Here is a 72,089-nt window from a genome sequence, read left to right as displayed (position 1 = left end):
TTGCCGTTTGTAAATGTTTGTTAAGAAGTTGGTACAGATCGCCATTATTATGTATGAAGTACTAATCGTCAGTGAGAGTATTTGAATATGATTTTACCTTAATTGTAAATTTTTGACATTTTACATGGAGTTTTTATATGGAAATATACCCAAGTAATACGTGTAGCACTTAACATTTTGTCTACCCCTCCCAACCAACGTGTTTTACAGCAGACACGCTGACCACCGAGTTAGAGAGGCTACGAACATTAATAACCAGACTGCATTTAAATTGTAAGAGTAGAAGGATATGGAAAGGAGGGAGTAGTTGTAAAGAGGTTGAGACAGGATTGTTATGAACATGTACACTGAAAAAGTGATGAAGGAAACGGGATAAATTTGGGAAGGGAATTAAAGCTGAGTGATGGATAATTTATCTTAATATTTTGGTGGTGCGTTACCTGATCCATTAAATTTCGGTGGCCAGCAGCAGAAAATTCTTTTTTTTGCCTTCCGGCAGTCTTCCTAGAGGTCTGACATACCGAAGCTGCAGCATTCGTATCCGTTATTTTATACACTAGACCCGCGTCACTGCCCTTGCAGCCACGCAATACAGAAGGGTCTGAGGTACTGTTCGGTGGCAGAGAGTTCTATATGATTTGTGTGGTGTCGTCCGAAGAGCGGGTCTCCAAAACTAGGTTAGCACCTTGCAACGAAGCCACGGAAGAGTACAGTCACTGCATGCCGCACAGACGAATGAGAGACACCGGCTTAGCCACGTCTCCTAGAGCTTTGCTACACCATCGCAATCGACAGTCTACTGACCGCTGAGCAGAGTAACGCTTGCCTCTGTTCGCAGTCAACGATCATGTCAACAGCACCGTCTTAAAGAGGCTTAAACACCTTAGGCAGAACTTAATGTGAACAATGATTTCGTTATTCAAGTGAAGAGTCTTGTAAATTTGTCTGTGTCAATTGATACTTTAATATACAGAGACAGTTGTAAATACTCAGAACATTCCTGTGGAAATGGATTGTACGAAGCTAAGTAAATCTTCATATTTATATTGTAATAAAATAAACTAATATTGTATATGTTTTAATTCCACTCAATCTCCTCCTGGAGCAAACCAAATAACCCACTGTTGTGCCGGCGAGTGTATTTTCGTATGGCACAACCTACATCTGTGGTTAGACGGGCGATGCACGCAGGGATATCGCTGGAGTTACACTGAAGCAAAGTCTTTGGGAGTGTCAACGAAAGCGCCGGATTCCACACTTTTTTTTCTCACTGAAACAGCTATTACTATTAGTTAAATCCTCTCCTAAGCGGCTTTCCACCGCTTCTTTCATCACTGAGTCCCAGAATGATGGGTCGACATACAGTGATCAGTCTTGATGCAGTAGTGGAAAGGCATCTGGACCAGATGAGATACCTGTAAGATTCTACAGGGATTATGCAAAAGAACTTGTTCTCATCTAACAACAGTATGTCGTAGTTCGCTGGATCAATGGCGTGCACCTAACAACTGAAAAAAAAACCGCGGATAATTCCCGTTTTCAAGATGAATTGTATGACTGTCGCACATACACTCCTGGAAATGGAAAAAAGAACACATTGACACCGGTGTGTCAGACCCACCATACTTGCTCCGGACACTGCGAGGGGGCTGTACAAGCAATGATCACACGCACGGCACAGCGGACACACCAGGAACCGCGGTGTTGGCCGTCGAATGGCGCTAGCTGCGCAGCATTTGTGCACCGCCGCCGTCAGTGTCAGCCAGTTTGCCGTGGCATACGGAGCTCCATCGCAGTCTTTAACACTGGTAGCATGCCGCGACAGCGTGGACGTGAACCGTATGTGCAGTTGACGGACTTTGAGCGAGGGCGTATAGTGGGCATGCGGGAGGCCGGGTGGACGTACCGCCGAATTGCTCAACACGTGGGGCGTGAGGTCTCCACAGTACATCGATGTTGTCGCCAGTGGTCGGCGGAAGGTGCACGTGCCCGTCGACCTGGGACCGGACCGCAGCGACGCACGGAGGCACGCCAAGACCGTAGGATCCTACGCAGTGCCGTAGGGGACCGCACCGCCACTTCCCAGCAAATTAGGGACACTGTTGCTCCTGGGGTATCGGCGAGGACCATTCGCAACCGTCTCCATGAAGCTGGGCTACGGTCCCGCACACCGTTAGGCCGTCTTCCGCTCACGCCCCAACATCGTGCACGCCCCAACATCGCCTCCAGTGGTGTCGCGACAGGCGTGAATGGAGGGACGAATGGAGACGTGTCGTCTTCAGCGATGAGAGTCGCTTCTGCCTTGATGCCAATAATGGTCGTATGCGTGTTTAGCGCCGTGCAGGTGAGCGCCACAATCAGGACTGCATACGACCGAGGCACACAGGGCCAACACCCGGCATCATGGTGTGGGGAGCGATCTCCTACACTGGCCGTACACCACTGGTGATCGTCGAGGGGACACTGAATAGTGCACGGTACATCCAAACCGTCATCGAACCCATCGTTCTACCATTCCTAGACCGGCAAGGGAACTTGCTGTTCCAACAGGACAATGCACGTCCGCATGTATCCCGTGCCACCCAACGTGCTCTAGAAGGTGTAAGTCAACTACCCTGGCCAGCAAGATCTCCGGATCTGTCCCCCATTGAGCATGTTTGGGACTGGATGAAGCGTCGTCTCACGCGGTCTGCACGTCCAGCACGAACGCTGGTCCAACTGAGGCGCCAGGTGGAAATGGCATGGCAAGTCGTTCCACAGGACTACATCCAGCATCTCTACGATCGTCTCCATGGGAGAATAGCAGCCTGCATTGCTGCGAAAGGTGGATATACACTGTACTAGTGCCGACATTGTGCATGCTCTGTTGCCTGTGTCTATGTGCCTGTGGTTCTGTCAGTGTGATCATGTGATGTATCTGACCCCAGGAATGTGTCAATAAAGTTTCCCCTTCCTGGGACAATGAATTCACGGTGTTCTTATTTCAATTTCCAGGAGTGTAGTTATAGCCCTATATCGTTGACTTCAATCTGTTGGAGAATTATGGAACATGTTTTATGCTAACATATTATGTCGTTTTTGATGATCGGCAGTCTCCTCTATAAAAAAAACTGTATGCATTCCGCAAACAGAGACCTTGTGATACTCAGCTCGCTCTGTTCCTTCACTAGATTCACAGCGCTATGGACAACGGCGCTCAGGTTGGTGCCTTGTTCATTGACTCCAAGACGGCATTTGACAACTTTGCACATTGCCGCTTAGTGAAAAAAAATGCGAGGTTACTCACTATCAGACCAGGTTTGCGACTGAATTCAAGACTACTTTGCAGATAGAACTCAACATGTCGCTATTAAGAGAACAAAATTGACAGACGTAAAGATGGTTTCGGGGGTACCTCAGGGAAATGTGATAGGGCCGTTACTGTTTACAATGTCTACATTATTTAGTGGATGGCGTGAGCAGCACCATTAGGCTGTTTTCAGATGATGCGGTAGTCTGTAAGAAGATAGAAACGTCAAAAGACAGTGGCAAACTGCAAGGAGGCCTGCAAAGGACCGATGAATGGTGCAAACTTTGGCAGTTGACGCTGAACATAAATAAATGTAAAATACCGTGCATATACAGGAAAATAAATCTTCTACTGCACAACCACAAATTATTGAACACAGTAACTACCGTAAAATACGTAGGAGCAAGCATCTGGGTCGACCTTAAGTGAAATGACCATATAAAACAAACAGTAGGAAAAGCAGGTGCGAACCTTGGGTTCATAGACAGGCTGTTGAGGAAATGTAGTTCGTCCACGAAATAATTGGGTTATAAAACACTTGTTCGACTGATTCGTGAGTATTCTTCATCGTCCTGGGGCCCTTACCAAGTTCTACACTTACATCTACATCAGTACACTGCAGTTCACAACTTAATTCTAGGCAGACGGCTCGCAGAACCATTTTCGTATTTCTTCGACCATTCTGCTCTCGAATAGCTTGCGGGAAAAACGAACAGCTAAATCTTTCTGTGAGAGCTCTGATTTCCCTAATTTTTTACGATGATCAGTCCGTCTATGTAGATGGGAAACAATAAAATAATTTCACATGTGGAGGATAGTCGGCAATGGAAATTTTACGAAAACATCTCGCCACAATGATAAATGCCTATGTTTAAATGACTATCTCACTCGCCAGCGTATCAATTCCGTGATACACACTCCTGTGATTCGATATACACTGAAGCGCCAAAGAAACTGGTATAGACATGCATATTCAAATATAGAGATATGTAAACAAGCAGACTACGGCGCTGCGGTTGTCAACGCCTATATAAGACAACAAGTGTCTGGCGCAGTTGTTAGATTGTTTACTGCTGCTACAATGGCAGGTTATCAAGATTTAAGTGAGTTTGAACATGTTGCTATACTCGACACACGAGAAATGGGGCACAGCATCTCTGAGGTAGCGATGAAGTGGGGATTTTCCCGTACGATCATTTCACGAGTGTACCGTGAATATCAGGAATCCGACATCACTACGGTGGGAAAAAAATCCTGCAAATACGGGACCAATGACAACTGAAGAGAATCGTTCAAGTTGAAGACGCACAACTCTTCCTCAAATTGCTGCAGATTTCAGTGCTGAGCCATCAACAAGTGTCAGCGTGCGAACCATTCAACGAAACATCATCGATACAGGCTTTTGAACCCGAAGTCCCATTCGTGTACCCTTGTTAACTGCACGACACAAAGCTTTATGCCTCGCCTGGGCCCGTCAACACTGTTGATGACTGGAAACATGTCGCATGGTTGGACGACTCTCGTTTCAAATTGTATCTAGTGGACGGATGTATAGGGGTATGGAGACAACCTCATGAATCTATAGACCCTGCATGTCAGCAGGGGACTGTTCAAGCTGGTGGAGGCTCTGTACAGGTGTGGGGAGTGTGCAGTTGGAGTGACATGAGACACTTGATACGTCTAGATACGACTCTGACAGGTGACACGCACGTAAGCATGCACCTGCATCCACTCGTGTCCATTGTGGATTCCAATAGACTTTAGCAATTCCAGCAGGACAATGCGACACTCCACACATCCAGAATTGCTACAGAGTGGCTCCAGGAGCACTCTTCTGAGTTTAAACAGTTCCGCTGGCCTCCAAACTCCCCAGACATGAACATTGTTGATCATGTCTGCGATCCCTTGCAAAGTGCTGTTCAGAAGAGATCTCCAATCCCTCGTACTCTTGCCGATTTATGGACAGTTCCGCAGGATTCATGGCGCCAATTCCCTCCAACACTACTTCAGACATTAGTCGAGTACGTGCCACGTCGTCCTGCGGCACTTCCGCATGCTCGCGGGAACCCTAAAGGATATTAGGAAGGTTACTAGTTTCTCTGGCTCTTCAGTGTAACACAGAAACGAGCTGTCTTTCTTTGAAATGCCTTAATGTCCTCCATCAATCCGAGTTGAAGGGGATCCCGTAGTGCGCAGAAATACTGTAGGAGAGAACGGACAAACGTAGCGTAGGTAGCCAATGGATGAATAGAAGAGACAGTCCGGATCCGACGAAGAGCGGCACGTTTGGTCACGGGATCGTTTAATCGACGCGAGAGAGTTACGCAGATGCTCAACAAACTCAAGTGGCAAACGTTACGAGAGAGGCGTTGTGCATCACAGAGAGGGTTACAGTCGAAATTATGAGAGAGTTTGTTACGGAAGCAGTTGGGTAACACATTAGTTACTCTCACAAACGTCTCGCGAAATGACCACAATGAGAAAATTTAAGAAATTAGAGCTAATACAGAGGTTAATCAACAATCATTCCTCCCACGCACCATAAACGAATGAAACAGGAAAGGGGGATGATCAGTTAGTGGTACCTGAAGTATCTTCCACCGGAACTAGATGTAGATATTGATGTACAAGGTTGTTATCATTAAACTTTCGGTACCTGAACCACTGTGGACAGCATACTATTAGCGTATGGTTATGCAACAGTGTACTGCAGGATTTGCGTTGTTAGTGGTGTTTGTGCCATGACTTGCCCATAGTCGCTGGTATTGACACAGCGACATAGGAGGGACTCAGATCCCAGGGACCAAGGACATGCGGCGTGAATGCCACACGTTGGTGTGATCTGCTTCACCAACATGTGATCCCGCTCCACGGGACAGAGGTGCTTTGGATTCAACTGTTTTGATGCACTCTGGAGCTTCACCTCACATCGCTCGTGAGATCACTGTGTTGATTCGTAACACGCTTGGAGAAAACCGAATCGTTGGTCGGTCGTTCCAAACCCACGTGGCCACCAAGATCACCAGATGTGGATTCGTATAATTTCTGGCTGTAGGGTTACCTGAACGACGGGGGTTATCAGTCGGAGACTAACGCGCGTTCGAGGTTGAAGACGAGCATAACGAGGAAGGAAGCCAACTTCGCATCTGAGATATTTCGGGCAGCAGTAGTGCAGTCTCTTATGCAGTTCCAGGCTGTCGTGGATGCAAATGGTCGTCGCTTTGAGCAACGTTTGTAACCTGCAACGTAAAGCTGGTACGCAATTAACAAATTTCATCCTTTCATGTGGTTCATTCGTTATTTCTCCTCTTCATATACTTCCAAATGTTTTCACAAAGCTTCATTATACTACGACCACTCGTTTTTCAAGGGTGCCCTCTCACATAGCGAAAGTTTAGTTATAACCACCTTATAGATGTAGTGCTCCGTCAAAGTCCCTTTATTGGGCTACAAGAGTCGGGAGTACCTTCCGTGTTTCGAACGTCTTTCGTGGAGTGATACCGACGTCTCTTCAATGGATGAAAGCAGCAGTGGATATTTGCTTGGAAAACGATTTAGTTAACAGAGATAGAGGTTTCAGCCTGATGAAAGCATGGAATCCAGCGTTTTCTTTGATCAGCTCTCGAAGACGTCACTTCCGTGCAGTAATTATTGATGAATCGGTATCCCGATATGGATCGATCGTCTAACCATATATGCAGTTCATATAAAGCTATTTACCAAATGGTTCAAATGGCTCTGAGTACTATGGGACTTAACATCTGAGGTGATCAGTCCCCTAGAACTTAGAACTACTTAAGCCTAACTAACATAAGGACATCACACACATCGATTCCCGAGGCAGGATTCGAACCTGCGACCGTAGCAGTCGCGCGGTTCCAGACCCAAGCGCCTAGAACCGCTCGTCCACACTGGCCGGCCAGCTATTTACCGTCGAACAATACATACCGGTGTCCAAAATCAAAGCAACAAATGGAAATTTTGCAAGGTTGCTTTTATTTTGCCACAAAACAGTATAAACAGGTGACAGTAGAGTGGAAACAGGGCAAAGAACTCACAACGTAAACAACTGCAATATGTGATTCTTGAGTTTCTCCCGGCGTATTTGATAGTCAAAATATCCACGGGTGTGCTGCCGGTCTACAGTGTCCAACGGGCACAATATTTCGGCGATCTGATGATGGCGACATGTATGATCGCCGAAATATTGTGCCCGTTGGACACTGTAGACCGGCAGCACACCCGTGGATATTTTGACGAACTGCAATATGGTATAACGGTAGACAAAAAACGTTCTTCGTTTTTTCCAAGTTAAAGAATTTGCACACACATTCCGACAACTGGTTAATGTCCTCAGTACGGGATGCGGCCCGTCATCAGTCTCATGTTGAAGCAGTAAGGCCCGTTCTTTCTGCAGAGCTGCTTGCAGTCTTGACGAGTTGTTGGTGGATGCTGACGTGATGCAAGCCATCTCCCTAGGTCATCCAAGACGTGCTTTAAGGATTCAAGTCGGGAGAACGAGGAGGCCAAGCCAAGCGTGCAATATATTACGTTTCTAAGAAAACATGAACCATCCGTGCTCTATGTCGAGCACCTGGAAACAACCGCAGATGAGGTCCCAAAATCTCGTAAGGATACTTGACAGCAGTTAAACCTTGCCGATTCTCCCGTACAGTTTCATGAATGGGGGTTCGTGTGGTAAACATAATCCCTGTCCACACGATTAGGGATCCTTCTCGATATGGGTCTCTTTCCACAATGTTTGGACCCCGAAATCGTGTTCCACGTGCCCTCTAGATGCGAATCCCTCTAGAATCACTCTCCAGACTAAATCGGAATTCATCTGTGAAAAGAACGTTGATCTACTGTTCGATCGTCCGGGTCGCATGTTGACGATTTCACTCTACACGATCCCTAATGTGAAGACACGTCAGAGACAGACATACAGCAGCTGTCCGACAATAAAGGCCACTCTGACGAAGCCTTCCGCACACCGTTTGCTCTAATACAACACGTCCAATGCATGCATCGAGCTACAAGCCAGTTGCCATGCAGTACTAAAGCGGTACTGTCGTGCCCTTACAGCCGCATGACGGCCCTTTCTTCTGAAGTTACACGTGGTCGGCCCTGCCCTAGTCTTCGGTGTATAGTTTCTGTCTCTATATAAACTGTCGCCACATCCGAGAAACAATAGAACGCTTCACACTAAACCATCGGGCCATATCGGTTTGCGACTATCCTGTTTCCGTTCTTCCTACGGCCCTCCACAGCAGAAAGTCTGCTGGTCATCTTCTCTGAGCCATACTGCACCTCTGTGACCACAGTGATTGTGGATGTGGGACTACCCGCCAAACACTACCTCGTTTCATAGGTGCCCTGACGTCATCGTTGGCTTCGTTGTCCGTTGACCGGAATGCCATCTTCCGTGCAGAACGAGATCGTACGGACATCTGGTTGACAGTTTGTAAGATTACATCATGAATTAGACACAGGACGGGGAAATGACGGTTTGTTGCTTTAATTTTGGACACCAGTGTATCTGGAGTTTGCGTATTCTCTGACCGCAAGCTCGGTTCTAGTGTTCAATATAACTGCTGCAACTTCAGTCCCTGAGCTGCCTCGGAATATGGCCAGAGGGTGTACGGCCGAAGTATCAGTTCAAGGAACGGCGTTTCTGTGGATGCACGCCAGTGATTTAGTGGATTGTTATAGACAGTGTTTTGAAACAAGTTTATAAGACGAATATCAACATAATTAAAATAAGGGTAATGCATTGTATTCGAATTAAATGCCTTGACGCTGAGGGAATTAGATTAGAAAATGAGAAATTAAATGCAGTTCATGATTTTCGCTGTCAGAGAAGAGAAACAACTGATGATTACCGAAGTAGAGAGTATAAAATACAAATTTTCAATAGTAAGAACAACTTTTACGAAGAACAGAAATTTGCCATCATATACCAAGTTAGTGTAAGGAGTATAAAGTCTTACCTGAATTTTTTTTGTGGATTGCACGGAAGTAAAACGTGGGCAATAACAAGTACAAATGAGAGGAAAATAAAATCTTTTGAAATGTGGTGCTACAGATAATGCTTGAGGTAGATGGGTAGCCTGAGTAACCAACGAAGAGGCACTGCATTGAGTTGGGGGGAAAACGAGCTTCATGACACAACTCGATTAAAATTAGCTGATACAACACATCATGGGGCATCAAGGAATAGTTAATTTGGCGATTACGGGTCTATTTGGGGGCTGGGGAAGGGGGGGGGCGGAGAAGGGATAGCAGGGTAGTTAAGAACTGTAGAGGTATACCAAGACTTGAGTACACTATGCAGATTCTGACGGATATAGAGTGCAGTGGCTATGCAGCGATAGAGACTTTGTACAACATACCCTAGGGTGGACAGCTGCAACAGACCAGTCTTCGGACTTGCGGTCGCAACAAGAGCACTCATACTCAAACAGATCACACACTTATTGGGAGTTTCTGATCGAGACCGATGAAAAAATGGATTTCTTACATAATTTGCTTCGCTGAAGTGTATATATTATGCCTGCAAATGGGCTTTTTGATTGTGAAAGTACACTCCTGGAAATTGAAATAAGAACACCGTGAATTCATTGTCCCAGGAAGGGGAAACTTTATTGACACATTCCTGGGGTCAGATACATCACATGATCACACTGACAGAACCACAGGCACATAGACACAGGCAACAGAGCATGCACAATGTCGGCACTAGTACAGTGTATATCCACCTTTCGCAGCAATGCAGGCTGCTATTCTCCCATGGAGACGATCGTAGAGATGCTGGATGTAGTCCTGTGGAACGACTTGCCATGCCATTTCCACCTGGCGCCTCAGTTGGACCAGCGTTCGTGCTGGACGTGCAGACCGCGTGAGACGACGCTTCATCCAGTCCCAAACATGCTCAATGGGGGACAGATCCGGAGATCTTGCTGGCCAGGGTAATTGACTAACACCTTCTAGAGCACGTTGGGTGGCACGGGATACATGCGGACGTGCATTGTCCTGTTGGAACAGCAAGTTCCCTTGCCGGTCTAGGAATGGTAGAACGATGGGTTCGATGACGGTTTGGATGTACCGTGCACTATTCAGTGTCCCCTCGACGATCACCAGTGGTGTACGGCCAGTGTAGGAGATCGCTCCCCACACCATGATGCCGGGTGTTGGCCCTGTGTGCCTCGGTCGTATGCAGTCCTGATTGTGGCGCTCACCTGCACGGCGCCAAACACGCATACGACCATCATTGGCACCAAGGCAGAAGCGACTCTCATTGCTGAAGACGACACGTCTCCATTCGTCCCTCCATTCACGCCTGTCGCGACACCACTGGAGGCGGGCTGCACGATGTTGGGGCGTGAGCGGAAGACGGCCTAACGGTGTGCGGGACCGTAGCCCAGCTTCATGGAGACGGTTGCGAATGGTCCTCGCCGATACCCCAGGAGCAACAGTGTCCCTAATTTGCTGGGAAGTGGCGGTGCGGTCCCCTACGGCACTGCGTAGGATTCTACGGTCTTGGCGTCCATCCGTGCGTCGCTGCGGTCCGGTCCCAGGTCGACGGGCACGTGCACCTTCCGCCGACCACTGGCGACAACATCGATGTACTGTGGAGACCTCACGCCCCACGTGTTGAGCAATTCGGCGGTACGTCCACCCGGCCTCCCGCATGCCCACTATACGCCCTCGCTCAAAGTCCGTCAACTGCACATACGGTTCACGTCCACGCTGTCGCGGCATGCTACCAGTGTTAAAGACTGCGATGGAGCTCCGTATGCCACGGCAAACTGGCTGACACTGACGGCGGCGGTGCACAAATGCTGCGCAGCTAGCGCCATTCGACGGCCAACACCGCGGTTCCTGGTGTGTCCGCTGTGCCGTGCGTGTAATCATTGCTTGTACAGCCCCCTCGCAGTGTCCGGAGCAAGTATGGTGGGTCTGACACACCGGTGTCAATGTGTTCTTTTTTCCATTTCCAGGAGTGTAGTTTAGAAGTTACAGCGAATGGTACGGAACCGTGCGTTGACTGAAATGTAGGCAGCTGTAGGCACTCGATGATTCAAGGAAAGATTTGACTAGTATACGAATTTCTGTCCATTGAGAATTTGCTTAAAAAAATGTAGCGCTGCCAGTACTCAAAATGACAACGAGAGCTTCAACGCGTGTATCTGGAAATGGTAGCGAAACCTCTTCATTGTGGGGTAAAAACTGTAGAAATAGCAGCATATATAGCTCCAGGTATATTCAGTGAAGGTTATTCTTCTGCTCTGAAGACTATGAACGTGTTAGGAGTCGCCACAGGGACGAAGAGCAAAAGCTTCTCGGAGTTATCTGACCTTAAACGTGTGGCTGACGCGGAGCAAGGAATTTCTCAGTTTGTTAAAAGTGCCAGGATTGAAAAAATACAGCACAAAATTCAGAACCAGAGCATGTTTGACGAAGAGAAAGGACGCCTCTATATGACCCTCGGATCGCACATTAATCATAAATTTTGAAACAATATTTTTTTAACTCCAAACTCGAAACGCTTTTTCCTCGAAACATTTTTCAGAGGGCGAAGCACTCTAGAGCCTCGACGGATTAACTGATTCATTTAATTTTTTAATGAAAGATAATTAAATTTAGGGGGCCTTACCGAGAGCTTTTTGTATTCGAATTTTTAATATTTTTTAAACATTTGTCAAGGAATTGACATGTTTTTCATACAGCTGCCATTTATTTCTAGGCATTTTTCAAACCCCAATCGCCATACCTCTCAAAACTATTCAAATTTAAGAATTTTCTATTTTTATAGGTTTCAGAAACTGCCATGAGTCTGTGCAAGGCTCAGCGCCAACGAGGACGTGCCGTGGGGCGCATACTTTGACAAGGCCTATAGCCTTCATTTTTAATTCGTTGTGGGATGAAATAATTTTTTCATATAAGAATGTATGTATAATAAAGTGGTAAACCTCGAATTAAATAAAACAATCCTTACATGAACAAAATTCTAAACGTCACCCACTTTTCGTGCCTGTCGATCAGAACCTACCCTTTGCTGTTTTTCTTACTAATTTCTTTTCGGATCCGCAGATGATGGTCATGTGTCTCTTAAGAACGCCCATTTATTTGTTTGTGTCTTGAGAATGGAAACAAGAGTAGCGTTTCCCTGGAGGCTCGCGCGAAGCAGACTAAACACCACAGTCAGACTCGTCAGTGGTCTGTAATATTGCACGCGTATTCTTCCCAGCAGTATTTCCCTCCCTATCGCGCAGTCTAACACTCCCCACTTAAAGCTGTACAAGCGGCAAATAAGAAACATAAAATACGGAGCGACTACGTCCTTAGAATAATTGTAAATTGTAATAACAACTCCATGACGACGGCAAGAATTTCTCATTACGTGTTTATACACAGAGAGAAAAGAATGTTCTTTCAATCAAGATAGGGCCAATAATAATCCTCAGTTGTGTAACCAATAAACTAAGAGTTAGAAGTGAACAGTTGTTACACAAGATAGCCGAAGCATTTCACGGATGTAGAGACTGCCACGACAAACAGCGGTGCAGTTATTAAATACTAACATAGAAATGAGAAACAAGTTTTGCAGCACAGTAACGTATGGAAATAAAATACAAATTTTGGAGGTAAAGAGGAAACTGGATGCTATCGGAATGCTTTGCTACACAGATACGATAAGAAGTAAGAGGACAAGTGAGATACGAATGTAAGAGGCCTTGGAAATAAATGGGGGAAGAGGGAGGTCTACGGCAAACATCCACGATAACACAAAACAAGTTTGAGCGACATGTGCAACGCTAGCAGGAATAGTTGTGACGTCGCGTGGGCTTTGGAGCGCTTTTTTGTGGTTGCCTCTGTTTCCGCTTAAACGAGAACACTAGAAGACACTGACCACCGTCTGTGTGGTCTTGTGACAGGTGGTAAGCAATGAAGGTATCGGCATTAGATAGTACTAGCAGAACTGAGACGACCATTGTCTCTGAAGAAACAGTACGAGTAAGATACGCTTAATGTCTTCTACTGACACGGCCGGCAGCCGTGAGGGAGGGACGGTGAGGCGAAACACGCACTGTATCGTTATAAGAGATACAGAGGCGAGCGACTGTTCAAATGGTTCAAGTGGCTCTGAGCACTATGGGACTTAACATCTGAGGTCATCAGTCCCCTAGAACTTAGAACTACTTAAACCTAACTAACCTAAGGACATCACACAAATCCATGCCCGAGGCAGGATTCGAACCTGCGACGCAGCGGTCGCGCGGTGCCAGACTGAAGCGCCTAGAACCGCTCGGCGCGGACGGCGCGAGCGACTTCGCAGGGGTTTACTCCAGCACACTATCACCAGCGTCACATCATCAAAATGCACCTATGCATAACAGACAAAGGAGCGAAATTTTAAAAAAAAAGTTCAAATGTGTGTGTATTCCTAAGAGACCAAACTACTGAGCTCATCGGTCCCTAGACTTACACAATACTTAAACTAATTTACGCTAATAACAACACACACACACCCATGCCCGAGGGAGGATTCGAATCTCCGGCGGGAGGGGCCCGAAATTAAAAATTAAAATAGCTTTTCCAAGCTTAGTCATTGTATGCTTAAGAATATTAATGTTAACGTTATAAAGCTCAGAATGATCAGATGAATATGCTATGGAAAATATACGATTTTAAGAAAAAATCCTACCCCCATGAACCATGGACCTTGCCGTTGGTGGGGAGGCTTGCGTGCCTCAGCGATACACATGGCCGTACCGTAGGTGCAACCACAACGGAGGGGTATCTGTTGAGAGACCAGACAAACGTGTGGTTCCTGAAGAGGGGCAGCAGCCTTTTCAGTAGTTGCAGGGGCAACAGTCTGGATGATTGACTGATCTGGGCCGGCCGGTGTGGCCGTGCGGTTCTAAGCGCTTCAGTCTGGAACCGCGTGACCGCTACGGTCGCGGGTTCGAATCCTGCTTCGGGCATGGATGTGTGTGATGTCCTTAGGTTAGTTAGGTTTAAGTAGTTCTAAGTTCTAGGGGACTGATGACCACAGATGTTAAGTCCCATAGTGCTCAGAGCCATTTGAACCATTTGACTGATCTGGCCTTGCAACACTAACCAAAACGGCCTTGCTGTGCTGGTACTGCGAACGGCTGAAAGCAAGGGGAAACTACAGCCGTAATTTTTCCCGAGGGCATGCAGCTTTACTGTATGGTTAAATGATGATGGCGTCCTCTTGGGTAAAATATTCCGGAGGTAAAATAGTCCCCCATTCGGATCTCCGGGCGGGGACTACTCAAGAGGACGTCGTTATCAGGAGAAATAAAACTGGTGTTCTGCGGATCGGAGTGTGGAATGTCAGATCCCTTAATCGAGAAGGTAGATTAGAAAATTTAAAAAGGGAAATGGATAGGTTAAAGTTAGATATAGTGGGAATTAGTGAAGTTCGGTGGCAGGAGGAACAAGACTTTTGGTCAGGTGAATACAGGGTTATAAATACAAAATCAAATAGGGTTAATGCAGGAGTAGGTTTAATAATGAATAAAAAAAATAGGAGTGCGGGTAAGCTACTACAAACAGCATAGTGAACGCATTATTGTGGCCAAGATAGGCAAGAAGCCCATGCCTACTACAGTAGTACAAGTTTATATGCCAACTAGCTCTGCAGATGATTAAGAAATTGATGAAATGTATGATGAGATAAAAGAAATTATTCAGGTAGTGAAGAGAGACGAAAATTTAATAGTCATGGGTGACTGGAATTCGAGAGTAGGAAAAGGGAGAGAAGGAAACATAGTGGGAAAATATGGATTGGGGGAGAGAATTGGAAGACGAAGCCGTCTGGTAGAATTTTGCACAGAGCATAACTTAATCATAGCTAACACTTGGTTCAAGAATCATAAAAGAAGGTTGTATACATGGAAGAATCCTGGAGATACTAGAAGGTATCAGGTCATATAATGGTAAGACAGAGATTTAGAACCAGGTTTTAAATTGTAAGACATTTCCGGGGCAGATGTGGACTCTGACCACAATTTATTGGTTATGAACTGTAGATTAAAACTGAAGAAACTGCAAAAAGGTGGGAATTTAAGGAGATGGGACCTGGATAAACTGAAAGAACCAGAGGTTGTAGAGAGTTTGAGGGAGAGCATAAGGGAACAATTGACAGGAATGGGGGAAAGAAATACAGTAGAAGAAGAATGGGTAGCTCTGAGGGATGAAGTAGTGAAGGCAGCAGAGGATCAAGTAGGTAAAAAGACGAGGGCTAGTAGAAATCCTTGGGAAACAGAAGAAATTTTTAATTGATGAAAGGGGAAAATATAAAAACGCAGTAAATGAAGCAGGCAAAAAGGAATACAAAGGTCTCAAAAATGGGATCGACAGGAAGTGCAAAATGACTAAGCAGAGATGGCTAGAGGACAAATGTAAGGATGTAGAGGCTTATCTCACTAGGGGTAAGATAGATACTGTCTACAGCAAAATTAGAGAGACCTTTGGAGAAAAGAGAGCCACTTGCATGAATATCAAGAGCTCAGATAGAAACCCAGTTCTAAGCAAAGAAGGGAAAGCAGAAAGGTGGAAGGAGTATATAGAGGGTTTATACAAGGGCGATGTACTTGAGGACAATATTATGGAAATGGAAGAGGATGTAGATGAAGATGAAATGGGAGATATGATAATGCGTGAAGAGTTTGACAGAGCACTGAAAGACCTGAGTCGAAACAAGGCCCCGGGAGTAGAAAACATTCCATTGGAACTACTGACGGCCTTGGGAGAGCCAGTCCTGACAAAACTCTACCATCTGGTGAGCAAAATGTATGAGACGGGCGAAATACCCTTAGACTTCAAGAAGAATATAATTCCAATCCCAAAGAAAGCAAGTGTTGACAGACGTGAAAGTTACCGAACAATCAGTTTAATAAGTCACAGCTGCAAAATACTAACGCGAAGTCTTTACAGACGAATGGAAAAACTGGTAGAAGCGGACCTCGGCGAAGATCAGTTTGGATTCCGCGGAAATGTTGGAACACGTGAGGCAATACTGACCCTACGACTTATCTTAGAAAATAGATTAAGGAAAGGCAAACGTACGTTTCTAGCGTTTGTAGACTTAGAGAAAGCTTTTGACAATGTTGACTGGAATACTCTCTTTCAAATTCTGAAGGTGGCAGTGGTAAAATACAGGGAGCGAAAGGCTATTTACAATTTGTACAGAAACCAGATGGCAGTTATAAGAGTCGAGGGGCATGAAAGGGAGGCAGTGGATGGGAAGGGAGCGAGACAGGGTTGTAGCCTCTCCCCGATGTTATTCAATCTGTATATTGAGCAAGCAGTAAAGGAAACAAAAGAAAAATTCGGAGTAGGTATTGAAGTCCATGGAGAAGAAATAAAAACTATGAGTTTCGGCGATGACATTTAATTCTGTCAGAGACAGCAAAGGACTTGCATGAACAGTTGAGCGGAATGGACAGTGTCTTGAAAGGAGGATATAAGATGAACATCAACAAAAGCAAAACGAGGATAATGGAATGTAGTCGAATTAAGACGGGGGATGCTGAGGGAATTATTATGGAAATGAGACACTTAAAGTAGTAAAGGAGTTTTGCTATTTGGGGAGCAAAATAACTAATGATGGTCGAAGTAGAGAGGATATAAAATGTAGACTGGCAATGGCAAGGAAAGCGTTTCTGAAGAAGAGAAATTTGTTAACATCGAGTGTAGGGTTAAGTGTCGTTTCTGAAAGTATTTGAATGGAGTGTAGCCATGTGTGGAAGTGAAACATGGACGATAAATAGTGTAGACAAGAAGAGAATAGAAGCTTTCGAAATGTGGTGCTACAGAAGAATGCTGAAGATAAGGTGGGTAGATCACGTAACTAATGAGGAGGTATTGAATATAATTGGGGAGAAGAGTAGTTTGTGGCACAACTTGACAAGAAGAAGGAACCGGTTGGTAGGACATGTTCTGAGGCATCAAGGGATCACAAATTTAGCATTGGAGGGCAGCATGGAGGGTAAAATCCGTAGAGGGAGACCAAGAGATAAATACACGAAGCAGATTCAGAAGGATGTAGGTTGCAGTAAGTACTGGGGGATGAAGAAGCTTGCACATAATGGAGTAGCATGGAGAGCTGCATCAAACCAGTGTCAGGACTGAAGACAACAACAACAAAAAATAAATAATAAGTGGCGCTAAATAACAAAGCTAGAAAACTAAAAGTTGGTCAGAATATGGTAATGTACGTCACAATTGAAAGTTACAGGCGTCAACTTTGGTCAAAATCCTTTCTACGAGAAATTGAAGGCGCCAAATATTATACTCAGAATGATGAAAATCCGTATGTAGCCTCATTTTCATATAAAGACATGAACTATGTGACACTAGTAAGTTACCTGTATTAATTTTCAAGCTCTTTAGTAGAAACTAAATTTGGAACGAAAACGTCCTCATTCATGATAGATTAAGTATCATATATTCATAATAGAAAGTTCTATTTAAAGTACTAGATTACAGTCATGTAATAATACAGCTGTACCAAGTTTCAAGACGGTACTGCGAATTACTACAATTACAAGGAATCCTAAATAGGCAGTTCAGTGGTAATGTTCTACTGTCGGTTCCGTTTAACTGCAGTCGAGCTAAAACGTATCAGTAACTAAAGGAAACTTTATCTATATTTATACAAAAATGAAGAAGATTGTAAACTGTAAAGCGGAAGGGATATTAATACGTGTCCGAGAAAGGGGCCATTTGGGTATGCTCTTTGTGCCCAGGGCGTTGACAGCAAGGGTTCCATATGGCGGTGCGCTGCACCTATATGTACGAGTAAATACGGCCAGAGAGGCAGTGAAAATACACTTCCTACGGAGATATCAATCTGTTTGCGTCAGTCAAACGCCTGCGTCGTAAGGCCTCGGGTGACGTCAGAGATGGGCGTACTTGACTTTGTTTTCCGTAAAAGTGGGAAAGACGGTACACCGTCATGGATCGCTGAGATTTCATGGAAGTTACTGTTTGTCCGCCGCCACCCGATGTTGACAAAACTGTGTGGCAAGTGGAGAGATTATTTTCACTTTTAAGGCGAGCAACTAACTTTTTGTAATAGAAGTCAGGGCGATAGACCATTTTACTTGGAACTTCCTGTAGTGGCGGCTTCTGAACTGTTAATAGTGCTGTTTCGACGGGGATGCTACTATTATTATTTTTATTGTTAGGGATATTATTATATTTTGTGCGTGTGGACTTTTAAACAATATAACAATCAGTTACAAATTAAAGCTTTTATTCCTAGTCATAGTTCCTGATCCCACCGAGTAAATAGCAAGTAATACGTAACATTTTCTTTTAGAGAGCACAAAGAGTAATATGGACTTTCACACTGCAAATTATGATGAGTATGTTCCCATCGCTTTCTGGCTGACCGCACTAATAGTTTTCAGGCTCTGGTAAACAGAGAAGGTAGATGTAAACCGCGCACAGACAGTTTAAGTGTCATGTAACAGAGCACCGACAATTTTGATTATTTACCTCGCTCCCCATAACGTCGTACACAAGTAGCAGAAGGCAAGAGTCCAATGTCGAATTACAGATGAAGTGTGTTATATGCACCAAATAGTTACAGTCGACGTAGTTACTATTAAATAGTAAGTGGTAGGGTTCGTGCACTTAACTTAGAATCCACTTAGCAACTAATAAATACATGAAACCCTCCGTTGCCAAATTTACCTTTATTGTAATTTTAATTAACGTGGAAGCCATAAAAACAGTTAACACGGAGGCAAAATGTACGCACCTAAAAGCTACTTAAAAAAGGAATAAAATCACTTAAATTTGTTTCCACAAGAGGAGAATACAACGTCTCAATTCGGACCTCGCTAACACTTATATTTTACTGACATTAAATATAACAAGATAAATAATCATACATGTGACGAGAACAAATGAATAACACTATCAATCTTTACAGATGATAATACGACTATATTCACGAAGGTTCGCACCCAGGCAAGAGAGATACTTCAACATATAAGGTGATTACAGTAAGCCCTAATTCCACTCGACAAACGTAGTAACTATATAAGCGAGACAAATGGACTGAAGGAATATAGCCGGATGTACCGTAGTAAAAAGGGCCACTATCAACCCCGTCGGGACGCTATCCCCGTGAACATGTCAGTTTCAGCTACCTGCAACACACACAGAGTCATTTATAGCTTTTTTTAAAACAATTAACATGAAAAGGCACAACGCGTAACACACTAACAAAATATAAACGACTATTTCACAGAACTAGCTCCTCTTTAGACATAACAAACAGCAGAATATTAATAATACCTAAAATACTTCTAACCTATAACAAACTAAGGTACCACGTAATAGAATATCGTCTTGAGCTCATAGAAGACTCAGTTTGACTTGCCTGTTTATAGGTCTTACACCTCAACAGTGTCAGCTTCAGCAAACCCGCTAATACAAAACTCGAAATATGACAGGAATAATGATTGAAGCCACTGACAATACTAGGCTGCCACATAGAGGAGACAATATTAATTTACAGCGGCACACAACCGACCTTACATCTCCAATTTAGTATAATCAGAATAAACAATTTGTGTATAATAATTACTTACAGTACCATGACAACCTCTGAATAACACTTATTACCCAAGGTAGGTGCTGGTATCGAAAGCCACCTTTAGTAATACAGAGAGTGAGTGTATTCACTTATTGGAAGGGTTTCAACTTTACATCCCTTTCCACATACCTCTCTGTTTACACAATTCTATAACTTCTGCAACTAAAGAAGGGCATATAAATGCACATATAACTGACACAGATTTCAGCAGAATAAAACAGTATCGCAAATGGCTTCATTTGCTTTACACGTGAGATGTCTTCCCCATCCAGTAATTCCGAAATATATTCAACAACGCGTGAGAGGAAGACGTCGCCGTGGTTATCAGCTGTTTACTTCACATAATTTCCTGCACAGCCACAAGGCAGACGAAGCGTTTTCACATGCAACAGCGACAGCGGCGAGCACCACACATTTCCTCCGTCACGCCATAGACACATCTCAATTTCAATGGCCAGTAACAAGAACCTATACAAGCCCTCGCAGCAGAGAAGTTCCAAAACAAAACGGTGCACCAACGCGATACCAAACCCGAGGTCCCATCAAGTTACTGCCGGGATCTCTCGCTGACCCTGCCCATAGCGTACAGGTATCGTACCACAGGCGTTAACAAGCCACCTCCGACCCTGCGAATATCCACTCCGCTGTCTCTTTTCTCTCTCCGTTAACCACCCGACCACCGGCCTCAATCGTGGAAAGCAAAGATTGTGACCCTATAATCGATGGCAGCGATGCCATTCTAAGTGCTAGAACACTGGCACCAGCCGCGCCACGGCTCAGTAAGTAGTACTGAAACGGCAAGAAAGAGCACATAGAAGAATGGTAGCAAAGTTTAAACAAATTCGACAGAAATATCTTCGGATATTTCTGTCAATCAGAATCCCTAACAGTCACATCATTAATGCTCTAAGCAATTGTCAAAAGAAAATTTCTAGTTTGAAAGTAGACGTATGGATATGAGGGACATGAGCTAACAAAGTATGTGTATGACAGTGAAAGTCTTACATTGAGGCGTTGGGCCGGGTTGTTTGGAGGAAACAGACCAAACAGCGAGGTCATCCGTCTCATCGGATTGGGGAAGGACGGGCAAGGAAATCGGCCGCGCCCTTTCAAAGGAACCATCCCGGCATTTGCCTGGAGCGATTTAGGGAAATCGCGGAAAACTTAAATCAGGATGACCGGACGCGGGATTGAACCGTCGTGCTTCCGAATGCGAGTCCACTGTGCTAACCGCTACGCCACCTCGCTCGGTTACAATGAGGCTTTGGTGACACACATTTTTACAGTCTCCGCGTTAAACTAGGTGATTCATATTTTGCTAATTTTCCCAACTGTAGTGTGTGAAACATCTGAAATTCACGTTATGATTGACACAAACTTTGTAATTTCACTGCAGTTCCTTGAGAACATGACTGGACCCGTTTCAGATTTAATACACATCTTTCTATCTTCTTCTGTCTATCTTCATCAATCATCATCATCAATCATTTATCAATGTATGTATAAACTGAAGTCTCCTTGCAGCGATACTGATCCGGTTTTCGTAGTCTCTTCCTTAGCGCACCCTCGATCACGTTGAAGCTGCAAGTCTAAATGAGTGTGGGATGGTGTTTGCTCAAAAATGTTCACGACACCACCATTTAGATTGCATTAATACAAACATTTATTCTTCACAAAATTTGATTATTAGTAACAGTATCCAATTTGTCAACTACGAAAATATAATAGCGCACTGGACCTGATTAGCACCTACTGTACCTGAAAGTCACAGTCTAATGGCGAAGATAATTATGTCTTTCAATGTGGCACAAAACGAAGTCCACAGTTCGCAATCAATACTGTCTTGCGAAAGCTTACAAAAGAAGAATACGATTCTGTAATTCAGTTAACCCAGTCCATAATGAGTATCACCATGTCCAAACGTCACTCGTTTCGATGACAATAACTTTCTACACCACTTGTTGATCAAAGCACAGTTTAGTTGAAACGTTCCTTAATCTGAGGTAGTGCAATCACTCGTAAAGCTTTAAACATTAATAATAATGAGTTTCATCGTTGTCGGTGTGCGTATTCTCGCATACAGAACGTGCGTGGCTGTGGCGTGAGCGAACACCGAGAGTGCAACCGACATTATATGACCAATACATTTTGCCCCTCTCTTTGGTATTCCTGTGACAATGTTTCACAAGGTCGATACCTCGTAAAGAGCAACAGATCGAACACAGCATCAGCGGTCTTGTGATTTATGTATATTAACATGTAATTTGAACGTGTTATGTAAACTGATGTTATTATTTTGAGCTGTAATATTATTCGCACGGTACCTGTGAGTATTGTCTAAGTAATTCTGGAAGCTTAGGCCCAGTAGAAAAAATTGTCTCTGTAAAAGTTTTGACGATCGAAAAGGAGACGATAGATGAGCAGTTGTTCAAGGAGGGTTGTGGGATGTCTAAGACGGGAAGTCGGGAGTATGCAGCAATTTTCGGAAAAGTTCTTTGGATTGTGAAAAGAAGAGTTGTTTCAATAGTGTGGAAATAAGGAACGGTTTGGACATTTTTATTTTACAGTGATTTACACTGAGCAGCCAACCAAGATAAATTCTTGTGACATATAAGCTGGAATAAAGACTGTGCTCTTTGATTTGATTTGATTTTACCAGGCAAGCAAACACAACATTGGTCAAGCCCGCTACTGCCCGCACCGAAACAGAGTTTATTGTTCGGTATCATTCCCTGTGTTTCTAGTAAAGCCAACCAATGCCCCTGAACAGTGCAAGAAGATCCTTTACCTGTGCTTTGGTAGACACAGTTTCTTCAGGTCTGGCTGATCCAAATATTCTGTGTCTTTTAATCTCCAATGCCTCGCATTCGAATATCAAATGTGATGCGGTTTCCTCGCCCACACCACGCATCCTATATTTGGGGTCTTCTTCTGTTATCCCCATTGTATGTAGGTGTTTTTTTGAAATTCCCATGGTCTGCCAATAGTCCTACCATGAGTTTCATTCCTCTCCTGTTCAAGCCCAGGATTGAGAGACTTCTCTTAGAATATGGCTTCGGCATCAATACCTTGCCAGGTTTTTGGTTTTTGACCTTAGCCCAATATTCTACATGTTGTTTCCTTGTCCAATCTCGTAGTTTTATTTTGATCATCGCCTTGGTGATTGTTAGGACAGGTTCTCGCTCAATAAATGGTGTTATCGCTGCCATACTGGCCAACCTATCGGCTTGCTCATTACCACTAATCCCTGAGTGACCAGGGACCCACAATAGGTTTATCCTATTGCTTTTCCCTAGCTCCACAAGGACTTTGTGGTATTCTGCCACGATCTTTGATCTTGTTGCAGAAGCTGCCAGTGCTTTCAGGGCTGCTTGGCTGTCTGAATAAATTAAAATGCTACAACCTACGTAGCAACTCCGCAAATTCTCCTCCATTCACACCCTGACAACAGGATGTAAGACAGGGATGTAATCTTCACCCCTACTGTACAGTCTGTACATCGAAGAAGCAATGATGGAAAGAAAAGAAAGGTTCAGGAGTGGAATTAAAATTCAAGGTGAAAGGATATCAGTGATACGGTTCGCTGATGACATTGCTATTCTAAGTCAAAGTGAAGAAGACTTACAGATCTGCTGAATGGAATGGACAGTCTAATAAGTACAGAACATGGATTGACAGTAAATCAAAGAAAGACGAAAGAAATGAGAAGTAGTAGAAATGAGAACAGCGAGAAACTTAACACCAAGATTGATGGTAACGAAGTAAATGAAATTAAGGAATTCTGCTGTATAGGCAGCAAAGACATTCGTGGCCAAGAGAAGTCTTCTAATATCAAACACAGGCCTTTATTTCAGGAAAAAATTTTCGGAGGAGGTACGTTTGGAGCACTGCATTGTATGGTACTGAAACATGGACTGTGGAAAAACCGGAACAAAAGAGAATCGAAGCATTTGAGATGTGATGCTACAGACGAATGTTGAAAATTAGGTGGACTGATAAGGTAAGAAATGAGGAGGTTCTATATGGAATCGGAGAGGAAAGGAATATGTGGAAAATACTGACAAGGAGGAGGGACAGGATTGTAGGACATCAGTTAAAACATCAGGGAATGACTTCCATGGGACTAGAGGGAGCTGTAGAGGGCAAAAACTGTAGAGGAATACAGATATTGGAATACTTCCAGCAAATAATTGAGGACGTAAGTTGCAGGTGCTTCTCTGAGATGAAGAGGTTGGCACAAGAGAGGAATTCATGGCAGGCTGCATCAAACCAGTCAGAAGACTGATGACCCAAAAAAAGTGTGTGTGTGTGTATGTGTGTGTGTGTGTGTGTGTGTGTGTGTATGTGTGTGTGTGTGTGTGTGTGTGTGTATGTGTGTGTGTGTGTGTGTGTGCATATCTATATACTGATCAGCCAGAACATTATGACCACCTACGTAATAGCCTGTTGGCACAGAAAACAGCGGCGAAGCGTCGTGGCATCCAAGTAATGACACCTTGATAGGTCACTGGAGGGAGTCAGCACCACATCCGCACATACAAGTCACCTAATTACCGTGAATTCCGCGAAGGGGAGCATTGATCTCCGACGTCACGTTCAGTCACATCCCAGGTGTGTTCGGCTGGGTTCAGAACTGGCGAATTGGGGCGCAAGCATATCAATTGGAACCCACCTCTGTGTCCATCGAACTACTCCATCACACTCCCGGCCTTGTAACATGACGTATTATCTTGCTGAAAAATGCCACTACTGTTGGGAAACATGATCCTCATGAAGAGGTATAGATGGTCTGCAACCAGTGTTCGATACTCTTGGCAGTCATGATACCTCGCACGGGCTATGCTGGACCCGTAGGTGCTCATGTGAATGTTCTCCAGACGATAATGGAGCTCCGTCAGCTTGTCTATGTCCAGTCATAAGGTGTCAAGGAGCTTTTCGTCTGGAAGGCGACGATTCGCGCCCTCTCATTGGCATGATGAAGAAGGTATCAGGATTCGGAGGCCCAGCGTTAGCAGTGTTTGGCGCACTGGGTGTTCAGACACTCTTGTACTTTGTCCAGCACTAAAGTCTGATGTTATTTCCGTTACAGTTCTCGAGCTGTCCTGTTTTACCCGTCTGCGCAGACTACAACATCCGACATCTATAATGAGGGGTGGGTGCCCAACACCACGACATTTGGACGTGGTTTCGGCTTGGTTTCGCCACCTGTTGAAGACACTCACCATAGCACTCCTCAAACCCCCGACAAGTCGTGCAGTTTCCGAAATGCTCGTGCCAAACCTCTGGGCCAATACAACCTGCCTCGGTGAAACTCAAATAGATCACGCTCCTTCCCTATCCTGCAAACCGGACAGTAGACACTGATATTGAATCCATTGTGCGTGTGTCTGACTAGCAGCCTAGCCAGGTGCCGCTGCTATCACCTGGACGGGTTTATATCGATAGCAGGTCGGTGGTCATAATGTTCTGGCTGATCAGTGTACGTAAAAGGAAACTATTGTTAGCTAAAGTCTCGAAAAGTTCTTTATCGATTGACTTCAGTGCTATGCTAAGAAACGTCCAGATGGACAAAGGCTGTAAATTTTTTTAAAAATATACATGGTCTGTGAATATACACTGGCGAACAAAATCGCAACACCAAAAGATAACTAAATAGAGTAATGAAATTTCGGGAATACATTTGTCTAAGTGACATATTTAAATAATAAAAATTGCAGTACCCGTGTGGAGTTTGCTGGTCTACCATCGGGCGCCTCCCCAGGTGGCGGATAGGGGAATACTCACTAGATATGGTGGGTACCGGGGAAATAAAATACCCGGGGTGGACCAAAACTAGCAACTGCTGCCTTATAGTATGATATTGGCTTATCAAAGGCTAAAGGAAGAAAACCTTGAGTAAAAATTACCTGGTCCTCCGGGTTGGGGGTTGTGCAGTGGGCCAGCTCCTCACTCACATAAAAACATAAAAATGCTAAAAAACCTAATAATATGCCTCGGAAAAATTGGAACTTTGGACGGCGAACTGGCAATGGGAAACGGAAAATTATGTTTGGATGCTGGAATGTGCAAGGTATTTCCACTAAAATAAATTTACTCCCTGCAGAACTTGACATGTTCAACATCGATATTGTCGTACTCTCTGAAACAAAGAAGAAAGACCAAGGAGAAGAAGAACTGGATAATTATATACATATCTGGAGTGGGGTATCAAAAGCAGTAAGAGCCAAAGCAGGAGTCTCCATTATGATAAAGAAATCATGGAAAGAAAGAATCACAAATTGGACATTCATCAATCAACGTATTATAACTGTTGAAATGACATTATTTGCTAGGGAAGTTGTGATTATTGGCGTATATGCACCCACGAACGACACAAAAGATAAGGAGAAAGATATATTTTGGGACACCCTCAGGGAGACTATTGAAAAAATCCCAAGAAGAAAGGAACTGATTATCATGGGAGATCTGAATGGAAGGGTAGGAATTAGAGAATCTTGTACAATAGTAGGAAAACACGGGGAGGACGAATATAATGACAATGGGGAACGATTGATTGCAATTTGTGAACAATTTGATCTAAAAATTACCAACACATTTTTCAAACATAAGGACATTCATAAATATACTTGGCAACAGAGCACCGAAGAACTTCGTTCTATAATATATTATATTATCATTAGGCAAACAAGTAGTTTCAAAGCAGTAGATGTCAGATCTTATAGAGGAGCCCAGTGTGGATCAGACCACTATCTAGTTAAAATGAAGTCTTTCTGGCCATGGAAGAATGCACGGAGTGATACAAGTAACATAAATAAAACGAACCAGACTGAGAAAGATGTACATTTACCTTTTAATATTGACAGCCTACAAGACGAAAGTATCAGAACACTCTTTGCGGCCAGGATGGAAAGGAAACTGGTTGAATCATTTGAAGGAAGTACAGAGGAAATATATGACTATATAAAAGCTAATGTGAAAATCATAGCAACAGAGGTGTTGCGTAAAAAAGATAGCAACCACAACCGTGCAGGAGAGTGGTGGTCAGAGGAACTAGAGGTCCTTGTTAGAGAAAAACGAAATGCGTTCCTTCAGTGGTTGTATGATAAATCAGAAGAAACAAGGTCAATATACAAGGAAAAGAAGAATGAAGTGATGAAAAAAATAAGGATGGCAAAAAATGAAGCATGGGAAAGAACATGTGCCAAGGTGAATAGCAAATTAGGATTTGGGAGAGCAAATGAAGCTTGGTCAGTATTGAAAGGGCTTCGACAGGATACAAAAAGCAAAACTAATCTCCAACTGATAACATAAAAGGAATGGGAAGAGTATTTCCAAAAATTAATAAATGAGGACAGAGAAGAATATCTAGAAGAAGGAACAGGGGAAGATAAAGGACATGAAGATGATGAGTTCCAGATTTAAAAAATGAAGTACTTCAGGCGTTGAGAACAGGAAAGAATGGTAAATCACCGGGACCAGGCAATATCAATCTGGAGTGTCTGAAATATGGTGGTGACAAAATTGTGAAACTGATAACACAGCTCTTCAACAAAATGATACATGGAGATTCAATACCCAATGAGATGAAGCTATGTTACATTAATACAATATTTAAGAAAGGGGATCGCAAAATTTGTTCAAACTGTCGAGGAATTTCTGTTACAAACACATTAATGAGAATTTTTGCGAAAGTAATTCAAAACAAACTGGAAAAAAATTTTAGAACCCAAGAAGAACAATGTGGATTCACGGCTGGGAGATCATGTGTAGACCATATTTTCACATTACGACAGATTTTGGAAAAACATAGGGAAAAATCAAAAAATTTAGGATTAATTTTCGTAGATCTAGAAAAAGCGTATGATACTGTTCCAAGAAAATTACTTTGGAGAGCACTACATATGGCAAACATAAACCCTTCCTTGATTAAAATAATACAACAGATGTATAAAGATAACATTTGCCAAGTGAAAGTTGGTAATAAACTTTCACAGAAATTTAGAACAAGCAAAGGCCTTTTACAGGGCTGTCCCATGTCACCATCATTATTTAAAATCTATATAGATATTAGCCTTAGAACATGGTCTCGTAAATGTAATAGTATGGGATTAGAAATAAGAGATGGAGTTTACCTACATCATTTATTATTTGCTGATGATCAAGTAGTCGTAGCACAAAATGGGGAGGATGCTAATCAACTAGCAGTAGCATACAAAACTTGGGGTTTGAAGATTAATTACCAAAAAACAGAATACTTGACTAATGATTTAGATGAGCTATACATTGAAGGAAAGAAAATCAAAAAGATAAACACTTTCTGTTATTTGGGATCCATTTTAGAAATCGAGGGAAAATCAGAGTCAGAAATCAATAAAAGAATTAGTAGCGGACGGAGGGTCATTCGGATGCTTAACTCAGTCTTATGGAGCAGGAATGTAATGAGCAGAACTAAAAAATTAATATACAAATCCATATTAGAGAGTGTGGTTGTGTATGGAACGGAGACCTGGACAATTAACATGAAGCACATTAAAAAATTACAAGCTCTAGTGATGGACTTTTGGAGAAGATCGGCAAGAATCTCCAGGAATGAAAAGATAAGGAACACCGAAGTAATAAGGAGAATGGAAATAAAAGAAAGAATATATGACGTAATGGATAGGAAGAAATTACAGTGGTACGGGCATGTACGACGAATGGAGGAAGCCAGAATACCAAAATTGATACTGGAGTGGGAACCGGAGGGGAGAAGAAGAAGAGGACGACCTGTGACCACCTGGCTCCAAAATGTACAGCACACAATGAGGAGAATGGGCGCAAAGGAAGAGGACACGCTAGATCGAAACACCTGGAGAAATATTTTGAGAGGATAGTTTAAGAACATTTATTGTTTGTATTGTAATTTCCAAGTAAATTATTATGTTGGAGATAAGCCTCTGTAATGAGGAAAGGCTCAAAAATAAATAAATAAAAAATTGCAATATCACAGGTTAACGCAAGCGCGGGGAAAGCCATTGCAAATGTGAAGTGCTGGAAGGTATATAACTGGTGTAACCACCAGGATGTTGAATACAAACGTGCGGATGTCAGCTTCTGCGATGGAGTTCCGTGCCTGATGCACTCGGTCAGTTAACACCCGAGTGGTTAATGCTGGTTGTAGATGACGCTGTAATTGTCGTTCGACGATGCCCCATATGTGATCGATTGGTGATAGATCAGGTGATCGAGCAAGCCAAGGCAACATGTCGACTCTCAAGAGACCGCGTGAATTACAACAGCAGTAGGTGAGCAAGCGTTATCCAGTTGGAAGACACCCCCTGTATTGCAGTTCATGAGTGGCCTCACAGCAGGTCGATTCCCCAGACTGACGCTCAGATTTACAATCAGGGTGCGTGGAATAACCAAGAGAGTGCTCCTGCTGTCGTACGAAATCGCACCAAAGATCATATCATCAGGTGTAGATACAGTGTTTCTAGCTCACAGACAGGTTAGTTGCAGGACCTGAAATAGCCTCGTTCTAACAAACACACGCCAGTCACTGGCACCGAGGCAGAACCAGCGTTGATCAGAAAACTGACTTCCACCCTGCCCTCCAATGAGCTCTCGCTTGACACCACTCAAGCCGCAAAAGGCGGTGGTTTGGGGTCAGTAGAATGAATTCTACAGGGCATCTGGCTCAGAGCTGTCCTTGAAGTAACCGATTTGTAACAGTTCGTTGTGCGACTATAGAGCCAGCTGCTGCAGATGCAGTACGATGGGCCAGAGCGACACGTAGAACACGATGGTAGCCCCTCTCGGTGGGGCCACGTGATCACCGTTTTCAGCAACCATGTACAGTGGCAACATTTCTCCCAAGTATTTCTGCAATATCGTAGAAGGAACATCCAGCTTCTCGTAGCCGTATTACACGACCTCGTTTAAACTCAGTGAGGTGTTGGTAATGATGTCTTTGTTGCCTTGAAGGCATTCCTGACTAACATCAACTTACGACGCCCAACCTCACAGGTAACCAACGCCCGCTATTGTTACAGCATGTATTTAATGCACACCTGATTTGCTTTCTCATAGCTGCGCTACTAGTGCCGCTATTATGCTATTGGCGCTAAAGTTGAGTAGCCATCATCTTTCAGATGTAGAAACACGCCTACCAACTTTGGTTTACGTCGCACAACTCGTTCTTGGTGTTGTGATTTTTTTTTTTTTTTGCACGCAGATTCTAAGACAAAAGAACTACGCAGCACGTAAGAATAATGAAAATTGGTCACAAATTGACAGTCATACAGGTACCACCGGACGATACAAAACTGTAAACTGGAATCTCATTGACTGGAATAAAACTGTCTTGAGTGATGAGTCCCGTCTCTAATTGAGATAATGTATTTGTACAGAAAGAAAATGGAAAACAAACACATGCTTTCCCTGTGGTAAGTGGATTGTCCGACCATGATGCACAACTGATTAACTTAAAAAACCCGACAGGGTGTAGAGTTCGGAAACCATTAAGTAAAAGTGTGAGGTCGCTCAACCCGGTATCTATAGAGCACTCCAGAGAAAGCTTAAGAAATGTTAATTGTGGAGATGTATATAATGAGCCCATTGGTAATGATAAATGCAACATATTTCCTGACAAATTTATATCCCTTTTTGAACATTGTTTCCCAAAGAAAATTACTAAATATAACACCACACACTTTTCAAAGAAACCTTGCATTACTACAGGTAGTAAAGTGTATTCAGAAAGAAAAGAAACTGTATGAGACAGCAAGAACTAGTAAAGATGCAGAATCAGTTTTACACTATAAAAATTATTGTAACATACTGAGAAAGGTTGTAAGGAAATTAAGAAACATGTATGTTAGAGAAGAAATTAACAACTCCGGCAATAAAATAAAGTCAGTATGCAATGTTAGAAGGAAGACAGGAAAAGTAACCACTGGAGTGGGTAGTATTACTATTAAAGAGAATGAGACCATCCCAACCAAGAGTACGCAAGAAACTAATGTGTTTAACAACCATTTCTTAAGCTTAGGAGGAAAAATTGGTGCGATCGGGTCAAAAGAAAAAGCCAGGCAGTACATGGAAGAGTCTGTTTTTTTAAAAAAAAAATTAGATTAAGTTTCACCTAACAACCTCTTGTGAAAAAAGTAAAATTATTAAATCTTTGAAAAATAAATGTTCTGTTCGAGTAGATGACACCTCTAATAAGATACTAAAACAATGTGGAGCAATTACAGCTGAAGTTCTGCATCACATATGTAATGCATCTCTAACTCAAGGTATTTTCCTGGACAGGTTAAAATATGCCATTGTCAGGCCTCTCTACAAAAAGGGGGACACCACAGATGTCAATAATAATCGGCCAGTATCCATGCTTACAGCATTTTCAAAAATCTTCGAGAAAGTAATGTACTCAAGAGTGGTTAGCCATCTCAACAGTAATGGGATACTTAGTAAATCACAGTCCGGATTTCAAAAATGCTGTTGCACTGAGACAGCAATATACAGTTTCACTGTCCACATAATAGACTCTTTAAATAGTCAAATGTCACCAATAGGAATTTTCTGTGACATTTTCCAAAGCATTTGATTCTGTGAACCATGATATTATGTTAGAGAAATTACAATTCTATGGTATAAATGGAAAAGCATATGAATGGATTAAGTCATACCTACAGAACAGGAAGCAAAAACTTTCCTTATATGGTTCAAGTGATTTAAATAAGTTTGCCACTTCATCTAACATGGGTGAAATTACGTTAGGTGTGCTACAGGGTTCAATCATGGGTCCCCCTCTGTTCTTGATATATGTGAACAGCCTCCCTTCCTATCTGAAACAGGAAGCTGAAATGACACTGTTTGCTGATGATACAATCATCATTATTGATCCAGTAAAAGGAACTCCAACTGAAAATGATACAAATAAAGTCTTTGGAAAAGTCATTAATTGGTTTTGTGCCAATGGGCTTGTTCTAAACTTTGAAAAAACACAATACATCCAATTTTCTCTTGTAAAAAGTACAGTTCCTTCAATAAACATAACACATCAACAGCAGTCAGTAAACAGGGTACAGCATACTAAGTTTTTGGGCATACATATGGATGAGAATCTTTATTGAAAAATTCCTATTTTGGATCTTCTAAAGCGACTAGGTTCAGCAACTTTTACAATCAGAATAATTGCCAATTTTGAGGATATAGAAATTAGTAAGCTAACATACTTTGCATACTTTCACTCTCTGATGTCATATGGAATAATATTTTGCGGCAACTCAACATTTAGACAAAAAGTATTCACTGCTCAAAAGAAAGTGGTTAGAATAATGTGTGGGGTTCACAGTCATACATCTTATAGGCATCTTTTTAAAAGATTGGGAATTCTTAAAACAGCCTCACAGTACATTTACTCACGAATGAAATTTGTTCTCAACAACATGGACCAGTTTAAAAACGACAGTGACATTCATGACTATAATACCAGAAAAAAGAAAGACTTACATTAAACTTTACTCAACCTATCTTTAGCGCAGTAAGGGGTAAAATATGCTGCTATAAAAATTTTCGACAAATTGCCAGATGAAATAAAATGTCTGAGAGACAGCAGTAATACCTTCAAAAATAAATTGAAATCATATCTCCTTGACAACTCCTTCTGTACCATAGATGAATTCTTGAATAGGAATAAATAAATCTATAAATGTAGTATATACATTTTGTGCCATTTTAGGGAATGTGGTAAATAACAGAAATATTTATCTTTAACTCTGTATTGTAATATACATACATTAAAAAAAATTTGTTACGAATGTGCATTTCTTGTGCACTTGACACGTTCCACATCATAACGGCTACCGTACCGTGTGATTGACCAATGGAACACGCAACCAACTAACCAACTAACTAACTAACTGAGCGAAGACCAACGATGACGTGTCTGGAGACGGCCCGGGCAGCAGTGGAATACCAGCCGGACTGTCGCTCACCAGGCAGCACGACAACCAGGGGTGGTGGTGTGAGGCGCCATTTAATTTCATAGCAAGGTCTCTTTGGTAGTCATCTGCGGCGCTCTCCCAGCACGGTGACACGCCTGCGATATTCTACGCCGTTTGTTGCCCTTCAAGGCAAGCCATCCTGGGCTTACATTTCAACAAGATGATGCTCGCCAGCACATGTCGATAGTTTCTACTGCTTGTCTTTGTGTTTGTCAAATCCTACATCGGCTAGCAAGGTCGCCGGATGTCTCCCCAATTGCGAACGTTTGGAGCATTATGGGCAGGGCCCTGCAACCAGCTTGAGATTTTGACGATCTAACGCGCCAGTTGGACAAGATTTGGCACGGTATCCCTCACAAGAATATCCAATAACTCTATCAATCAATGCAGAGATGAATAACAGTTTGCATCAGGGTCAGAGGTGGGCCAGCGCGTTATTTACTTACTCAATTTTTGAAGTTTTTTCTGTTGATAAATCATCAATTTTTCTGAAATTTAATCCTTTTTTTCTCTGTATACGTATATCATATATATCCCACTCGTATTATTCCTTCCTGGTGTTCCTTAAAGTATGTGTTTCATAAAAGAAAATGAATAATGTTTCAGGAGCCATAACTTTGTTGTAGTGTTACATTGCTTGTTGGATTAATACTCGACCAGACAGTCTATAATCTCATCCACACTAGCGGCAGAAATAACCTCATGTAGGACAATGCGTAAACAGTTCGCTATTTTTCGGAAGTGATCCCTAAACGGAGAAAAAACTGAAATCTATCAGATGCTGAAACACGTTCTCCTTGTAGTGCAGTGAAACTGTCAGAAAAAAAGCATGTACCTTGCAAAAGGTGGGGTAGAAGATTTTACTTTTTTAACTCGTTCATATTGTTGGAAAGGTTAGAAAACCAAGTTTTGCCAACAAAATTTCTCTTGGGAAAACTTCCTGCAGTCAAAAAACTTCGAAAATTTCGGACTTTTTTCAGTCTTTTCAAAATATCTCAGTTTCATTTGCTCCTATCGCTTTGACGTCTATTTTCTTTTATAAAGAGCACAAAATTCTCTACAAATTTGATTTTTACCATTTTTTCCTAATCCCAATATCTAAGGCGCTACAGCGCGTCAAAAAATACCAATTTTTCAAATTTCGAGCAAAGTGGCAAATTACCTAATTTTTCAACACTGTTATTCCAGTTTCTATTTGTGTGGTATACACATATTACTCATCATGTTATTCATTGGAATTTACCATCTCACTATGCTGCAGGGCCAGGACAAACAGCATCATATTCAGTAACTACGAACACATTCACGTCGGATTGCGTCAAGTTTATTTGTGTTACAATATGTAATACGATTGCGTGCAGGTGCCGTACATTTTCTACAGTTGATTGACGTTAATGATCAGTTATAAGAAAAAATATGTAGGATTTGTTCTTTAGCGGACAAAAGCGTATTTATTCTTTGGCGGGCGGAAGGCAATTATCTCTAGTGATTGTTCACAGCGCGCTGACAGCTATTAGCACACAACAATAAGGGTCCTGCAGTTTGGAGTCGCTTCCATTCAGTATATGTTGTGGTACTCAAAATGAGTATGTCTGACATGAATTCGTGTTTCATTTGCGAAAAAACTGTGGTGAGTGGTGGATTCAATGTGAAAAAGAAAGGACTGAGCACACTTGTGGATTGTAGTGCTAAACGCAGGGAGTCTGCTCACACCCGTTTTTTGAAAACGCTCAGTGAAGTGATGGTGCATGAAGCATGCTACAAGAAGTACATCAATGAGAGAATGATAGCAGCTAGCCTTCGACATCCTCAGTAACCAACAGGCGTGCTACGTCGGTTGCAGGAGAAAGGTCAGTTCAAGTTCAAAGAGAAAAGCTTCTTATGTGCAAAAGGGAATTCTGATGACTTTTTAACCAAGCAGTTAAGACTGCCATATGCCAAACGAAATTTAGATGGAGGGTACCTTATCTACAAAGTGACTTGGACTCGAAATGTTTGCTTCAAGTCAATAGCCCAAAGCTATGTTTCTTACCTGCAACGTCAATTTGGATCTCAATTTGCTATAGTATTTGATGGGTATCCATGTGAGGGAGACAAATGTAGCACAAAGAGTGCTGAGAGGATCGTAGGTCCAAAAGACATTCTTCGGTTGACGTTGTGGTTGAATCAGAGATGGTGAACCAAGTCCCTCAGGACAAGTTCTTGTACAACTAACGAAACAAGATGCATTTGATCACACTTCTTAAAAAGGAATTTCTGGAGTGTAGCGTTGAAGTGCATCAGGCAAAAGAAGATGCTGACGTTATGATTGTAACATCTGTCATTTCAAGAACCAAAGGTTTTGGAAGTGTTGCCATTGTAGGAGAAGATGTTGACTTGCTTGTGCTCATGACCGGTTTGGGGCAAGGCATTGAAAACTTATTTTTCTTAAAGCCAGGAAGAGGAAATGCAGAAGAGAAGTGGTTTTCCACTGCATCTTGCAAAATTGACAGTGAATATATTCTGTTCACTCATTAAGTGCTGCAATATTGTTGCGAAAAATGAACACCTAACCTCAGCGCTTTGCACGTTCAATAAACCACATGCTACCAGTGAAGAAATAATAACAGCAACAGAACAGGTTATTATCGCATTGTATAGTGGAGGTGTCAGCGGTTCCCACACACTAGACCATTTGCGGTACCAGCTATTCGCCAAGTCTGCAACAAAAAGCAAACTGAATCTTGCACGGTTGCCACCTACACTAGATGCTGCACAACATCATTCGTTGCGGACTTACCAAAATGTCCAAAGTTGGATGGGAAACTGGAAACCTCCTGAGAAATGGGGCTGGAATCACAGTAACCACGGTCCAATACCCGCTATAATGAGCCAAGATCCAGCCCCTGAAGCACTTCTTCCCATTGTTTCATGCTCATGCAAGCTGAACTGTGGCGGAGCGTGCTCCTGTAGAAAAGCGGGTTTGAAATGTTCTTCAATTTGCAAGAAATGCATTGGGGTCAACTGTGAAAACGTGCCAAAATTTTTATATGAAGACAGTGAAAAAGATGTTATGGAGGATGTTGAGGAAACCGCTGACGAAATCAACGAACTTGCTGAGGCTGACCCGCAGTTTAAAGAAGAGGTCAATCTGGGATCAACTCTAGGTACAGACCCTGAATCCGTAACTCAAGGTATTTCTGGTGACACTGAGGAACCTGGCCCATCAAAACGTTGGAAGTGATGCTCATATCTGTCTCAAGTGCGCTAATGTGCGATATTACAAGTATTACACACCCAGAACTGTCAACATTTTTTAGTAACTGACAATGCATTTTAATTGTAATAAAGCTACTTATTTTTAATGTCAACTGCGTGGCTTTTATACACAAGAATAATTACCTACCTAATTAGGTTGCCTATTGCAGCTAATAATAATTCAGTTTCCACAGACAATTTATTTCGTGTGCGTGTGTATGTATGTGTGTGTGTGTGTGTGTGTGTGTGTGTGTGTCTATGTTTCTTAATGACGTATTTTTATATTTATAGTTTTACAAATACCAGGGCTGAGGTGGCCCATAGTGAACTTCAGGTAGTGATGTAAGAATCACAATAGTTGGGTGCCTAGCAATCCTCATGTTGCATACAGAGAAATTGAATACTTGAAAGTGAGGTGGTAAATTCCAACATATAACATGATGTATAATGTATTTATGCTACACAAACAGAAACTGAAAAAATAGTGTTCAAAAATAAGGTAACTTGCCACTATGCTCAAAATTTGAAAAATTGGTATTTTTTGAGGCGCTGTAGCGCCTTAGAAATTGGGAGTAGAAAAAAATGGCAAGAATCAAATTTGTAGAGAATTTTGTGCTCTTTAAAAAAGAAAATAGACGTTAAAGCGATGGGAGCAAATGAAACTGAGATACTTTGAAAAAACGGAAAAAGGCCGAAATTTTCCAAGTTTTTTGACTGCAGAAAGTTTTCCCAAGCGAAATTTTGTTGACAAAACTCGGTTTTCTAATATTTCCAACCATATGAACGAGTTGAAAAAATAAACTCTTCTACCCCACCTTTTGGAAGGTATTTCTGCAATTTGACTGGACTATTGGTGGTAAACGTGGGAAATATTGACAAAATTATCTTCCTGCTTCAGGAAATAAGATATAGTAAACAATGTTTACACGAAAATGGCACACGTAAAAATTTTGAAAATTGGTAGCCATCCTGCTTCCCACACCGCATAGACTAGTGCTGATAATAGTGTGTGCGCATTTATAACTGGAATATTTCGTAAAATTAAGGGAATAGAAATCATGGTTTGACCTGTATCTACACATTGGTGACTACTGTGTGCAGAACTTTTGCTGTATGTAACTAATGTTCGCGCAAAAATGACACAACTAAAAATTTTGAATGTATGTAAGAATCTGAGTTTCCGCTGAGCATTACAGAAGGTGCTGATAGATGTGCGTTAGCATTTATTTTTGGAATATTTTGAAAAATTAAGAGAATTAAATAAAAAGCATGACAAAAACAATATTCACGCGGATCTTTCTTTCATATCAAGTGAGCAGTGGTGTTTTCTTTTCGGTGTTTGTTGGTGGATAGAACGACGAAGAGGATTTTATCGATTTTTTCCAGCAGAGAAGACCCTCTCATGGGCTACCAGTTTTGCCTCATTTGATAGTGTCATTTTTAGGTTTGACAGGAATGTTAATTTTATTATTTGTTATGCTCATAGAAGTTAAATTTTATCAACGAATCCAGAGAGGTATTACAAATATCTGATTGGTTACTTACCATGCAGCCGTATACTGCAGGCTACAATTGTACGAGTTATTCACTTCTGCATGGCTGATAATGTACGGATCCTTTCAATAGATAGACGTCGCCTTCCATATTCCTTCTTTTGCATGTAATAATCCTTGCAGACATAAACGGCCAAGGGTAGTCTCCAGGTTGTCTGATGGTTTTTTAAGATTCTGACGCGGGTGAGTCCCTCACAGAAAGAGACTCCTATGAATTTATTTCAGATTCCTGCAAAAGACGTGAAGGTTAATACTTCTTATCTCTGATTTTCTTATGGCAGCGGGTGGGTCAACAAACACGCGTTTTCTTATCACTTTACTACCAAGATTGAACATACACATATTACTTAAGAAACATAGTGTAGTTGATATTTCTGAAATGCTTCTGTTCATTTAAGTTACAATACAGCCGTAATTTTTCCCGAGGGCATGCAGCTTTACTGTATGATTACATGATGATGGCGTCCTCTTGGGTAAAATATTCCGGAGGTAAAATAGTCCCCCATTCGGATCTCCGGGCGGGGACTACTCAAGAGGATGTCGTTATCAGGAAAAAGAAAACTGGCGTTCTACGGATCGGAGCGTGGAATGTCAGATCCCTTAATCGGGCAGGTAGGTTAGAAAATTTAAAAAGGGAAATGGATAGGTTGAAGTTAGATATAGTGGGAATTAGTGAAGTTCGGTGGCAGGAAGAACAAGACTTCTGGTCAGGTGACTACAGGGTTATAAACACAAAATCAAATAGGGGTAATGCAGGAGTAGGTTTAATAATGAATAGGAAAATAGGAATGCGGGTAAGCTACTACAAACAGCATAGTGAACGCATTATTGTGGCCAAGATAGATACGAAGCCCACACCTACTACAGTAGTACAAGTTTATATGCCAACTAGCTCTGCAGATGACGAAGAAATTGAAGAAATGTATGATGAAATAAAAGAAATTATTCAGATTGTGAAGGGAGACGAAAATTTAATAGTCATGGGTGACTGGAATTCGAGTGTAGGAAAAGGGAGAGAAGGAAACATAGTAGGTGAATATGGATTGGGGGACAGAAATGAAAGAGGAAGCCGCCTGGTAGAATTTTGCACAGAGCACAATATAATCATAGCTAACACTTGGTTTAAGAATCATGAAAGAAGGTTGTATACATGGAAGAACCCTGGAGATACTAAAAGGTATCAGATAGATTATATAATGGTAAGACAGAGATTTAGGAACCAGGTTTTAAATTGTAAGACATTTCCAGGGGCAGATGTGGACTCTGACCACAATCTATTGGTTATGACCTGTAGATTAAAACTGAAGAAACTGCAAAAAGGTGGGAATTTAAGGAGATGGGACCTGGATAAACTAAAAGAACCAGAGGTTGTACAGAGATTCAGGGAGATCATAAGGGAGCAATTGACAGGAATGGGGGAATTAAATACAGTAGAAGAAGAATGGGTAGCTTTGAGGGATGAAGTAGTGACAGCAGCAGAGGATCAAGTAGGTAAAAAGACGAGGGCTAGTAGAAATCCTTGGGTAACAGAAGAAATATTGAATTTAATTGATGAAAGGAGAAAATATAAAAATGCAGTAAGTGAAACAGGCAAAAAGGAATACAAACGTCTCAAAAATGAGATCGACAGGAAGTGCAAAATGGCTAAGCAGGGATGGCTAGAGGACAAATGTAAGGATGTAGAGGCCTATCTCACTAGGGGTAAGATAGATACCGCCTACAGGAAAATTAAAGAGACCTTTGGAGATAAGAGAACGACTTGTATGAGTATCAAGAGCTCAGATGGAAACCCAGTTCTAAGCAAAGAAGGGAAGGCAGAAAGGTGGAAGGAGTATATAGAGGGTCTATACAAGGGCGATGTACTTGAGGACAATATTATGGAAATGGAAGAGGATGTAGATGAAGATGAAATGGGAGATATGATACTGCGTGAAGAGTTTGACAGAGCACTGAAAGACCTGAGTCGAAACAAGGCCCCCGGAGTAGACAACATTCCATTGGAACTACTGACGGCCGTGGGAGAGCCAGTCCAGACAAAACTCTACCATCTGGTGAGCAAGATGTATGAAACAGGCGAAATACCCTCAGACTTCAAAAAGAATATAATAATTCCAATCCCAAAGAAAGCAGGTGTTGACAGATGTGAGAAGTACCGAACAATCAGTTTAATAAGCCACAGCTGCAAAATACTAACACGAATTCTTTACAGACGAATGGAAAAACTAGTAGAAGCCGACCTCGGAGAAGATCAGTTTGGATTCAGTAGAAATACTGGAACACGTGAGGCAATACTGACCTTACGACTTATCTTAGAAGAAAGATTAAGGAAAGGCAAACCTACGTTTCTAGCATTTGTAGACTTAGAGAAAGCTTTTGACAATGTTGACTGGAATACTCTCTTTCAAATTCTAAAGGTGGCAGGGGTAAAATACAGGGAGCGAAAGGCTATTTACAATTTGTACAGAAACCAGATGGCAGTTATAAGAGTCGAGGGGCATGAAAGGGAAGCAGTGGTTGGGAAGGGAGTAAGACAGGGTTGTAGCCTCTCCCCGATGTTGTTCAATCTGTATATTGAGCAAGCAGTAAAGGAAACAAAAGAAAAATTCGGATTAGGTATTAAAATCCATGGAGAAGAAATAAAAACTTTGAGGTTCCCTGATGACATTGTAATTCTGTCAGAGACAGCAAAGGACTTGGAAGAGCAGTTGAATGGAATGGACAGTGTCTTGAAAGGAGGATATAAGATGAACATCAACAAAAGCAAAACAAGGATAATGGAATGTAGTCTAATTAAGTCGGGTGATGCTGAGGGAATTAGATTAGGAAATGAGGCACTTAAAGTAGTAAAGGAGTTTTGCTATTTGGGGAGCAAAATAACTAATGATGGTCGAAGTAGAGAGGATATAAAATGTAGGCTGGCAATGGCAAGGAAAGCATTTCTGAAGAAGAGAAATTTGTTAACATCCAGTATTGATTTAAGTGTCAGGAAGTCATTTCTGAAAGTATTCGTATGGAGTGTAGCCATGTATGGAAGTGAAACATGGACGATAAATAGTTTGGACAAGAAGAGAATAGAAGCTTTCGAAATGTGGTGCTACAGAAGAATGCTAAAGATTAGATGGGTAGATCACATAACTAATGAGGAAGTATTGAATAGGATTGGGGAGAAGAGAAGTTTGTGGCACAACTTGACCAGAAGAAGGGATCGGTTGGTAGGACATGTTCTGAGGCATCAAGGGATCACCAATTTAGTATTGGAGGGCAGCGTGGAGGGTAAAAATCGTAGAGGGAGACCAAGAGATGAATACACTAAGCAGATTCAGAAGGATGTAGGTTGCAGTAGGTACTGGGAGATGAAAAAGCTTGCACAGGATAGAGTAGCATGGAGAGCTGCATCAAACCAGTCTCAGGACTGAAGACCACAACAACAACAACAACATTTCTGTTGGTTGCTTAGCTCGATATTCCAGCAATCATGAAATGACACATCAGTGCATCCCTTATATTTTGTTTGTAAAGCAAAATACAACGTATGCAGTAATGGCAGATCGTATCATTAGCGCCGTCCTGTAAGATGCCGATACAGTTCTGCCAGAAATATCAGAGAAATTTCGGAGTCTATCTGCGCGGGCCTAGAATGGTTCGAATGGTTCGAGTATAGGCATGTTCCCTGTGCGTGCGTTATAACCCGGAGATGCCTGAATGTTTGAATTTTGCCTCTAGTAGGCCCGTAGGGAAACGTCTTATTTTATACTAGGAATTCTGATACCTTAACGTGGCTTCTGGACCTGATAAGATGCATGAGAACGTTATACTGGCGAACTATTTCTATTTCAAATTACCTCTTTTGAAGGGTGCCAAAGGCGGAAGGAGGCATAATAGTAGAACAAAAGAGTCATGTCGGCCTCAATTTTCATAAAAGAGCCGCCCTTTTGCGAATAAATCAGTATCTTGTGTCAGACTCGATTATTTCTCTTGTTTTTGGCTTAGTTATGTCCTTCTCTCCATCATTACTCTATGTAGTTAAAGAGGACCGAGTGAGATGAAAATAAATTTATTTTGGTTGACGTTGAATCCTTATAGTAGCTTCATTTCGAATCACTTCTAACCTTTGGAGACGACACGATGTAAGCATTAGCCGGTGCATTTCGTGTACATTTACAAACATAGCTTCTCGCACATAAGTGTTGACGTCTGCTCCACTTGTTTCTGTTGCTGGTTTTGTCTTTGGGGCAGATGTGCAGATTGTAGAATTAAAGACAGACGGGGAGAGGAGGTGGCTCATCAGTCTGATAAGCTATCGTAGCCTCGTCCTGTGTGAGGTACTTTTTCTCACTTGACAGTTTTAGACGACGACAGCCGGTGCCGATCTTCCTATCCACGATCTTCCCATAGATCTGCTTCGTGATGTATTATAATGTAGAATTTGCTTCACAATCCTTGTCTTCGACGTTCGAAAATCATATTCTTTCTATTTATCCTTCATCTACATTCTTCTTATGTGGTTTTTAGCGCGCCAAGTTCTTTGTTTATTGAGTAATTTCTGACTTTATCTGTACTGTTGCAACGTTTGTCCATATGAGATACTTGTACCATGTTTTTTCCTCTGTACGTCCTTTAATCTCATCCTTATAATAACATAAGAATATCTTTCACGCAGAAGCCCGACAATCTATACCTTCTTATTTTGTCTAGCATAAACACAGAACGTTTTACGATACATTTCACGTGACTGTTACAACTGATGTGTGAATATTGAATGTTAAATGTTTTACCTAAGGTCCTGAGTGAGGTGGTAGATTGGTCGTATTAATGCCCATAACACTCTGACGCGTCACAAAACTTTTTTGCAATGTTAGAAATTATATATGTTTCAGGTGTGATGAAAATGACTATCAATGTAGGAAATGACTATCAATATTTCAGTCTTTCAATCAGCGTCACTTACGTTTGTTTTTTCGTTATTTCTTTCTGTCCTACTTTAATCTCTCCAGACAGTCATGTGTAGACACTATATCTGAAGCTATCAGTACTCTGTATATATAGTGATCACACGGCACTCACTGTTACAACAGAAGATGATGGAGTATACGCATGTTGAAACGTCAGCTGTTATGAAGGCAAACCTGTTCACCGTTTCATCTGGGGATTTGATGCAAACTAGAGATTTGATGCAAACTCAAACATAAGTACGTTGTGTACAAAAGGCAGATACTTGGATTGAAATACCCAACTTTCACAAACTTTGAACTTGATATAAATGGTTTGCATATCGTGTACTTCATCAAGACTAAAATAATTATATCTCGTAATATATTCAATTTCGCACCAATAACAGCCTGTCGTGGAGTTATAATTTGCTGTCGGGTCTAGGCATACTCTACTATCACACTCATGAAACTATAAGAAAACAATAATTAGGATCTGTCAGTAGTTAAAGGACGGTCAGTTTAAGAACAATTCAAACATGAATGAATATGACTGTTTAAACATGTGTGGAATTACCACTTTGAGACCATGAACCGATGAGAATGTGGTTTACTAGATACAATACTTCACGAAGTACGTTGACGAAATAGATACATACCTAAACAAGCTATACACAGATCCAGAGAGAATAAAACACTATGTTAAGTAGTAAATGGACTATGGTGGTCACGACACAAGACTCCCTAATAGCCCTGATAGCTCAATGCTACCGGTTTCGATCAGTAGACCGTTATCAAGCCGAAACAGAGCGTAACCAGCTTGTCACTACAACGTTTGAAGTGAACAACTTCGATGCAGGTGGAAAAACATAGTTTCAGTTATAATAAATAATCTATAAAAGATCATACATTTCATTTGAAGTGTGTACTCGTCTCGTGTGCGCCCCCTGTATATCTGGGTCTTATGGACATTATTTGTTGTAACAGAAGCTATGTTTTTCTATCTACACAAAGGTTGTTCACTTCATACGGTGTCGTGACAAGCTGGTTACGTTTTGCTTCGGCTTGATAATGGTCTGTTAATCGAAACCGGTAGCATTGATAATAAAAATAAACTGCTGACAGTCATCTACCCCTCCGAACTTTCACTGTTATTTGATATTTGTAAAGCCCCACCTCATCGCAAATCTGTAATAGTCCTGGGGCTCCGTAGCTCCTAAAGCCAAATACACGAAATGAAATACGCTTACAGAATTTTTACAGGAAATAAGTACAATGTTTGCCCCTTTTTAATGCTTTTCACATCAAGCCGAAACCGTGAATGCAACAATGAAATATGTAAGCACAATCTGGGTATTGCTAGTCAGAGTTCGAATACCAGACAGGATTGGCAATACCAAATACCCTCTAGCTGGTATCTGTGCCCATTCATTGAGTTTGTAAAATAAGGTCTGGCCCGAATAATTCGAATGGACGTCACTCATATCAGTACGGAACTTCCAGCGACGAGTGTCTGTTACATTAATTTTGGTCTTAAGGCAGGAAAAGTCCTCTGAGCATTATGCCCATTTGGCCTTAAACAGTGTTATATAAGTTGAGAAAAAATATGCTTTCGGATCTGTGTCGTAATTGTAAATGTTTGTCTGTAAATGAGTTTGAGTCCCTGAAATGTCTTTGGACTATCATCGTGGGTTTTTCGTGAAGAGAATTGGGGGTTGTTGGCTTAACACATTTATGACAGAGTGAGGAGAAGAATTTGTTTTAGCATGACATTTTATGGTATCTGTTTTATGATACAGCAGTTTGGTAGTTTCACTAAGTGTTCACTGATGTGTGTAATGGGGGTATAGCGGGGATCGTTGGTGCTAAATCGGAAAACTTCTTTTTGAGAGTCTAAAGACGATGTAGATGACAGTCAGACGCTATGGGCGGCATTTCTGAACCGCAGGGAGTATAATGGCACGTCAGATGGACATTTGTGGGTCTTATTATGAAACAGTGACCGTAATTGGTTATGTGCTGGTCATGTCATTCTCTTGCCCATTGTGACACCAAGCTATTTGACAGTGTCACTCATTTGAGACTGACGCTCTGCCTACTGCGCTACCGAGTCAAGTCCATGAGTTGTCGGCTGGGCGCTTGAGATTGGTATTGAACAGAATTCGTGGCTTGATGATCTTACATCACTGGATGTTTTCCTTCAGATGCCTCTGGACGTCCATAACAATGTCTCTGGACGTGCGTAAAAATGTGTTCGGCAGCGCTTCAAGAGCGCATTATCAAAGGCTTGCAGGGCAACTGCTTGGCTCTACCTCGTTGGTGAAGACAGAGGACAGCACAGGTCTCAGAGCCGAACCCTGCGGCACTCCACTGATGATCAGTTTTTTCTGCTACAATGCTGGCCATTGCCAAAAAAGAATCATTTTTGTTTCAAGAATGAATGAATAATTTTGAACATGTGCCCCGGACATCCTGTGGCTTCCAGTTTCAATATTAAATCATAAAGACAGACGAAGTTTAAGGCCTTGTCTGTATTAAGGAACACATCGCAGTGCTGTCTCCTTGATTCTTCGCTGCTCATACGTACTCTATCGAGTGGAGAGGCAGGTAGACTATGGGAGTACAGTGGAAAACACAAACCGTCCTTGGAGTAGGGTAGTACAATACGCTCCAGACTGTCGCCTAGTCCGATATTAACTCCTGAATATTTATCTGAAAACTGATTTGAACACCTAGTTCGGCAGCCCAAACGCAATGGAAATATCTTAGTCCTTGTAGTTACAAATATGCCGGACCTTACAGACAACAGGACGTAGAGGAATTATGGGAAGGGTTTAAGCAGATTGTAAATCGTGGTCTGGAGGATTACGTGCCTAGTAAGTGGATTAAGGACGGGAAAGACCCACTGTGGTTTAATAATGAGATTCGTAAAATGCTGAGGAAGCAGAGGCTGTTGGACTGTCGGTTCAAAAGAGAATGTGCAAATGGCGACAAACAAAGGTTAGTGCAGATTCGTGCGTCTGTGAAAAGATCTACGGGCGAATCATACAACTACTACTATCTTCATAATTTAGCCAAAACTCTGGCAGAGAGCCCGAGAAAATTCTGATCCTATGTAAAATAGCTAAGTGGGTTTCAGGCACCCATCTAGTCACTGTTGAGCAGTCTGGGGTGCCTGTTGAAGATATCAAAACGAACGCCGAAGTTTTAAATTTGACGTTCAAAAAATCGTTCACGAAGAAGAACCGTACAAACATATCATCGTTTGACCATCGAACATTAAGAAACACCCCTGGTATAGAGAAACGACTGAAGGAGTTGAAAACAAATAAATCATCACATACATACAGAACCCAAGTTCGGTTTTTCAAAGAGTAGTCTACAAAAATGGTTCAAATGGCTCTGAGCACTATGGGACTTAACATCTGTGGTCATCAGTCCCCTAAAACTTAGAACTACTTAAACCTAACTAACCTAAGGACATCACACACATCCATGCCCGAGGCAGGATTCGAACCTGCGACCGTAGTGGTCACGCGGTTCCAGACTGAAGCGCCTGGAACCGCACGGCCACACCGGCCGGCAGTAGTCTACAGCATTAGCGCCTCACTTAGCTTACATTTATCGTGTATCTGTCGCCCAGCGCAATGTCCCAAGCGAATGAAAAAAAAAAAAAGAAAAACAGGTGACTACTGTGTATAAGAAGAGTAAAAGAACGGACCTACGCATGAAGTAAATTTCCTTGAAATCGAGAGGCTTATGCCCACGAATCAGCATGGTTTTAGAAATCATCGATCGGGTGAAACTCAGGTTGCCCTTTTCTCACATGATATATTGGGAACTATGGACGAAGGCCAACAGGCAGATTCTATATTTCTAGATTTCTGGAAAGCGTTTGACACAGTACCCCATTGCAGGCTGTTAAAGGAGGTACGAGCAGATAGAATAGGTTCACAGATATGTGAGTGGCTTTTTAAGTTACAGAACCCACTATGTTGTCCTCGACGGCGACTGTTCATCAAAGACAAGGGTATCGTCAGGAGGGCCGCAGTTAAGTACAATAGGACCGCTATTGTTCTCTATATAGGTAAATGATTTGGCGAACAGGATGGGCAGTAATCTGTGGTTGTTTGCTTATGATGCTGCCGTGTACGGTAAGGTGCTAAAGATGACTGTAGAAGGACATAAGATGACTTAGACAAAATTTTTAGCTGGTGTGATGAATAGCAGCTAGAAAACTGCAAGTTAATACGCATGAGTTGGAAAAACAAAACCGTTAAGTTCGGATACAGCATTAGTCGTGACCTCCTTGACACAGTCATGTCTTTTAAATACGAGTATCTAGGCGTAATGTTGAGAAGTGATGTTATCGACTTCGGTTTATTGAGAGAATTCTAATGACTTCGGTTTATTCGCAGAATTCTAAGAAAGTGTGGTTCATCTGTTAAGGAGCACCCATATATGTCACCAAGTCTAGACAGAAACCCAGTGCTGTTGCGACCTATTCTTGAATACTGCTTGAATGTTTGAGATCCGTAGCTGGTCACATTGAAGGAAGACATCGAGCAATTCAGAGACGGGCTGCTTGATTTGTTACTGGTAGGTTCAGATAACATGCAAGTGTTACGGAGATGCTTCAGGAGCTCAAACGGGAATTCCTGGAGAAAAGTGACGTTATTTTCGAATAACATTAGTGAGAAAGTTTAGAGAACCGAAATTTGCTGCTGACTGCTGAACGATCCTGTCGCCTCCAACATGCATACGTGTAATGACCTCGAAGATAAGATACGAGAAACTGGGGCCCATACGGAGGCATATAGACAGTTGTTTTATCCTCATTCCATTTGCGAAAGGAAGAGGAAAGGAAATGAGTAGTATTGGCATGGGTATCCTCTGTCACGCGCCGTAAGGTGGATTGTGGAGTATCTATGTAAATGTAGGCGCAGATGTAACTTTGCTGACCGGCCTCACTGCCCTCGCACTGTGCCTCATTGGCCTCTGGTCCTCAGGGATAGTGAGGCTGTGGGCATATCAGGACAAATGCGGCCATTATTCTCCTATACAAACAAAGCAGGCAGTTGCTCTATCTCCCCTTAGGTAAGCAGCCATTAACATGGGCCCTTGTTTTGTTTATTTAGGGAATGTCGATCAATATAATTGCAATTAATGGTCAATAACTGTTATTATAATTATCATAATTTATAGCCAGGGTGGTGGCCGAGACGTGGGCCTGCTTTTATGTTTACTCAGGTGTTAGTTGATGTCAAATGTTTTTAGCCTAAAGTGATAAATGTCATCATAAAGATGGTAATTTATGGCCCAAAAATGGCACCTCACCTCCCCAAACAGTGCAGTGAGCTCTTATTGTTCCTTCAGCGTCCCTCTGTGTCCCCAGCATCCTGAGACTGTACCCCACTCGAGTGATAGCAGCAGCCACAAATTCAGGTGACAATGCAAATTTCCAGTGCAGTATGGCGCCCAAAAGTATTCGCAAATTTCCAATTTTTTTCTAAAATATGCGACACTATTTATGGTTTTGGAAATAATTTTACTGATTTTTCAAGAAGGTGCACGTAAATATATGTTTTGTGAACATTTTACTGATTTTTTTATGAAGACACGTGTAAATACAGTTTTATAAGTAGAACCACAATATATGCCATTCAGGTATGCCAGTGCATGACTCTGTTTACAGTTTTGGGGTAATTTTACGGATTCTTCGAGAAGACACATGTAAATAGTTTACCATGAACGTTAAAAAATTTCCTCAGTGTACCATCTGTAAGCAAACCACTGCTATGTACGGTTCTACCTATTGTTTTTATCAATAATCCACAAATACCTGCTTCTTTCAGGAAAATACAAGTAAAATGTACATATCACACAATCACCAAATCACAAAAAGTTAAGAAATTATGTTGACCTACAGTATGAAAAATGTTTTTTTAACAAGAATTATGCACCAGCCCTAAGTTTCACTGAAATGACCTATCCCCCACTCAGTCGGGTCCCCTAACACTATAAGATTCTACTGTACTTGTAAAACTAACAGCAAGAACGCTTATACTGAGAAACTCATATGCATCGTTACAACCCAGGCCTACACCTCTGCTGCCAGGATCAGAAAACTAAAGAGAGCTTTACAAGTACATTTTATTTAAGAATAAAGAAAAAAATATCTTCTGTACCGATAGCACCGCTGCTGCTACCAACGCCGTCGACTGATGAATCGCCACTGCAGTGCTTGCACCAGCCAGATTGCCTGACTGCTGGACAACACACGCGGATAAACAGGACATTACCAGCACCTACCTTGGATTCTCGTGACTGATGGCTAGCGGCCAGGGCAGATAAGGAGATGGTGCAGCAGCCCTCTCCTCCTGCACTGCAGACAGATTCTGAGATTCTTTTCTAGGTATCGTGATTACAAATGAGTAGTGATGACTTCGATCACTTTCTTTCCACTAGCCCTATATATTCAAACAGATCATATCCACGAATTTTCATCTCTCCCACTTGCTTTTGGGGCAGCCCCCAGGCCAGTGCATGCATGTGCCCTCACACCATTGCATGCCCCATCCATCTGTGACCCCATGGGTCGCTGCTGCTCGGCACTGCCAGTCAGCCAGCCGCAGCTAACAGGCTTATATGTAAGAACACTCTCAAGAATTTTTTAATGTAATGTGTCTCCTGGTTCCATAAATGTGTCTGTGGTCACCCTGTATATGTCCCTGATAGACATAGGCGAACATTCACTTACAAATCTTCTGGAAGTAGCAAGGAAATGAGCCTCTGGGAGAACTAGGATGGAATTATTGAGATCGTGATCGCATCTCTTCACCTTGGGTAGCGTTGCAGTACACCTGCTGTGAATCCTTAGTTTTTTCCTCGGTGCACTAGGGGCTAACTATTTTGACAAATGATCGTCGTGATATCAAGTACGAGTAGATTAATGTAGTGTAGTATAGTTTAGTGTTGTGTAGTAGAGTGTAGTCTACAATAAAAATATAAATTACAAAATTTGTTATGTAGCATTGTAGTGTAGTACAGTAGACCAGTAGCATGTGCCTTCTGGATTCCAGATTAACATAAATCTGTACACCAGACTGTAACATTGCAGCTCGTCCTGTTTTCTGAAGGAGAACACCCTACTCCTCCTTGTTGCCCAAAAACAAAATAAGATATTACGTCGGGATTCCAGCAGGAAAAGCAATGAACACAATCCTTACATAACAACACACCTGGACCACACTGATCGACTGGTGTAGCAAATAATAACATTACAGGGGTGTGTGGCGGGTTCTATCTTTAACTTACCCGCACATTAGCAGTGTGGTCAGCCTCCCAGCTTTCTCAACCTGTAACCTACCTGTCCTTATCTGCAGTGCAGCGTCTCATGCATTGTCCATCACACTGTGAATTCCTTCTCTCCACAAAAGCATAAGACCAATGTGTGGACGTGAAGATTTACCACTACTAAAGAAAGTAACAACTTTCTGGTAAAAATGGAGTACATTTTTGGGGCCGGTTGGCGTCTATAAAATCTTCTGACACAGTTTCACAAACAACACAACTTCTGTACTGTGCAGCTCAGAATCCACTAAGATTGTGGACATGTGGTTGTGCCTCTCTGTGTGATAAGTACTTCATTTGTGCATCCTCTCTCCTGAGACAAATTTGTAATGAATCTTGTCCCAATTCGACTAGTTTCAATTACACTCTCTCAAGGATAATGCTCTTTCTGCCATGCAGATCTTCCCTACACGATGCCAGGATCGTTTACATAGGAATGATATGGAACTACAGAGTCCTGACCTACTAAAGTCGCACAATACAAAACAATAGTGACCATAAGCGACAGGTTACTATCGACCACTGCTTGTCCACAAATGAGAATTACAGCAGCAGAAGAAAGCGATGCATCTGGCTTACCGTGTCAGATGGCATCCGTATGGTTGCGCAGAATAAGCTTTGCTGGGTGAACTATGTTCGTCTAGACCTCTGTCACTGTCCAAATTAAAATTTAATTCACAGTTATAAAACAGCAAAACATAAGCGCCATTCACTTCACACACTCTGTCTCTGTTGCAGCAAAACACAATTCCAAGATTTTGGCCAGCGACACTGACACCGAATACCCCCACCAAAAAAAAAAAAAAAAAAGTTGTGTCATGTAATATTTTGTGTAATGTAATATCTTGTATGGACACCTTTTATTGACCTGACACGTTCCACATCATTGCGAAGTGTCGTATTCATGATCTATGGAACAAGTACTAATCTAATCTAATCTTCCAGAGCCCCATGTGCCTAGCAATCGCATTCCTGCCGTTATTCGCACTCACTGCGCCACTGTGACGTCATCCAACACCTTTTTCGTGAAATTAAACGAGCTCATGCCTAACTGCATTTTATTGTTTCCCTAGCACTCGAATTATTGAGTTATGACTTTATATAATTTTTACCACTGCTTCCTGCTTGACCTTATTTACCGTCCGTACTATTGTGTCTTTGCTGGAGGACGCTGGCCTGTCGGGCCAGTCCTCCTTTCCTAAAGTGGAGGGATATCTCTCTATGGATACTGCATCTTCGCCTCTTCCGTGGCTGTGTTCCTCCTCCTTCTTGCTTGTGGAAGTCGCCGCGTCCCACGACGCCCCCTCCCCAGTTCGGCTCACTTTACAATCGTTTAACACTGTCAACCACGCGCTCTGCACCGGCTCGCCTCATGCCCGACATCAAACTGAATTGTGATTCGTGTCTCTTAATCAAAATCGCTATAACTTGTGTTTCATTTCTTGTACAGCAACCCCATTTGCTTCCCCAGAAAATGATTGAAAGCAGCACTAAACTAGAGCTTGGGTTTTCGCGCTCATCACACTGCCACATCTCACCCCACCTCAACTGTTTTTTGCAAAACAATCTTGTTTCTCGTAAACAGTATTAATATACTCCATCCATACAATTTTAATAACTCTGCTGCAAGAATTCCTTTCCTCCAACCTGTCGACTATTTGTTTCCCCATTTGTATACCTCTTAACTCCTTATCGATGACTGAACTTCTTACTACTGCTTCAATTATTTTTCCAAGAACACCAGTTTTCGTAACACTAACCACTAATCTTCAGCCTATCTACTTCGTTACTACTTAGCTCCTAGGCACAAATAATGTTGATATTACATATTTTACAGACGGTATCATCCCACTGCAACTTCAACATTTTTGTTTCTTCCTTTTTCTCGTAGTCCATGTGGTCTTACACATTTTACATTTCTCTTACTTTTTCTTTACTCGGTCACTCATTTTATATGGCACAATCCAGGTTTGCATGCTTCATCCATTCATACTTCTTTTGTCTGCCTATCAGAGCTTTATCCGCCCTTTCGATATTCTATTTTCCTTAGTCCAACTCAATTCAATCTGCTTACTATGTTTATATGTCTATTTTAATAAATCACTGCCGCTCTTGCTGCTCAACTCATGACAAACATTACATACATTATCCTACCTTTACACATTTTCGAGCTTCAGCTCACCACCTGCTTTGTCAAATACACTACTGGCCATTAAAATTACTACACCATGAAGATGACGTGCTACAGACACAAAATTTAACCGACAGGAAGAAGATGCTGTGATATACAAATGATTAGCTTTTCAGACCATTCACACAAGGTTGGCGCCGCTGGCGACATCTACAACGTGCTGACATGAGGAAAGTTTCCAAGCGATTTCTCATACACAAACAGCAGTTGACCAGCGTTGCCTGGTAAAACGTTGTTGTGATGCCTCGTGTAAGGAGGAGAAATGCGTACCATCACGTTCCCGACTTTGATAAAGGTCGGATTGTAGCCTATCGCGATTGCGGTTTATCGTATCTCGACATTGCTGCTCGTGTTGGTCGAGATCCAATGACTGTTACCAGAATATGGGTTCAGCAGAGTAATACGGAACGCCGTGCTGGATTCCAACGGCCTCGTATCACTAGCAGTCAAGATGACAGGCATCTTATCCACCTGGCTGTAACGGATCGTGCAGCCACGTCTCGATCCCTGAGTCAACAGATGGAGACGTTTGCAACAACCATCTGCACGAACAGTTCCACGATGTTTGCAGCGTGCGGTTCTAGGCGCTGCAGTCTGGAACCGAGCGACCACTACGGTCGCAGGTTCGAATCCTGCCTCGGGCATGGATGTGTGTGATGTCCTTAGGTTAGTTAGGTTTAATTAGTTCTAAGTTCTAGGCGACTGATAACCTCAGACGTTAAGTCACATAGTACTCAGTGCCATTGATGTTTGCAGCAGCATGGACTATCAGCTCGGAGACCATGCTTGCGGTTACCCTTGACGCTGCATCACAGACAGTAGCGCCTGCGATAGTGTACTCAACGACGACCCTGGGTGCACGAATGGCAAAACGTCATTTTTTCGGATGAATCCAGGTTGTGTTTACAGCATCATGATGGTCGCATCCGTGTTTGGCGACATCGCGGTGAATGCACACTGAGAGCTTGTATTCGTGATCGCCATACTGACGTATTACCCAGCGCGATGGTATGGGGTGCCATTGGTTACACGTCTCGGTTACCTCTTGTTCGCATTGACGGCACTTTGAACAGTGGACGTTACATTTCAGATTTGTTACGACCCGTGGCTCTACCCTTCATTCGATCCCTGCGAAACCCTACGTTTCAGCAGGATAATGCACGACCGCATGTTGCAGGTCCTGTACGGGCCTTTCCAGAAAGGCTGGCCAGCACATTCTCCAGATCTCTCACCAATTGAAAACGCCTGGTCAATGGTGGCCGAGCAACTGGCTCGTCACAATACGCCAGTCACTACTACTGATGAACTGTGGTTTCGTGTTGAAGCTGCATGGGCAGCTGTACCTGTACACGCCATCCAAGCTCTGTTTGTCTCAATGCCCAGGCGTATCAAGGCCGTTATTACGGCCAGAAGTGGTTGTTCTGGGTACTGATTTCTCAGGAACTATGCACCCAAATTGCGTGAAAATGTAATCACATGTCAGTTCTAGTATAATATATTTGTCCAATGAATACCCGTTTATCATTTGCATTTCTACTTGGTGTAGCAATTTTAATGACCAGCAGTGTATTTCCCCCATATTCACTAACGCCGGGGAACTTAGCCTTAGGGATTTGTTTTTTTTTTCATGAATTTTTCTTATTTTCTACCACAGTGATATGTCTTATTACTGATCTCTGGTTCCATTTCATATTACAGTTAAGCAGCCGACTTCTACCTCATTTACCCAAAAGATTACACCTATTCTTTATCTCTGATTACCCTTTTACTAAATATTTCGTTCCTCTGAATAGCTAAGACTTTCCTCTCTGACAATTGCAATTCTGCTTTTTTGTCACCTGCTTCTCTACACTACTCAGTGTGACCTTCTCAGTGCTCTCTGGAAGAACCTCTGATAGACCACAGTACCTGGAAGAGACTGAAGCAAATAATGGAAAAAACTGCATCAGATTACTGAGGTGCAAACAGTTGAAAAACTGTGAAGTCTCTCAAAGAATGACAGACTCCCTACACTTGCTTATTTCTCTCTCTAGTACATTCCTTAGTCCAAATACCCTCTTTGGGCTGAGCTTCAAAGTTTACTTCATACCTATACACGTGCAGGAAATCCATCCTCAATAAAAATTTTACTCTGAAGTTTGATATTATATTATGTTCCAGTCTTATTTACCTCACCTTCACTACCGCCATTGTTTTCTGGCGAATAGCCTTTGACGCCTTTCCAGTAGCTCCAAATATTTCTGCTGGGCTTACTGGAAACACAACCATAATGGCCTTGCCTGGCAAACTAGCGAAGTACTCTTCAGATAATCATGAAATTTCTGAATTACTGTACACATAACTTATTACACCTCCTAACTGCACATTGAAAATCAGCACAGCACTACTGCAGTAGCCATGGACTCATTCTCTGCTAACAAATCCGCCATTGTTGTCTGGTTGTCAAATTCTGGGATAGCTCTGCCACTCTCAGATTTAATTTTACTTATAGGCAAACATTGAAAACTGTCGAGCAACCTTTCATGAAGCGATAATCCACAAACATGCTCAGTTTCTGCGCTCTCAGCATGAGAGTCGGGCAGCTCAGCTTCACAGTCATTTAACCTTGAGGGTTGCCTGTGGTCAGTACCTCCCTTAAACACGAACTCAAAAACAATATCCCTTTCTCACTCCCCTCCATTGGCGGTTTTCTTAACTTCTGCTGATTCTAGTTCCCCTGTTGTGATACTACAACTCCTGTCTGTACCGTCAGGCTCCACATTTACTCTTGAATGCCACGGCGCCCAACACCTTTGACGAAATGAGATATAACTATTATTACTGCCCTCATGTCTTGGTGTTGTCTCTTCAAGCAAGCGCACTATGTTTTAGCTGTGCCCTTCTCCTACATTTAGTGTGCTGTTTCTGTGGTCTGTGTTGCGTCCAGTGAGCTCTCTTCCGCTGCTCTGCAGCTCTCTCTGTCGTCCTCACTACCGGCCTCCTTTCATTCTCTCGTTCGTCTCCTGCTGTGGATGCAATCTCGGCTGTGTGTGGCACAGCACTAGTTGAAGTCACAGCTTACCCCACCAGCGACTCTTTCTCTTGGCCGAGGCCAAGCGCTGCCATCCCTCTTCACTCTCTTTTTATTTACTTCCCCTAACTACATCTACATCTACATACATACTCCGCAATTCACCACACGGTGCGTGGCGGAGGGTACCTCGTACCACAACTAGCATCTTCTCTCCCTGTTCCACTCCCAAACAGAACGAGGGAAAAATGACTGCCTATATGCTTCTGTACGAGCCCTAATCTCTCTTCTCTTATCTTTGTGGTCTTTCCGCGAAATGTAAGTTGGCGGCGGTAAAATTGTACTGCAGTCAGCCTCAAATGCTGGTTCTCTAAATTTCCTCAGTAGTGATTCACGAAAAGAACGCCTCCTTTCCTCTAGAGACTCCCACCCGACTTCCTGAAGCATTTCCGTAACACTCGCATGATGATCAAACCTACCAGTAACAAATCTAGCAGCCCGCCTCTGAATTGCTTCTATGTCCTCTCTCAATCCGACCTGATAGAGATCCCAAACGCTCGAGCAGTACTCAAGAATAGGTCGTATTAGTGTTTTATAAGCGGTCTACTTTGCAGATGAACCACATATTTCCAAAATTCTACCAATGAACCAAAGACGACTATCGGCCTTCCTCACAATTGCCATTACATGTTATGACCTTCCATATCGCTCTGCAATGTTACGCCCAAATATTTAATCGACGTGACTGTGTCAAGCGCTACACCACTAATGGAGTATTCAAACGTTACAGGATTCTTTTTCCTATTCATCTGAATTAATTTACATTTATCTATATTTAGAGTTAGCTGCCATTCTTTACACCAATCACAAATCCTGTCCAAATCATCTTGTATACTCCTACAGTCACTCAACGACGACACTTTCCCGTAGACCACAGCATCATCAGCAAACAGCCACACATTGCTATCCACCCTATCCAAAAGATCATTTATTTAGATAGAAAGCAACAGTGGACCTACCACACTTCCCTGGGGCACTTCAGATGATACCCTCACCTCCGATGAACACTCAGCATCGAGGACAATGTACTGGGTTCTATTACTTAAGAAGTCTTTTGCTTGAACCCGTAGTGTCATATGAGACCGCCACTTTCTTTGAATTTAAAAGACTTCTCTTAAAATCATCTAAATCTTTGCATTTAGCTGGTACCATGCTAGACCTCCTAATGACGTCGCCCCTTAAGTGCTCCACTACATAGAAAACTTATTCTTGTTCTATCTACGACAGGCATTACACCATCAAATTCCTGAATAAACTAACGTGCACACTACTGTATGGATCAAAATTAATCAATTTCTGACAGCTGATAATCGCTTCTTCTTCTGAAGAGCTAGATGAAGCCTGGAGTGCTCTTTGGGACAGCTTAGAAATTTCTTGCTCATTTTTCTCCAGCCGAGCATCCACCTGCCGCTTATGGACCTCTTGCTCTTTCTCAAACAATTCATACATTGCTCAGCTAGTGGCCAACGTCTGACTCGTCTTACTAAATGTAACTTAAAACTAGCATCTTGTCGAGATTTTATATTAGCTCTTGTATCACTCATCTCGTTATTTATTTTCTTCTCCAAATGTCCTGGTTTCACCTCCACCGCAGTGGTAAAGTTGTGATTACCTGTAGGATGACCTTCCAGTTCTTTAGAAACAGGCCCTAACACCTCATTTTGCCATGCAGCGCACTCCTATATCCAGGTCAGTACCCTCGTTATCTACCACTTGTTACACTTTAGTATCTACTTGCTGTTCCAGTTGCAACTTACACTTATCAGACTGCGCCAAGGTGCCTCGCTTTACTTCCTTTCACAAATCTGACACAATTTAAGACTGGAGATGATCTGATCTCCACCTTGTTTAATATCAGTACTAATTTCTTCTCAAAAGCACGCCAGGGTTGTAATCAGTGGCAGCAAGAAAACATTTCTCTCTTCCTCGCTGCAGTAGTATTGTTCACCAGACTCTGCTTTGAGTATCCTCAACGCCTATCCAAATTGAGTCACTCACGATTACTGTAAACCCTTCTTTCCGTTCCGTGTCCGTTAACTCTAAACTACTTGACTCTACTTTGCCTTCTCAGCAACCAAAACCCTTGTTGAATTCATATCTGGATTGAAAAACTCGATACTTCTTAGTTTCCTGTTTATACTGTCCATGCCAACGACCCCGCACCATCGTCCTTGACGTTCCCCTCTGTGCTAACTTTATCTTTCCCTGCCATTCTATTTTCTAAACTTACAAAGTTGCTCAACTGTTGGTACAAAACTTTGTAGCCTAGCTTTTGATGACTTCTATGGTGCGTTTTCTTCTGTCGCCAATGGCGCTCACCATAAAAATCCAAAACTGCAGAATTAGAATGTAGAACTCGTAATATTTACAAACGCTGTCATAACAACAAAACAATAGGAAGTATCGACAACTGCTTATGGCGGTTTCTGGTACACTTTCCTTCATGTGATTCTAAAATGAGCCACACGTCATGTGTTCGTAGGTACACTATCCTACGGGTACAACATTCTCCTTTTTAATGAAATAGCCACTGGTGCTGACAAAGAAGCAATGGAAAAATATTGTTCTGCAGAAGGCATATTAAAGTTCCAGAAACATTCCAAAGCGAATGTAGTCATTGTGTTGGCCTATCCTTATTAAAGTGTAATCAGTTTTATGCGAATATTCGTAGCAGAAAGTGATGGTAATGTCCTAGAACGTTTGTGGGTGTTTCCGTTCCATTCTAATATTATTTTTTTGATATTCCATCGGTAGCAGCAGGAAATTCAAATATATCTACGTTACAAGTAAGTCATACATTACCTACGACATGCCAGCTTTAGTTGTGAAATGCAAACTAATCCACACACATAACTGGAAACAACTGGATCGATTTGTGTGCCACTCCTGCAGAGTCTTGGCTGCCCGGGCACTTTTAATTACAAGCAAATCCCAGATAACCGTAGGGCTATCGGTAGGTCAAGATTATCACAACTCTATTTTAGCTTTCACCCGTATTCTTGTTACTAGTTACAGGGTGTATGTTTTGCTTTAACAAGAATGCTGATGACACTGAGTTATAGAATCTTGTCAGCGTTTCGTGTGCATCGGCTGGAAATATCTAGGCACAGAAAACTTGATGAAACATGACTTAGTCAATGACCTGCCTTACAGAATGATGATAAAATTTTTCTGACGTAATGAAGTAGTACTACAACAATGAATCGAAGTTATCTCGTCATCGTTATTAAGGGAGAGCGCGATTTAATATGCAGTCGACCTCTAGATGAACAGAAGATTAACAGAGGCAGCATTTTCTTGAATTGACTATGACACGAGGAGAACAAACTGCGGCCTCTTTAGCAGGGCCCCACACTGCCTGAAATCGTTTACGGCTGTCACAGAAAACGGGAAGATTGGATCCCTCTTCTATTGAATACATCTGCACAAAATCTTTCACAATAACTCCTACTCTAAGGCACAAGTAAGACCCGCTCTTCAGCGGAGTAAGAAGAAGTAACACAACGACCCAGCAGAAAAGACGAGGTGCTTGGTGTGCCTTTCTTACGCAGGACCGTCCACAGCCACGTTTGCCAGTATAATGGAGAAGCACAACATAAACACCATTTCCTCCACGTGGGTTAAAATCAAGACGGTACTTGGATCAGTCAAGGAGAACCTGTCATGTACAGCATCAGTTGCGAGTGTGGCATGCGTTACATCGGCCATAAGCAGCAATGCATCTTGCAGCGGTGATCAGAACTTGTGACGATCGTTTGTCTTGAGAAATTGAAGTGGCAGAACACAACAGCAAAGAAGGAAGATGTCTACTTTTGAACAGACGAAGGCACTGTGTCACCCCAACGGGTTGTAGTCTGCAGTGGCAGAACACAGCAGCAAAGAAGGAACATGTTTGATTTTGAACAGACGAAGGCAATGCGTCGCCCCAACGGGTTGTAGGATTCGGTCATCATATAGGCAATGAACATACGAGTACATAAAGACTGCCGCACGGAGTGACCTTGCGGTTTGAGGAGCCATATCACAGACTGCGCGGCCCCTCTCGCCGGAGGTTCGAGCCCTCCCTCGGGCATAGGTGTGTGTTTGTGTGTTGTTCTTAGCATAAGCTGGTTCAAGTAGTGTGTAAGTCTAGGGACCGATGACCTGAGCAGTTTATCCCTTAGGAATTCACATACTTTTGAACATAACGACTTTGACAACCGGGACAGCTGTTTCTAACTGGGCTCTGCATGGAATAAGGCGTTAGCAAAAACACGTTAGGAACGCTCTGATGTAAAAGCGCTCGAGACAGGGTGCGGAATAGACTGGTAGCCCAACAACACGACGCCCATATCCCCCCTGCCCCCTTCTCCCCCCCCACCCCCTCCGGCACCATCGGGTGTGACATCTCTTTCGGAGGCACATGACGGGTCCATCTGTTCGGTCCATGGCTGACGTGTCAGTGGTCCAGCAAGTATTACGAAGGGAGCTGAATATGAACCCGGCATTTTCCTGAAGATGTCGTGTAGGAAAATCGTCGAAATTTTGTGACAACACGACACCACAACTTAGCTGATAACCAGAGAAGATTACATCAAGTGTATTGTTTAAATTTCTGATTGATATGTCTTCCGTAACCAGCACTTCTACCGGTTTCAATCCGTCCTCCACTTATTCTATCTAGTGCTCAAATTTTTACCTCTATCTATCTGCTCTACCACACATACTCTACGATTGGACTCGGGACCTTTGCCTTTCGCGGGCAAGTGCTCTACCGATTGGGCTACCCAAACACGACTCACGCCCCGTCCTCACAGCTTTACTTCTGCCAGTACCTCGTCTCCTACCTTCGAAACTTAACAGAAGCTCTCCTGCTGCATGCCCGAAATGTAATGGACTGTTCATTACGCCGCGAGAAGTTGAAAATGAACGTGCTACTAACATGATCGTCCTTCTGGTAAGCGGTATGCGTATATATTTCCTCACTAATATTTTTCCTTGCCTCTTTAGAAGGGTCTCACACTTGCTTGAAATTATTTACGGCAGTCACGAAAAACGGGCAGATTTGACCCCGCTACTTCGGTGCCAGTGATGGCAGTGTGATGGTTAGAAGGAGGTCAGATGAGGACCTGGATCCAGCGTGTCAGCATGCTAAACTCACTGGACCTACACCTGGTCTTATGGTCTGGGGTGCAATTTCAAAAGCTCCCAGTTTCGTCTTCTCAGCACCTTAGATGGCTCACATTACTTATATATAATACTCTCCTGCCCCTCATTTCAATAGCTTTATCTGATACTATTATAGCTCTTTTATTGACGAAACCTTTCTTTGCCTGTGCGAGTCTATTTCTGATATCATCTTTACATTGGCCATCTTGTTTAGTACTGATTTCTAGATACGGAACTTTTTTCACTATCTCCACAACAGAGTCATTCACAGCTTTGATGTTAAGCAAGCAGTTATTCTCTTGCCTACAGCTGTTCGTCGCTTCCATCTTTCCTCTTTCTTATGCAGTCCTTTGTCCTAAATATGCTGTTCATTCTATTCATCAGGTCTTCGGCGTTAGTGAACCAAAACATTATGACCACCCGCTTAACAGAGTGTAGGTCCAGCTTTAGAAGGAAATACAGCACCGATTGTGCTTAGCATGAATTCGATAACTCGTTGGTTTGTTTACGGAGATATGTGGTACCATATGACTTCGCACAGGAGACGAAATTCCCGTAAATTGCGGGCTGGTGGTAAGTGACCTTGGAGAAGGCATCCAGTAGCATTCCAGATGTTTTCTATCCGGTTGAAAACAGGCAAATTTGATGGCCACTGTCGTGATCATCGAACACTGTAGCACGATTCTGGCCTTCTGTCACCGACTGTTACCCAGCTGGGGGATCCTATCGCCATCGGGGGAGACATAAAACATGAACGGATACGCACTGAAGAAAAATAAAATCGCAACATCAAGAATGAGTTGTGCGACATAAACTAAAGTAGGTAGGCGATTTTCTAAATCTGAATGATGGTCGCTGTTCAGATTTCACACCAGTAGCTCCATTGCGAAAATGCTTATCAGTTTTGCTTTAAATACTCGTCGATCGTGAGCGATAGTTACCTTTGAGATTGGACGAGGTTAGTTGATGATAGTCAAGAATACTTTTAAGATAGTCAAGAATACCTTTAAGGCGACAAAGACACCATTATCGACGTCTCACTAAGTTTGAATGAGGTCATGTAATAGGGCTACGAAAACATGGATGTTCCTTCTGCGATATTGCAGAAAGACGTGGCAGAAATATACCCACTATACATGATTACTGGCAGCGGTGGTCACGAGAAGATACGATGCAAGAAGACCAGGCTTTGAACGGCCTTGTGGCACTAAAGAGAAAGACTATCATGTTCGTCATATGGCTCTGCCGTATCGTACTGCATCTGCAGCAGCTATTTGAGCGGCAGTACGCACCACAGTGACACAACGAACTGTTACATATCCGTTACTTCAAGGATAGCATCGAACGCCATGTAGCGTGCGTTCCACTGACAACAAACCATCACTATTTGCGACTTCAGTGATATCAAGAGAGAGCTCATTGGAGGGCAGGATGGAGGTCTGTTGTGATTTCTGATGAAAGCTGGTTCTGCCCCGGTGTCGGCGATGGCCGTGTGTTGGTTAGGAGAAGGCCACTTGAGGGCCTGAAGTCAACCTGTCTGCGTGCTATACACACTGGACCCACACCAGGAGTTACAGTCCATGATGTGATTTTGTATGACAGCAGCACTCTCGCGGTTATCACATGAACTATGACCGCAAATTCGTACGTCAGTCTGGTGATTTAACCTATTGTGCAGCCATTCATGAACAGCATCCCAAGGGGTGTTTTTCAACAGGATAACACTCGCCCACCGACCGCTGTTGTAACCCAACATACTCTACAGAGTGTCGACATGTTGCCTTGGCCAGCTCGACCACCAGATCTGTCTTCAATCGAGCACATATGGTATGTCATCAGACGACAACTCCAGTGCCATCCACAAACATCAACTCTCCCTGTATTGACCGACCAAGAGGAACAGGCATGGAACGCCATCCCACAAACTGACATCTGGCACAGTGCATGGACGTTTGCAAGCTTGCATTCATCATTCTGAGGGTTACACCAGTTACTAATGTACCTGTATTTCACATTTGCATTGGCTTATCTCGTGCTTACATTAAACTGAGATCGTGCAATGTTAATCACATAAATATGTTACCGAGACAAATTTCATTACTCTACATTAATTATTTTTTGATGTTACAATTTTTTTCTATCAGTGTAAGTGATTCCCGATAACGTTCATGTTGCCCACAACTGTCATGGTGTGTTCGATTACTTCCATTTTCCTTGGAAGTCCAGGTGAATGTCTATCACAGCATATACTCCAATTCCCATTAAATGGCACATGTTTAGAGCAGCAATTCACCTGAGTATCGGGTACCTGGACATAAGCATCGCCGTGGTATAATGAAGAACGTAACCCATTCAACCAGGCGACATGTTTCTGGTGATCTACGGTGCAATCCTAATGATCTGATGCCAGGCCTGGCCAAACAGTGTTCCAAGATCATAAGCGCTCCGGCCGCGGTCCTGCCTAGCGCTCTGAGTGCGACGGGAAGTTAGGCTGAGAGGTGAAGAGGAAGAGGAAATGTGAAGGCTGCAGATGGACGCCGCTAAAACAAAATGGTCGACTTATCAGACGCCAAGCAATTTGATGACAGTACGACATGAGTTAAATTAGGTTTACGTTCCGCATTTGGAATACTACGGCGTCTACGTACTTGTCCAAAACAGAAAAAGTGGGGAAGCCACATTGTTCAATGCCGAATAGGAATTCCTTTACTTTTCGTATCGGTTAAAGGCCATGCACGATGCTTAATATGCCGTCGCACTATTAAGAGTTGGAAAGCACTTATTGGAACGTCGTAGCAACATCAACCGCGAAGACGATATGATATATTTTTCTTGATACGAACGACAGTGAATGCTGGCTGCATTGAATGCAAGCCATTAGGAAAAAACGTTCAGTTCTGTGCTAACAAAATGTTTTACTATCGACATCACCAATTATTTTAGTTCATTAATTGTCTTAATACAAGAGGAGAATAATTTGGTAACAGATATGGTGGACAAGACTGACGCCATTAAAAAAAGGATTCCTATGGAAAAAATCATAGTGAAACATTTCCATTAAGTCAAGGCAATCATATGTGGACCAGATCTGACTGAGAACGTTTCAGAAATTAAAACGTTTGATTATGAGTACTCAAAGAGATTCCAAGTCTTGCATGACTAAAGACGGAATTCGCTTTATGTGTCAGACTCCTCTCGCTTTTTGCCACTAATTCTCTACATTACTGCCAACTTTAGCTGACAGACATTCAGGGAACAACAATTTCAACGACCTGTGTGTCCAATCCAGGAATTTACAAGATCTATATAAAATGTTATCCCAAGACAAATATATTCGAGTGCACAGAGAAGCCGTTACAGTTATTTCATTGTTTCATTCAACAAATGTGTGTAAAATATTTTTTTGCGTTATAAAATTTACAAAGTCGCACCTACGTTTTGTTCAACATATTTTAGACTGCATACCTCCCTGAAAGCATTATTGTGGCCAAGATAGATACGAAGCCAACGCCTACCACAGTAGTACAAGTTTATATGCCAACTAGCTCCGCAGATGACGAAGATATTGATGAAGTGTATGATAATGAGATAAAAGAAATTATTCACATAGTGAAGGGAGACGAAAATTTAACAGTCATGGGTGACTGGAATTCGATGGAAAGGAAAAGGGAGAGAAGGAAACGTAGTAGGTGAATATGGATTGGGGGGGGGGGGGGGGGGGGGAAGAAATGAAAGAGGAAGCCGCCTGGTAGAATTTTCACAGAGCATAACTTAATCTTAGCTAACACTTGGTTCAAGAATCAGGAAAGAAGGTTGTATACATGGAAGAACCCTGGAGATACTAGAAGGTAACAGATAGATTATATAATGTTAAGACAGAGATTCGGAACCAGGTTTTAAATTGTAAGACATTTCCAGGGGCAGATGTGGACTCTGACCACAGTCTATTGGTTATGAACTGCAAAAAGGTGGGAATTTGAGGAGATGGGACCTGGATAAACTGAAAGAACCAGAGGTTGTAGAGAGCTTCAGGGAGAGCATCAGAAAACGATTGACAAGAATGGCGGATAGAAATACTGTAGAAAAAGAATGGGTAGCTTTGAGAGACGAAATAGTGAAGGTAGCAAAAGATCAAGTAGGTAAAAAGACGAGGGCTAATAGAAATCCTTGGGTAACAGAAGAGATATTGAATTTAATTGATGAAAGGAGAAAATATAAAAATGCAGTAAATGAAGCAGGCAAAAAGGAATACAAACATCTCAAAAATAAGATCGACCGGAAGTGCAAAATGGCTAAGCAGGGATGGCTAGAGGATGTAGAGGCACAAATCACTAGGGGTAAGATAGGTACTGCCTACAGGAAAATTCAAGAGACCTTTGGAGAAAAGAGATAAACTTATATGAATATCAAGAGCTCAGATAGAAACCCAGTTGTAAGCAAAGAAGGAAAAGCAGAAAGGTGGAAGGAGTATAGAGGGTCTATACAAGGACGATGTTCTTGAGGACAATATTATGGAAATGGAAGAGAACGTAGATGAAGATGAAATAGGAGATATGATACTGCGTGAAGAGTTTGACAGAGCACTGAAAGACCTGAGTCGAAACAAGGCCCCAGGAGTAGACAGCATTCCATTAGAACTACTGACAGCCTTGGGAGGCCCAGACCCAACAAAACTCTACCATCTAGTGAGCAAGATGTATGAGACAAGCGAAATCCCCTCAGACGTCAAGAAGAATATAATAATTCCAATCCGAAAGCAGGTGTTGACAGATGTGAAAATTACCGAACTATCAGTTTAATAACCAATGGCTGCAAAATACTAACGCGAATTCTTTACAGACGAATGGAAAAACTGGTAGAAGCTGACTTCGGGGAAGATCAGTTTGGATTCCGTTGAAATGTTGGAACACTTGAGGCAATACTGACCCTACGACTTATCTTAGAAAATATATTAAGGAAAGGCAAACCTACGTTTCTAGGATTTGCAGACTTAGAGGTTTTGACAATGTTAACTGAAATATTCTCTTACATATTTTGAAGGTGGCAGGGGTAAACAGGGAGCGAAAGGCTATTTACAATTTGTACAGAAACCAGATGGCAGTTATTAGAGTCGAGGGGCACGAAAGGGAAGCAGTGATTGGGAAGGGAGTGAGATGGGGTTGTAGCCTATCCGCGATGTTATTCAATCTGTATATTGAGCAAGCAGTAAAGGAAACAAAAGAAGAATTTGGAGTAGGAATTAAAATCCATGGAGAAGAAATAAAAACTATGAGGTTCGCCGATGACATTGTAATTCTGTCAGAGACAGCAAACGACCTGAAAGAGCAGCTGTACGGAATGGACCGTATGTTGAAAGGAGGATATAAGATGAACATCAACAAAAGCAAGGAAAGCGTTTCTGAAGAAGAGAAATTGGGTACCATCGAGTATAGATTGAAGTGTCAGGAAGTCTTTTCTCAAAGTATTTGTATGGAATGTAGCCATGTATGGAAGTGAAACGTGGACGATAAATAGTTTAGACAAGAAGAGAATAGAAGCTTTCGAAATGTGGTGCTACAGAAGAATGCTGAAGATTAGATGGATAGATCACATAACTAATGAGGAGGTATTGAATAGAAGTGGGGAGAAGAGCAGTTTGTGGCACAACTTGACTAGAAGAAGGGATCGGTTGGTAGGGCTTATTCTGAGGCATCAAGGGTCACCAATTTAGTATTGGAGGGCAGCGTGGAGGGTAAAAATCGTAGAGGGAGACCAAGAGATGAATACTCTAAACATAATCAGAAGGATGCAGGTTGCAGTAGTTACTGGGAGGTGAAGAAGCTTGCACAGGATAGAGTAGCATGGAGAGCTGCATCAAACCAGTCTCTGTACTGAAGACCACGACAACACCATACTGTGTTTGTATTGCGAACTATAGTTCCAGATATATTACAAATTCTAAAACCAAGGTGTATAGAAACACGTCTTTTTAAGTTTCCCTTGTGCGCAGCCTTCGGCATATGGCTGTCTCACTAGCATTCTGCTGAGAGTAGGGCAGTGGTGGGGGAAGCTGGACGGCTGAGAGGACACAGCTGCACTCGCTGAGCGCGAACGCGCTCTGGAAGCACAGATGGTACTCAGATCTATCCCATGCTCAATGCAATAGTATATCTGTGAGGATTATGGCTCACTTTGCTTAAATTGGTGACATCATCTGTCCCTGGTCAGCACTCACCCATGAATTCACAAGGCCTGCCCTCTTTATCAGTTATGCTATCATTCTTATCAGTGACGTCATTAGCAGTATCAGTGTATCAGTGATATGACAAATGCATGAAGAAGCCAAGCCCCTTGCCCATTTCCACTACCCTTACCATTGTCCCCTCTATCTCATTGTAGTACTCAAATGTTGCTACAGGGACAAACAGACGATTACAATTTCAGAAAAACTGGATAATTTATGCAAGAGAAAGAACTTTACAAATTGAATAAGACAATACCGAGGACCCGCAAAATTACAGAACAATACCCCTAACTTCGGTTTGCTGCAGATTCCTTGAACATATTCTCAGTTCGAGTACAATAAACTTTCTTGAGATTGAGAATCTTATGTCCATGAATCAGCACGGTTTTAGAAAGCATAGCTTGTAAGAAACTCAGCTGGCCCTTTTCTCACATGATATACTGCGAACTATGGATGAAGGGCAACAGGCTGAGTCCATAGTTCTAGATTTCCAGAAAGCATTTGACACACTGCCCCACTGCAGGCTGCTAACGAAGGTATGAGCATATGGAGTAAATTAACAGATATGTGAGTGGCTCGAAGACTTCTTAAGTAATACGAGGCCTACAAAAACTTGTGCCACGCTATGACAAGTGCCTATAAAATTTCGGAAGCTATGTAGGAAAGTAGTTTAACAGTTGTAGTTTTTTGTACAATAAATATTTTTCCTGTATCTGTAAACGTTTGTTTCATACAACCAAACGAAACTTACTTTGTGGACATACCTCGTAGAATCCAGTATGTTCGTTTTCGACGGCGAGTGTTCATCAGAGACAAGGGTATTGCCGGGAGGGGGCCAGATAAGTGCGATAGGACCAGTTGTTCTCCATATACATTAATGTTTTGGTGGACAGGGAGGGCAGCAATCTGCAGTTGTTTGCTGATGCTGCTGTTGTGTACGGTAATGTGTCGAAGTTGAGTGACTGTAGGAAGGTACAAGACGCCTTAGAAAAAAATTTCTAATTAGTGTGATGAATGTCAGTTAATACGCATGAGTAGGAAGAACAAACCTGTAATGTAGTATAAGTAGTGTCCTATTTGACATAGACAAGTCGTTTAAATATCTAGGCGTAGCGTTGCAAAGCGATGTGGAATGGAACGAGCACGTGAGCATTTTGGTGGGGAAGGCGAATGATCCTCTTTTGTTTGTTGGGAGAATTTTAGAAAAGTGTGATTCATATGTAATTGAGACCGTATATAGGACGCTGCTACGACTTATTCTTGAGTGCTGCTCGAGTGTTTGGGACCCATACCAGATCGGACTGAAGGAAGACATCGAAGCAAATCAGAGGCGGACTGCTAAATTTGTTACCGGTAGATTCGAGCAACACGTAAGTGTGGAGGGAAGGTGACGTTCTTTTCGAGGAGCGGTATTGAGAAAATTTAGAGAACCGGCATTTGTAACTAGCTGCCGAACGATTCTACTACCACCACCATTTATTGTGCCTAAGGGCCGAGAAGATAAGATGCGTGAATATAGGGTTTATATGGAGGCATATAGACAGCCGTTTATCCCTCTTCCTGTTCGTGCTCTATTTGCGAATGGAACTGGGGAGGGATGGACTAGTAGTGCTACGTGGTACCCTCCACCACGCACCGTACAGTGGTCTGCGGGGTATCTACGTAGATATATATGTTTCCAGTTTGGGAGAGATCCGGTGACCTTTATGGCCAAAATATGGTTTGGCAAGCACGAAGACATGCAGTAGAAACTTTCGGCGGGCATTGTGATGCTGAAATGTACGCCCAGAATGATTTTCCATGAAGGGCAACAGAGCGGATCATATAATATCGTTGACTTACCATTGATGTATAACGGTACCACGGAATAAAACCTAAGGGGTCCTGCTATGAAAAGAAATGTCGCCCCAGCCCATCACTCCTGATTGTTTGACTGTATGGCAGCCGACACTCAGCCTGGTTCCCCACTGCTGTCGAGGTGCATTCCAGACACGTCTTCATTGGTCATCGGGGTTCAGTTCGAAGTGGGAGTCATCACTGAAAACGATTTAACTCTAGTCATGGAGGTTCCAGGCCAAGACGTATCCGGAGACACCCTGGACGGCGCTGGGATACCAACCTGACTCTCGCCCACCATATCTTTTTATAGTAGGACCCCTTTAGTTGTCATCCACGGCACCCTTACAACACAGTAGTATGTCGATGATATTCTACGCGCCATTTTGTTGACTTTCAAGGCAAGCAGTCCTGGACTTATATTTCAGCAAGATAATTCTCGCGCATAAACCGGGAGTTTCTACTGCATTTCTTCTTGCTTCCAAACCCAAAGCTGGCCAGCAGCGTCGCTGTATCTCTCCTCAGTTGAGAAAGTTCGGAGCATTATGGGCAGGGCTCTCCAACCAGCTCGGGGTTCTGACGATCTGATGCACCAGTTGCACAGAATCTGGCACAATAGCCCGCAGGAGGGAACCAAACAACTCTATAAATCAATGCCTAGCCGAATAACAGCTTGCATAAGAGCAACGATGCTGGCTTGCTCAATCTGTGAAGCTCTTTTTTCTGAAATTGTAATCATTTGTCTATACATGTTAATCACATCTACAAATTTCCGTGCCATTGGGATAATTCCTTCGTGTTCCATCAGGTTTTTTCTTTTTTGTGCAGAGAGTGAGGGTGTTAAATGTGATGTATCTGAGACCTGGTAATTAAGGAAGGCAGGATGGGCTACGATTGTGGACAGGGCCTGAATCAATTACTATTGGTTTGCTTAACAATTTCACTCATTTATTTTAATAAATAATTTTTGAAAACATGCCAATAAGGTCGCAATCAGACTTTTAAAGTACGTAACCACAATCATGGATGAAGGCCTCTAGCGCGAAAAATGGCAATTATTTAAAATTTAACAAATACATAAAATACTGACAGCCAAAAATTTTGAAGACAGGCCAATGTAGTCGCAATCAGAATTTTAAGGCAAGTAACCACAATCACGGCTGAAGGCCTGTAACGTCAGAGTGGTAATTATACAAAAATTAAACAAACATACATAAAATACAGACGGCAAATGATTTTGGAAAACAAACCAATGTGGTCGAAACCAGAGTTTTAAAGCAAGTAACTACAATCACGACTGAAGGCCTTTAACGCCCAAAATAGCAATTATTAAAAAAATTTAACAAACATACTTAGAACACAGACAGCAAATAATTTTTGAAAACAACCCAATGTGGTCGTAATCAGAATTTTAAAGCAAGTAACCACAATTATGGCAAAATGGCAATTATGAAAAATTTAACAAATATGCTGTCAAACGGCGAATGGCATAGCAAATGTTAATGAAAAAAAACAAACAACAGAACACCGAACAGGTGAGACAAATGATGGTAACTTAATAATACAGTAATAAAATAAAACACAAGGGCCAGTGACAGATGGTGCTCCAGGAATCGACTTTTGAGTAGGTCACACCAAAAACACTTTCGCGAGCGAATCGAAAGCAGCCAACAGTTGCATTCAGATCGCGAGATGGTAACTCGGACTAGTGGCAGTCTAAAGAGCGACTAATGATAATCTTGGTGAGGCTACCTGACATATGACGAAACAAATGCGAGATGTAAAATTACGTCAAAGCCGGAACCTGCGGTCTGGACTCCACCCGCAGAATACTGTGCTCAGAGCGCATGGAACAAGAAGGAATGACTAACACTGAGGTAGAAGAACGCCACCCAACCTACGATCAAGAAGCTGTCAAACTTACACTCCTGACTGGACAGCGGCGGCAAGGTGAGGAAATGTACACTGCCGTTACACTAACCCCCAGGGCGGGTATCTGGGGCGTTAGCGGCCACAAGACAGAAAAATACCGCTGGTTGAACTTAACAATATAAGAAGCTGAAAATAGTAATTAGTAATTAGAAGCTCAGGGAGGCTAATCAGATCCGCCTTCCCCAGTTACTCCACTCACTGCTTTTCGCCTTGGCAACACTACGAACAGCAACACGAACCCAAGTCACTGGAGAATCGCGAGATTTCACAATGGTGGAGGTTCCTCTACGCGAATTGCAATGCACTCAACTTAAACATGCAGTATCCGGTTTCGACGAGGTCGTGCACCCTCGTCACCACTGCCCTTCGATCTGGCAGTCCATACACGCCGCCAGCGGTCCCAACGTGTTGTCACTCTGTGCAGACCTCACTGCTCCTGCTTCCCCAACCGAACTCCGCACTCAAACGACCTAGGTCGGCCCAAAGATAGGGAAGCAGAACTACTTATCGATAAGCGCTGCTGCTGCCACTAGCGGACAGGCAACGCTTACGAAACCGAATGGCACCAGTGAACACGAGAAGAAGAAACAACGCAACCACGCCAACTAAACGATACGGTCTGGCAGAATCCTACAGATGGCCGCTGCACGGCTCAGCTTGCAGCCTAACCAAACTTAATTTGATTAAGATGGACCTGGTATTGCTTACCGGTACGGTTGTCCGTAACCAGAAGATTAACTGGGCCTAAAATCCGCATAATAGTACACGGACCCAGAAAACAGGGCGTAAATTTACCAAGGTTGCCAACATGCACCTCCCTCCCGGGAAAATTACGGACATACATCTGATCTCCCAGCTTACCCCTGAAGGTTCGCCGATTACGGTTATAACGATCAGCTTGTTTGTTGTGGGCCCTGAGAATAGTGCCTCTGGCACGATTCCAGTTTTCCTTGACGACGAGAGGGGTGATCTATGTGGGAATTAGGTCTTGAATCCCCCATAAGTTCGAAAGGAGGGAATTAACAGGATAAGCCAACACTAAGGAAACCGGAGTAGCCTTCAAAGCCTCATGGCTGGCGGTATTGAAGGCAAAACTAAGCCAAGGGAGACTTACTGGGAGATTTCTGATGCAAGATAATCAGTGCGTATTTAAGATTACGATCGACCCTTTCTGCAAAGGACCCCTGTGTATAATACGGAGTGGTAGTTACATGCTTAACACCACTTTGGCAACAGAAGGCCTTGAATAGAGCTGAAAGAAAGGCCTGTGCATTATCACTAACAATTGGCTTGAGAGGTCCTAACACACCAAATACATTAGTTATATGCGCAATGGTGGTGGTAGCAGTCACATTACGACTCGGAAGGAGCCAGGTAAACCTCGTAAACGCGTCGATAATGACTAACACATACCAATGGCCTCTTTTGGTGCGAGGTAAGGGCCCCACATAATCAATATAGAGACTGTATTTGTAGCTCTGGCCTAGGTGAAGTCAGTTAGTTTAAGTTAGTTCATGTAGTGTGTAAGCAGGTGAAGTCAATTAATTTTTGAATCTGGTATGTGTTTTTAAATTTGTTCTCATTCCATGGGTTAACCAAGCGTAATTTTATTACTTTACTGAGTACTCAGCGTTGCCTGGGTATGTATTTATTCCAATTCTATTAGTTCATCTTCTCCTATCTCCTCTCTGTGTC

The 72,089-nt window shown here is 42.6% G+C and overlaps 1 long non-coding RNA gene across 1 annotated transcript; it reads right to left on the bottom strand.

Moving 5' to 3' along the window:
- Nucleotides 1–19,298: 19,298 nt before the first annotated feature.
- On the bottom strand, nucleotides 19,299–58,133 carry LOC126412115 (uncharacterized). The gene is made up of 3 exons (XR_007575232.1): nucleotides 58,058–58,133; nucleotides 37,706–37,942; nucleotides 19,299–19,485 (listed from the first exon to the last, which is right to left on the bottom strand). It is a non-coding gene; the product is annotated as an uncharacterized LOC126412115 (long non-coding RNA).
- Between the last annotated feature and the right edge of the window lie 13,956 nt (nucleotides 58,134–72,089).

Source organism: Schistocerca serialis, chromosome 7, assembly GCF_023864345.2.
Source record: "Schistocerca serialis cubense isolate TAMUIC-IGC-003099 chromosome 7, iqSchSeri2.2, whole genome shotgun sequence".
Lineage (NCBI taxonomy): Eukaryota > Metazoa > Arthropoda > Insecta > Orthoptera > Acrididae > Schistocerca > Schistocerca serialis.
The sequence above is the reverse complement of the archived record's forward strand: the minus strand, read 5'-3'. Positions and strand labels throughout refer to the sequence as shown.